Raw genomic sequence first — 71,136 nt, 5'->3', positions numbered from 1 at the left:
GAATGCTATTATTAATGGTCTTGCAGAGTTGCAGTCAATGGCTATGGAAGGGAAACGCTAGATGTGTTCGAGAACATGATAAGTAGAAGATATATACCAAACGCAATAACAATGATCGGTGTTCTGTCTGCTTGCAGCCACTGTGGTTTGATTGAGGAGGGAAAGAAGTGTTTTAAAGCAACAGAGAATTTTGGACTTACCCCTAAAATGGAGCATTATGGCTATGTGATAGATCTTTTTTGTAGGTTGAAGCAGAAAATTTGTTAGAATCCATGCCATATGAGGCTAACGAGATAGTTATCAGCTAGCTCCTTCCTTTCAGGTTGTGTGAACTGGAAAGACTTGTCTAGGGCAGAGAAAGTTTTGAAAAGGGCAATTAAAAAGGACCCAGTAAAGTCTAGTAACTATGTTCTATTAAGATACTTGTATGCCATGTAAAGAAAATGGATAGAAATGAAGGAAATAAAAAGGGCTAATGAAAATGAGTGGAATTAAGAAGGAAGCTGGTTGCAGTGTTTGAAGCGAATGGCATGGTCTTCGAGTTTATGTCAGGGGGGATAATGTATCCTAATCAGGAGGATATGCTTTTAGTATTAGAGCAGCTTCATATGCACATGAAGAAAATGGATGAAGAGATCATGTGAAAAAATTGTATTGCCTGAGAAACATGGCATACTTGATTTTTGATGTTCTCCTAAAATTCTTGGGATCAAAGATTAATAGTAATGATGGATGCTTGTTTGCTTGTAGTTCTGCAGATTTCTCAGTTGGACTATAGTATCAAATCATAATGTCATGATTGTGTTTACCTACTTACCTCTGCAAGGATGCTGCAGCTAAATGAGATCAAACTGGATTTCGCCATATTCCTATCTGGTAGGTATGTTATGCTTCCTGAAGTTTGTTCATTCAAATGAAATGCTGGTTATAAACTCACACTTGTGTCTTTTTTTCCCGTCGTTCTTCTTCATGGCATTGTAGCAGTAGTTAGCTTCTATCTCACATTTTATAAAATGCTTGCTTGAGATTGGAATAACCTGAGCTCTGAGGTGAGATCTCAATAGCACATGAAGAAAAGAAAGGGATTTTATTTCCCTGGTTCTGCCTTCCAGGCCAAACAGAGGCTAGGAATCAGATTCCTGTAACTGAAATATGGAAATGGGATTCCTTGCTTACAACTAAACCCAGTAGTTTAACATATCACCTTTTGTATTTATCCCTCTCATATATGCAAATATGCAATATCTATAATCTGGGCTTTTTTGTATCATCCTCTCCTCAAGTTTGTGCAAAAATGGGTCTTGCTAGTAGCTTATTAATGGGAAACGGTCTGATCCTTCTCTTGTATTTGTCTTTGCATTAAAGTGTTCATACATTAACATTGTTTGTGCTTGCTTTGAATGTCAATGGTATCTGTCAGGTTCGCCAACGACACAGATGCTGAGCATAATTACAGGATCACTGTATAACAGTTTCATTGAAAAGGACACCAATACATTTCCAGATTTCCATGTAGCACTTCTTGATATATTCAAGTATGTATGGGATCTTATTCTTACCTTTCTACTTCAAATAAAGCTTTTACATTGTTGATTTCAGTTGTTCATTATTACTTGTGTAAGATTATTAATGTGTTCCTCAATCATTTCAAACAGCACTTTCAACTCCTCGTTGCCTGGTAAACACTATGACGTTCCTTCACGCCAGGAAGTAGAGGAATGTTTTGCAAAGTGGAAGGAAGCCAGCAATGATGAACCAAAGAGGAAGGAGATCTTTGTAGACTTTATCAAAACAAAGGTAAATCTAAATAAGCCAGACAACGCGACACTAATCACAGGATTAGTGACGCCACCAGCTGCCATGGCTGCAAAGAAAGCAGGAGAGAGAGTTCCGGCGCTTAAGATCATCAAACTAGTCCCTGATGTCCTCTTTGTTCCTTCAGCAACATTCTTGGCTCTTATTTCAATCAAGGTATCCAGGAAAGTATTTAAGAGAAAAATGATTAGGAAAGAGCAACAAAATACCTGACTTCACTGCTTTCCAAGATTATTCTTAAAGACTACATGCCCCTTGTATAGCACATGTAACATTTCTATGCATCTGTATAACAAAAATATTTGTTCACAGAACCTGACGTGCTAAAGTGGATTATTTGACTTGTGAGTTGTGACTGCGATACGAACCCTTCTTTCTGTATCGATTTAGTTGCTACAAATACTTTTGGCACAAAGTTGAACTTGGAAAAATCATGCTAGTACTGATATCAACCCAAGCCTCAATGTCAGGCTTTTTTTTCTAAGACAAAAATAGCGTATTTTCAAATCTATATATTTTCAATCTGTATTTTTATCTATATATTTAATATTCTTTATTCCTAAATAATTAGTGATAGGAATATGATGTTTCTCATGATTTTTTTCCCCATGTAGTTCTAATAAGATGTTAGGTTGATCAAGAAGAGTAGAACGTCCAATTAAACAACTTCACATGCTTCTACATCCTAAAAATTTCTGCTTATGTTGTCTTTCTCAAACAAACAAGCACTTAAATAAAAGGGAAAAAAACCTGCCAAAAGAGATACATGCTGCAACTACATTTGGACATCTAGATTAGGAATATGTACAAATTAATTTGGGACATAATAAGAGGGACAACATTTGGTGATTTGGCTGTGTTGCAAAGAATTTACGTACTTCATTTATAACAGTCGGAAGGTATTTTGTATTTCATACAGATCAAAAAGCATGTACAAATGCATGGAGATAGGATATATATCAGCTTTCAATTACCCCCCACCAAACACCAAATATTTTCTTCCTTCTCCAGGTCTCTCTCTTTCAGGTTATATCTATCTAGCAGTAGCACACTATCATATCAAACTATGAAATTTACTAAAACAAATGCCTATTATATACTAGTACTACTCTGATGATTTTTTGCTCCACCTACCAGCTCGAGCCTTACGCTTCCCACGCTTTTTCTTGTTCTTGGGGGTGATAATCAACTTGGGCCGTACTTTAACACTTGCTTGCTCTCGAGTTACTAATAATTTACTGGGAGAATCAGGATCTGGGATGTGTTCGACATTCTCCACTTTCGCTTCGATCCCCGACTGAGTTTCTGCAGTGTGTTGAGTCCCAACAGCTTCAGTATTATTCAGCTCTTCCTTTACCGGTTGACTATAGACTAGAATCTCGTTCTCAATCTACACACAGGATTTTAAAACAGTAATTTCATGTGTGTCTCTCAACATCAACTGGCTAACTCATATTATTATACATACAAATGTCACAGTGCAAAATCAAACAACTGCAATAAATTCTGGAACTTTTAGATCCTAGCTTCTGAAGATCTACAAAATTGTGCTTCCATTGCCATACAGACATAACAAAAAATAAATACTTCCGATAGGGATTCAAAAGAAGGCTAACCTTGTAAACTTCCGTATGACCAGAAACTACACTTGTTGGCATGACAGTCTTCTTTTGAGATGTTTGCTGAGAAGTGGTAAGCAAAGATCCCAGAGGAGAATTTTCACCATTGACAGGGGGCATATATGAACTTGGGCCACAGTTTGCCAATAGTTCACCCAGATCAACAATGCTTGAATTTTCTGAAGTGAAATTTTCAGCATTTTCTTTGATCACTTTATCAATTCTTAATTTCAGTTGGCGGACATGCAGTTGAGCCACTTCAATGCTCCGTAGGATATTTTCACAGGCATCCCTGTCCTTAAACTCAAGAAATGACCATTCCCCAGTAACACCAAATTCACCAATGCAAGAAGTTGTCTTTTCTGCAAGAAATATATCAAGAGTGACCAGTTCAGTACCTCACAAAGGGTAGGACAGGATAAAGTTATAAAATGAGAGATGTATGAGAATTTTGTGGGTAGTAATTGTATACTCAAAAAAAGATATCACGTTATCTGGAAAAAGAAGAGAAAATTACCATGGAGACTGGGGTAAAAGAACATACAGTTGGGCTTAAGAAGAAATAAAAGAAAAGAATAACAGAACTGGCATAGTAAGAAAAATACATTTGATTCCTACAGAAAAAGCCATCCGAACATCAAAATAGAGTAACAAAAGTACCAACATATCCATGCACAATAGTGAGAAGCCACATTGGACTTGCGTTTTAATACTTAAATCACAATATGCTCCATAACCATCCGCAAAATGCCAAAATGCATTAATGAACATAGAAGTTTTTTTGAAACTACATTTTGAGGGACAACAGAGATAAAGCATAATACTTGTCATCAATGATAAAATGACCAACTAACAGGTCCACCACAGCATTGTGGATCTTTCACAACAAAAGATTGTACATATCACACTGATAACACGACAAATGGCTAAGTAGGCTGCAGCTTATGTCTTGTGCAAATAATAACACAAAAATTTAATATCATATTATAGTTAAAACTTGACAGGAAGAAGATTTGAAAATTCTCATACTTCTCCCTCAATCCTAAAATACTGCTGAGACCGACTCTAAACAAGAGTTACGTTCTCAATAAATTTTTTAAGTCCAAAACATTTTGGGATGTATGCGAAACATGCAGGTGTATATGGAGAGCAAAAATCACATGAACCAGAACGCATCAAGTTTTGTTCTCACCCGTGTTGCCACGATCGTCACCCAAATAAGCCGAGTCACCAGACGGTTTCTTGTTTGCTGCAAAACAATTCTTGTATGAGAAGGATTCCTTTTCAAGATTAATGCATCAAATACAAATTTTCAATTGTGTCATAATGTTAGGACTGAGGCAAAGTGCAAAAGCTGAGCCAACTATGAGTCCAGGGTTTATGTCCCCTGTAAATTAACCTCATGTACGGACTACGGAGTTACTGATGGTGGTGGCAAGGCATCCTTACCTACCTACATAGTAAAAATACAACAATAAAATATATACCAAAGTATGAGAATAAGCTGTGGGATGAAGAGTAGGCAGCCAAGTCTGCTATCTCTTCAACTTTTTTCCGTTTCTTCCTCTTCATAATCCTTACTGCCCGATTTTGGCAAACAAAAGGAGCAGACTTCATAGCAAGGTCTTCAGCAGCAGATTTGTCTGGCTCATACTGCTTTCTTTTACCACATTCTTCTAACTCACGGCCATACTTGGAAGTTTGGGAGCGTAGTTCCCTGATATGCAGCTCAACCCATTTACACCGCCACATAAGCGGACGTATAAACTTTCTCCAATGAGCTGTTAGTTTCTTCTTCCTGAGCATGTGAAACACATAAAAAAGATTTTTTAAAAAAACATAAATAAAAGCAAGCGACTCCTTTGATTACTGTAACCAAAATAATCAAAGACAAGAACACACTGGCAAACAGTAACAGGTTTTCAGAGGATGTTCTTGTCAAGGCATTAGAGTATCAGAAAATGAGGGAGCATGTAACTCTTAAGTTATTCCAACATCTGAGAGAAGTAGTTCATAAAGTACCAGCATAAACTGAGAACTTGAGATTATTGAACTTGCAATCATCAGAGTATGAATAAGTGAGACCGCAGAAGTGGATGAAACTTTTAAAATCCAAAAATCAGATTAATAATCACTAATCAGAGTCTCAGAACCACTTACTAGTTTCTAGGATCAGTATGAGTAAATGAAACGCAATAGAACTGCTAACCTTTTCCCCAAGCTTGTATTGAGTCTATCAAGAAGTCACAATTATCAAAACAGCCCTCTTCCAAAAAAAAGCTATGTATGGTAATTGGTAATTGACCTCTTCCAGCACACATACTCGGTAAAGCTACCCTGCCAAATCTTGCCAAATATTAATTCACTTCAGCCCATGGTTTTAAAATTATATAGTGCGACTGCAATAATGGACGCTGAAACTTTCACGGGTAGTGAGGATGATTTGCGGCTGTTGAAGCCTAGTACCACGGGTGTATTGAGGTCAAAAACTTTACAATGTGGTCATGGCATGGTGATTCTTCTGAGACTAATACCCAGCTTCAGCCTTTGCAGAAAGGTGGTAAAGAGAAAATTGCAAAATGACCTTACAAGTTACAACACCTACCATAACGTTCTTCTATGATACTCAGACTCCCCAAAAGTGCCAGACTCGAATATGGTGTTCAAAACATATATGTCTAATTCTTTCTATATATCCTGCAATTTATGAAGAGTCCAACCAAATATGAGACAACCCCAAGTTACAACATGAACATGGCAGTCGGTAAGGTATGAAAAGGATCAATGTACACCAGCAGTTTGAAAAATCTCAAGGTGCACTGAGGTAATAGGGACCCTAGAGCCTAAGTGCAAAACATGGTGTGAGGTGCGCTCCTCATTGAAGTGAGGCACAATAAGAAAATTGGTGTTAAAAAGGTTGTGGTGCGACTTTGTGTGTTATTATGTGCGCCTTTTTTTAAATGCTTCACCTAGCCCAATTAAAGCGTTTGACCCCTATTGCAATAGGCTTCAGCGACTAGGCATGCCTTTTATACACTGAGTAACACAAACGTCTTTTATATCAGTAATCACTTTCATCACATATGAAGTCAGAAATAACTGCAGAATAAGGGCTGAGAGATGATGCCTATGTAAGCAATCAGGAAAAACCAAGGGAATGTCCTCTCTTTTGTTTGTGAAGATCAGATCAACTCTACTATGTCAGACAGATTCACAACAAATGCAATTAAATATTTTCGAAATGGACAACCCTGCAGCAAATCAGGACGCGCTTCATTATATATATAAAAAAATTCCTATCAATGAAAGATAGATAGAGGATAAAATCCATGTACACAGTTAATTCATAATTACAATTAAAGGGCAGAGCAAAGAGAGATTAAGCAACATCATCAGAGAGTTTTCCATTTCCTCCATCCTGGCTTGTTTGTCAAAACCTTTTCCATCAAAATCATTCATTCTACAAGGACAAAAATACATGCCAATATGAAAGAAACATACCTTGTTCTGAAAATATCGTTGAATCCATCGAAGTCCATCAGTGAAGCATTATCATCCCGCATTTGAGACTCAACCTCAACATCACTCGAAGCCCCAGCAGTTCCAGCCCCAGAATCTGTACACCCAAATGAGCTCGAATTCTCCGTTGCATCGAGAGATTCCCTCTCAGCCACTATATCTTCCTCAGGAATCACATTCTCCACAATATCAACCACTACATCCTCGTTACACTCTTTCGATGCCATAATTTGATCACAGTCGTGAAAAGAATTATCCTCATAGCTACTTGTACAAGTCATCATCAGGTTCCCGTCTGACGCTTTTGCAGCAGAGTAAACAAAATCATGATCCTCACAATTACTTGAACAAACAACCAACTTCTCCTCAGACAACTCAATAGAATTACGATTCTCTTTAATATTACCAGGTGAAACGTCCATTATAGTCTTTAATTCCGCACTCATCTCTATTTCAGGACCCATCATTCCAACAACCAACTATAGAAAAATTAGCGTTTCCATCCCTGAAACCCCCTGGGTTTTTAAAAAAAAATTAGCGAGCATCACATAACATAAGTGCTATATACAGCAAAAAAAAAAGGCTAAATACAACCCCCCCCCCCAAAAAAAAATCTAGTATAATCTAACCATAGTTAATCTTATGTTCTTATAACTGAAATAAAGTTGGAATGAAAATCTTGTTGTCCTCAACTCGATATTACATTAAATTGATGCAAATGACCACACAGTGAAGAGGTGAAGATAAACAAAGTAGTGAAGCAGCTGTTGAATGTGAATGAGAGCCTTCTGCTATTTAATCCAGAAAATGATGTAGCCCTTAAAAGTGTTTCCTGGTCATAGGAGCAGCTCATTAGTTATGGTTGATTTGCATTGCAGGTGGACTTACTCATTAGTTATGGCGGATTCTGTAAGCACCAGCTTAGCAATTACTCTATCAAGATTCAGGACTCACTTTCAATTTTCAAGAAACCATAAATACGCTATAAATTCATACCTGCACACCAACTAAAGCACCACAACAAGAGTAGTTTCCTAAACCTCATTAATTTATACTTTTATCAATCACTCAATTTTCAATTCAATAATTCATACTTTTATCAATCACTCAATTTTCAATTCAATAAATCATACTTTTATCAATCACTCAATTTTCAATTCAATAATTCATATATTCAAATGCTTGACAAAACAATTAGAAACCTAATTAATTTATACATTCAAATTACATGAAAACAATCAAAATTCTTATGAATTCTTCAAAAATATTAAAGGTTTAAGAAACTGACTTCGTTGGTCGTATGATTCCGGCGAAATGGTAAGGGTCTGGGTCGTCAGCGACGTCGACGTGCAGGAAGAAGGTGAGAACAAAACTTTCGATATATAATAAATTTAATCCTAAACAAACCTTCAATTTTTGTTTTGGTAAGTCGAAAAAAATCCTTGCTGAAGCTTGAATTGAATTGATGCTGGGAATACGGATTTCCAAATCGAAAATTCTAACCGAAGATGTGGAAAGAAATCTTCTGTAATTTGACAAGAAAGATAAAATTTCAGTTCAAATATTATGGAGTGAAAATAGGAGAGGTAGGGTTAGAGATTTGTTCTTTTCTAACTATGTTCCTCTTTTCTTTTTTATTTTTTGTTTTCTCTATTTTAACAAAAAAAAAAATGGGGATTTGCCAAATACTAATAGAAACATGAGATGTTTTTATAATTTCTTATTTATTTGATCCCCTCAAAAAAAAAAAAAAAATTCTTATTTATTTGTTTTACCAACTACCTATTATATCTATTCAAAAAAAAAAAAAAAAAAAACTACCTATTATATAACTTTTTTTCCGGATTACAATAAAAATAATAACAACAGTTCAGTGAGTACTCAGTAGTAGTGTAATTTCAAATTTATTGTTATAGTAGGAGATTATTTTTTTTCTTTTCCGAATTAGAGGGTCATTTGTCCTACATGATTCCCCCTAAAGATAGTCATTTGTTAAACATAGTCCTAAAATTATTTAAAATCGTCCCGGTCCCACTAAATATTTCCAATTTTACCCTTCCTTTTTTTCGCTTTTCTTTTTCACAATCACCACCTCCATTCCCACAACCACCACTCTCACCACCACCTGCCATATAAATTTCTTGATGTGACCAACTTTCTCCATTGGAAAGGTGTATGTGATCACCTGCCGGCATTTTTTGAGGTAAGTAGGAGGAAGAAACAAACAAAAACATGGGAGATGAAAAACAAAATTCATACGGAAGATCAACAAAAAGAAAGTCATGAGGTTGAAATTATCAATCTTGCAATGCAGACCCATTCCGCCAGAAGGATGGAGTTCAAATAGAACGTCCCACCCACCCTCCCTAATCTACATCTGCAATAAATTTCTTGATGACAATAATCTACATCTGTTACAAATGAAATCAACCCAGATAATGCCCCATCCTGCCTCCTTGCCATCAAAATTTTATTTGGAACATGGGCAAACATCCGGCTTGGATGTTCCACCCATGGCCCGAACGTCTAGCCTGGACGTTCGGGTCATGGAAGCGAAGGTTCACGTCATGGCCTGAACGTCCAGGCTAAACGTTCGGACCATGGGTGGAACGTCCAAGGCGAACGTTTGCCCATGTCCCAAAAAAATTTCGATTTTTTCCGAGTGGGTGGTGGCCGGGGCTTTTGTGGGGTGGGCGAGGGTGGGGGTTGTTGGTGGGTTGTGGTTGGCAGGAGGTGGGTGGTGGTGGAGGGGGTTAGGGAAAAGAAAGAAAATGTTATAAATGTAATTTCAACTTTATTTGGGGCTATTTTAAGTAATTTTAGGGCGACGAATAGAAGTTCATGTGTGGTTTCTCATTGACGACAATCATTACGATTACTTTATGGTTTTGATAAAGTGATTAATGATGTTGGTAAAAGTATTGAAAAAAATAATAATTTGAGTGGTAGTTTTAAGATGAAAAGGTTATTTTGGACTCTTTAGTAATATATTAAGAGTACAAATATGTTTCAATTTTAATTTAATGGTATAAAATTTAGGCTATGTTTAGTTCACCTCAAATTTTCTGATCTGAACTTATCTGAACTTATTTTTTCTGATCTGATCTAATTTACAAGATTTTATCTTTTAGAATTTTCTCAATATATAAGAAAAAATATGGTCATGTGGGGATCTTGTTTGATTCGTCTCAATGAGTCCTTTATTAATATTCAATTATTATAATTCTTACTAATATGTAATGAAAGATATTTAATAATTATAATGATTTTTAAATATAAGCATGATTTGATATGAACTTATTTTTTCTGATCTGATCTGATTAGATTTGAAATAAGCAAAAATAAGGTGAACTGAACATAGCCTTAAATTTATATTCAGCGTCGATCAACTACCAAGCCAACAATGTACAACGAAGATAATATTAGTGTGTCTTTCAATACATTAAAACTTAAAATTATAAATATGTGTCAAATTTCAAATTTTGGATTATAAAATATATAAAAAATTCACACATTAATATCATTGATATAAATCAAAGACACTCTCACAATAAATTATCTTTTTAATGTTGGTCTCCATTGACTTTAATTTATTTACATTCTAGACAAGAGTTTATATTTTGTATTAGTTGGTTTATTGGATAGCCATGTGTTACAATCTTATCTTATACTATATATTAATAGTTAATAAGCTCATAGATTCACCATAATTTGATCACAGTCATCCATGTGAAAAGTATTATCCTCACAGCTACTTGTACATGAGGTAGAGGTTTTGAATTCTCACCCCAACAATATGGGTCATTAACATCCGAGCTGTTTAGCCTTGTATGCAGCTTTTGAACTGGCGTCTCCTGCAGGCTAGTAGCCTAGCATGGGCACACATATCGACTTCAAAACCCATCATTCCAACCACCAACTATAAAAAACAATGGCGTTTCCATTACTTAACCCCAAAATCTGTGTTTTTTTTTTAAAAAAAAATGAGCAACCATCACATATTACTGAAATAAATAAAAATTTTCTTACTCAAAAATAAACTTACAGTAAAATTAACTACAAACCTGGAAAAAAAAAGCTCCTAAGTAAGTGGAAAGTGACGTAACCGCTTATTTCTTAAAAAAAAATGTGGAAAGAAATCTTTGTCGTAATTTGAGAATAAAGATAGAATTTCACTTCAAATATTACGGATGGAAAGTAGGAGAGGTAGGGTTAAAGACTTGATTTTTCCTGAATACCTTCTTTTTCTTTATTTTAAATAAAGATATTGTTGCGGTTTCGGCCAAAAACCGCAACAATGTGATATCAACGGATTTTTTTTTGAAAAAAGTTACTTTTTGACCAGACCTATTGTTGCGATTTTCGTCAAGAATTGCAGCAATATATTAAAATAATATTTTTTTAAAAAAAATTAATATATTGTTGCGGTTATTGGAAGAACCGCAACAATATCATTACAAAATATTAAAAAAAAAAGTATAAAACACGTGCAATAATAGATATGGTTTGTTATTTTCCTCACTAATTCTCTCATCCTCTCACACGACCGTTATCGCTCATCACCCTTCAACCTCCCGCCTCCCTCCTCTCACCCCTAAAATTCTTAAAAACTGCTCAGAAACCACAAAATCATCAAAATCTTGATTTAAAACTGCCCTATTTTTCAACTTTTGAGGCAAACTTTGAAGAAAAAAAACACCAAAAAATATTGAGGTTTCAGAAAATGGGTAGTTCAAAAGATAGGTCAGTTGAAAAAGACCATACGGACAACTAAACTTCTATTAATTTGAATGATTACACCATTATTAAAGAAGGAGAAGCTGATATTCTTATGAATCGTGAAAATCAAGTGTTCTTCAACAAATCCGGTTCACCGTATCGGCGCCATGAATCGGTTTTTTCGTTTTTGGTTTTCGTTTTCCTTTTTTTCGTTTTATTAGATCTGTTTGTAGATTTTTTTGTTTTAGGATTTTTTTCGATTTTTCAGATCTGTTTGTAGATTTTTTTTTTGTTTTAGGATTTTTTTAGATCAGTTTCTTATTTTTTCAAATATATATATATTTTTTTATTATAATTTTTGTAATTAGTCCTAAAGTTGTAATAGTTATTTTGTTATTTTTGCTTTTTCATTTTAATTTTTGATCTTTTGTATTATTTATGTAACTGGTTTTTTTTTTATCTTTATATATATATTAATGAGATTCATGTCAATTCATCTTCAGTTTGTCTGCAAATTTGGTGGATAGTGGATGAGTTAGTTACATGGTTTTAATCTTTCAAATTTAAATGCAAAAAGAACAACAAAATTATTTTACGTGTAGCAGGACCTATTGCTGCGGTTTTGGGCAACAACCGCAACAATAGGCCAAGCGGTTGCTGCAGTTTCTAACCAAAATCGCAGCAAAATGTTGTACTTTTTTGATAAAGAATAAACGTATTGCTGCATTTTGGTTAGGAATCGCGGTAATATGTTGAAATTATTAGGATTAAGGGTTTTATATGTTTTTTGCTCCAATTATTAAGGCGATTGATATATATATATATATATATACTAGAATTTTTTGCACGCGATGCAGGCTTAAATTTTTAATCGAAACACTGCTCAATTTTCTTCGGCATAAGAGTCAAAATTTGAACATTAGACATACGAAGTATAATTGTTTTTAGTTGCAAAATTTGATTGGTTTAGTTGCTATCACTTAAGTCTCTCACCATTCTTTTTGTTTTTTTTTTTACTTTCCAAAGTTAAATTCTATGAACAAAATAGAAATTTTATTGAATTTATTTATGATTTCTAATATTATAAGTTTTTAGTTGATTTTTGAATTAAGTACAGTACTTCATAAATTGTAAAGAAAGTGAACACTTTGATTTGAAGTCAATTTTTTCATAGTTTGTAGTTTAAAAGTGAATTTTTAAGTTTTTGTAAAGTTTCCTCATTTTAGTGATTTGCATAACATAAATTATGCAATTTTATGATTTTAGTTGACTTGTAAGTGATTGTTATAATTATATTTTTGGTATTTTTGTTTGAAGCCCTCTTTGATTTGTAAGTGAATTTGTAATTTCGAACAGGAAGGGGGTAACATAGTCTCTTCATTCGAGGACACCATAGCTCCCCCCTTCATATGGTATTGGGTGAGCAGGCCCGGTCCTGATCTTTTTGGGGCCCTAGGCTAAATAGTAGATTGGGGCCCTTAAAAACGTCATTTATAATCGAACAAAATAAAAACATATGATAGTAGTTTTATTAAAAAAATCCGTTGTTTAAGCCAATGTAATTTTACAAATAAATTTACAAAAAAAAAGTTTCATCATCTGACTCGGGGTAGAATTGGGTTTCAAAGGAAACAAAGATCAAATTAGTGACAAAGAATAAGATATAGTATTTATTAAAAAGTTACAAGGATATTTGCACACATTCATCTTAGTGCTAATGGCAACAGTTATGGCTTTGGGGAACAGAAACAAAGCTCTTATTTTCCACATCCCAGCAGCGGGTAATCATGTGATACACAAAGTTGGTTACATGACAATCAAATAAATTACAGCTTTTCGGCAAGATACAATCAATTAACAATTTAAATCGGCAGATGGTAATATTAGAATTCAGAGTTGGTATAGCATAATTCCCACAAATCAGTAGAAAAATTTATAGCAAAATTCACAGACCTTGAAAACAGAGAAGGAGGAGAGTGAAATTAGAGAACAGAGAATAGAGAATGAAAAGATAAGACCTTGCTATAAATTCTCTATTCTGCTAAGATAAATTCGACAGGCAGCAGCAATTGCAAGCAAGAAAATTGAAGAATGAAGACGCTCGAGACTCCAGCAACCACAGACCACCGTCCACGAGTAGAGGAAGAGCAACCCCAACAAGGCAACAAGCACTAGACAACAAATTTCTCAAAACCCTTATATTCTTACTTTCATTATATCTTAATAACTTCAATTGATTCAGACTAATTATTACCAGTATTGCATTATAGAAATCTAATTCTTCCATATTTAAATTGTAGAAAAAAATCCAGTTGCCATATTTAAGAGAAGCTTAACAATTATTTTTTGGAAAATATGAAAATTTTTCACGAGTTTAATGGAGGTTAGAGAAAAATTTGGGAATTGAAAGAAGATTTAATTTTGGATCTTGGAAAAAGAGCGTGAGAGAAGAAGATGAAGAGTTAGCGTGAGATTGTTGAAGTACTAGTCTCATTTGAAATCTGGAAAGTTTCCTTCACGCGTTATATTCAAGGAGGGCCAACAGACTTTTTTTTCCTATTACAATTTTATCACCTAGCGGACTGGGCCCCTTTTATGCTTGGGCCCTTGGCCTTTGCCCCTCCAAACACCCCTCAGGGCCGGCCCTGTGGGTGAGTGGCCCTGTGCGAGGGCATCCCAGAGGTAATTCATATGAGAAATGAGAATTAATCTCAACCACAAGATTGTTGTAGAGTTACAACACTTGTTAATTAGAGTTATACACCCCCTAAAAATTTTTGAGCCCAAAAAAAAAAAAATTTTGAATTTTTTTTTCTAGTATTTTTTTTTACGCGTGCTAACTCTTATGAATAAGTGATGCAACTCTAATGAAAAAGTGATGTAACTCCAAGAAAAGAATTTTAGAACGAAAAAAAAATTAGGCTCAAAATTTTTTTGGGGGTTATAACTCTAATGAAGAAGTGTTGTAAGTAATCCAATCGTGTGATTGAGAGTTCATATGAGAATGCATACTTAAATGAGAGTTACAACACTCGTTCATTAGAGTTATAGCCCCTAAAAAAAATTTTGAATTTTTTTTCTCTAACATTCTTGTTTTGGAGTTACATCACTTTTTCATTAAAGTTATAGCTCGTAAAATCCATTCTCATTATTTCTCATGTAAGTATGCATTCTCATATGAATTCGTATGTGAATGCATACTTACATGAGAAATGAGAATGAATTTTACTCGCTATAACTCTTATGAATAAGTGATGTAACTCTAATGAAAAAGTGATTTAACTCCAAACAAAAGAATATTAGAGAAAAAAAACTCCAAAAAAATTTTTTTTTTTTTGGGTTCGAAATTTTTTAGGGGGTATAACTCTAATGAACAAGTGTTGTAACTCTAATCCAATCGTGTGGCTGAGATTTATTCTCATTTCTCATGTAAGAAACATTCTCATGTGATCTTGCCCATATATATATCTCTATTACATAAGTGAAGGGGGGGAGTTATGGTGTCCTCTTTTGAACTGACTATTTTACCCCCTTCCCTTTCTAAATTACAAAAGGAATCTCAATACCAAAATGGGGATTCAAACAAGCCAACGGAAATTAATTTTCAACAATCACTCAAAAATCACTTATACGAGGAAACTTTACAAATCACTCATATAAATGAGAAAATCACGTTGTAAAAATCACGCAAATCACTCAAATGATCAGGAAACATTACAAACTAAAAATTAACTTACAAACTAAAATTAATATACTAGGACGTCAATACATACAAAAACATTCACAAAATTCACTTACAAATCATTGTTCTCAATAACAATTCACAATTACATACTCACAAAAATTACCTATAAACACAAAGCTGTATTTTCCGATATCTTGCTCAAAGAGATGACACAAAAATGCAAGTTTGTCATAAAAGAGCAATCTCCTAACCAACATAACTACTTAGTAATAATTAGGCTTAAAAATATCATCGCACGCATCGCGTGCACAAAAGATTAGTATATATATAAGGGAAGGGGGAGCAATGGTGTCCTCTTTTGAAATGCCTATTTTGCCACCCTTCCCTTTCTAAATTACGAAAGGAATGTGAAAATCAAAATCGGCACTCAAAGAAAACTATCGAAAATTAATTTACAACACTCACTCACAAATCACTTAAAAGAAGAAACTTTACAAATCACTCATACAATCGAGAAAATCACGTTATAAAAATTACGCAAATCACTCAAATATTCAGGAAACTTTATTAAAACTTAAAATAAACATACAAACTAAAACTAATAACCTAAAACGTCAATACATACAAAAACATTTACAAAAATTTACTTACATACTCCCTCCGTTTCCTAAAGATCTTCCCTCTTTCCGTTTAAGGGTGTTTCCAAAAGATCTTCCCTCTTTTGCTTTATTCCTTATTTGGCAAAACAAATTTTCCTATTTACCCTCTCATGTCACTATCATATTGTCCACCATTACATTATTAATTCAATTTACTCCCTTTCTCTCTCCTACTTTAACCCATTTTTATTTGTTTATTTATCTTAACCCCTTTCTCTCGCATACTTTACTCACACCATTCCCCACACAACTTGATTTTTCTTGGTATCTGTAGTAACAGTAAGTGGGAAGATCTTTAGGAAACGGAGGGAGTATCATTATTCTCAAGAACCATTCGCAATTAATGGTGGGTCATGATAAAAAATAGAGGTGTATTTGTAGTGAAATCAGAATTTAAAAGTTAGACAAGGAAAAAAATTATTTACTTTTTTATAGTGTTTTCTATATATGATGAAACTTTTACGTATATTTGGACCTATCTTTTGCTATTATATAATAGCGATTAATTATCAAGGTAAAAAGGTTTATGTAAAATATCATTCAAGAATTAAAGTACAACATATCTCTATTATATAAGGGAAGGAGTATCTATGGTGTCCCCGAATGAAGAGACTATGTTACCCCCTTTCCATTCTAAATTACAAATTCACTTACAAATCAAAGGGGCTTCAAACAAAAATACCAATAATATAATTATAATAATCACTCACAAGTCAACTAAAATCATAAAATTACATAATTTACGTTATGCAAATCACTAAAATGAGGAAACTTTACAAAAACTTAAAAATTCACTTACAAACTACAACATATGAAAAAATTGACTTGAAATCAAAGTGTCCACTTTCTTTACGATTTATCAAGTGTTGTACTTAATTCAAAAATCAACTAAAAAATTATAATATTAGAAATAATAAATAAATTCAATAAAATTTCTATTTTGTTCATAGAATTTAACTTTGAAAAGTAAAAAAAAAAAAACAAAAAGAATGGTGAGAGACTTAAGTGACAGAAACTAAACCAATCAAATTTTGCAACTAAAAACAATTATACTTCGTATGTCTAATGTTCAAATTTTGACTCTTATGCCGAAGAAAATCGAGTTTCCGTTTCGAAACAAATTCAAGCACGCATCGCGTGCAAAAAATTCTAGTATATATATATGGTAACACATGGCTATTTAGTAAACCAATTCTAGAAAGTCGTCTAAACCAGAATTCATTACTAACATGTGGTTATTTCACATGCCTTTGAACCGCTTTTGAACCAGAACTTTGACCTACTAAAAGAAATGAATATAAGCTTCCACTGCATGACTCCATGTCTAAAAATTAATGCACTTGGCGTTATGTGGATATAAAAGCTTGCTGGCTTGAATTCATTGGAAATTGTGGTAATTGTCTAGCAAGTAAATGAAAAAGAACAATGGGTTAGAATATGTGTTATATTTGAGATTAGCATGAGAATGGATATAAAGTAAAAACGGATTATTTCTTTGCTTTCTTTTTCTCAGTCATACTTTTAAAGATAGTTTTTTAAGAGTGTTCTTCTCTATCACCTTCACTTTTTTTCATTCTATCGCCCTCTCAATTGTCTTTTATAGTATTTTCAATATTTACTGCTTCTTCCTTCGTTTGGTAGATTAGTTATGCAATGAGTTGTAACTATGCCCATTTTAATATACTGTTTCTTTCTATGTTGTTATACTTGTTTTCCCAAGATAGAGATGTTGAAATGTCTACTATATTACATTTGCAATGTATGCATATTGTCCTCAAGGTTAGCTTATTGGCTTAATAAGCTAATAATGTTACGAAATTTCTAATACGTGTAAATTTAAAGACATTCAATACATTTTGGAGTCATTTCTACAAGTTAATCAAGTAACAACATGAATATCATACAAAGGTCTCGTATTTGTGCAACTATCGTGACTCGTGAGATTATTAAAAATATCCTTTATTATCCAACGTTAAAAAATTACACAACTTGGTTTTTTGACAATAGACTTTCTAACTATTTTCTAACAGTTTCATGGTATAATGTTATTTCAATATTAAATAATCCTCTATACTGCTCTTTTTGTCTAAATTTTCCTCTCGTCTCCAAACATTAAGGGAATTGTTAAACATCACCCATAAAGTACTTAAAATCGCCATGTAATAAGTAATCTCAATTTCCCCCTCCAAGCATTTCGAGGCTCGGTGTTCACAAAATTAACTCCCCGTAGTTCATTTCAATCTAGTCATAAACGTTGCTGATATTATGATCTTCGACATGCACCATGCCACCATCCTAATACAATAATTCTATTTGACTATTTCCTTTCTCATATTCTCCAGCTTGAGAGATGAGGAGAGCACAAATTTTCAAGTACAAACAATATACAAAACTCACTAATAATGTAAACCAACGATATTCTATGTAATTATAACATGTTTGTGGTAGGTTTTTTGGGACTTGAATAAATTTTTTTGATGTAGGAAGCGGATTCAAATTAGTGTTTTCATTTTTGATTGTTTGGTATAAGTTATAACTTATAAGTAACAAAATCTGTTTTCGAAAGGTAACATACTCCCCCAATTGTTACCCTTGTCAACCTAGTGGAAATAAATTATGTTTTCTTTCTCAACTATAAACTTCTCAATTGTTTCCATTTCACTAGGATACCAAACAACTATCAAAGATAATACTTATTATTACATTTCCCCTCCTTATCCAAATCCTTTTCATTTCACTTACGATAATGATACCAAATATCTGACTGCTCCAATCTCATCTTATCTCTATAAGACATCAAGAAGGCTCCTATTTTGGACTATACGTCCAATTAGGTTACTCGCAAAAAAATTCAGTGGTGTTTTTTTTTTTCTAAAGGTGAATCATCAACAAGTTCATCTTGCACAAGCCGGACAACTATATGTGCACGAACTGGTTAAACGATTCACCTCTCCTAGTTTTTAGATTTTTTTATGTTTTTGTTTCACCGATGTCAAAAAAAATAAAATAATACCAAACACCTCTTAAAAGTCATCAATTAGAGAAGTACATAATTTTCTAAAGTTTGTTTTATCAAGATTTGGATTAGCTTTGACTTGAGAAAAACTTTCGTAAGGCCAAATTCCAAACCATATTTCAAAACATACCATACCTATGAATTCTATGATCATCTAAATTCACAGGTTAACCCATTGCAAACAAAGATATATGATTATGATTCAATTCCCTACAAATAAGATGAGTTAATAAAATTGTTGAAACTTTTATGGTAAACAAAATATTATTGTATTTAGATCATGAAAGTCAAAAAATGGATTAGCAAGAAGAACTGATGAAGTATAAATCCATCTATAGATATTATAGTACATCAATGAAGTCAACCTTCAAACCACCTGATATGGTGATACCTAAAATTATTCTGATGTCATATAGCTATATTATCACTTAAAAAAGTACCAAAACTTTACTGCATAACAATAAACCTATCTGTTTTCCCATAATCACTGTTGACGAAAACTTAGTTCATATGAGTGACTGATGGGTACCCAAAACTTCCATATCTTCTGTAACTCACTTGTCAATCAAATACCGATAACATCCAAATCATGTTGTAGACTGACGATTTGACTTGTGATTCCGTTCCTTCCTAAACCTCGCTTGTTGTGGATCAAATCCACCTTCTACTGCTCCATATACCGCCCAAGCTGGTGTCGGAGCCATGTAATCTGAGCTATTGAAAGGCTCACCAGAAGCAACCTGCATTTCAGATAGCAAACTTTAAGAAAGTTTTGAAACTATAAGAAAAATGGATCTATCTGATCTGAAGTTTTGACCATTAGCCACAAATAGTCCCAAGTTTCGACTTTCTAAATCCCTGGAAGAATCCTAAGTTGCACGTGGTTCTTCTGAAACTTCACACAACTTCCATTATTCCAAGAAACAGTACAAGTCTAGATTACTTGCAGCAATTGGGCCAACTTTTTTGGCAACTCCAATTTTAGAGTTGTTAAATCATAATTCCCCGGGAAGACTTTTTTCCAAAAATAAAAGGATAAAAAGAAATGGGAAAGCTTGTTTAGCTATATAATGGGGATGTTAAGAATGACTAACCAGGTCATGAAACTTTTCATAATCTATCCATGTGAACCATTGGTTGTTGATCTTGAATTTATCAACCCTTGCCAAGAGAACACAACAAGAATGCTCATGCTCACAAGCAACCTCATACACGCCTTCACTCTTCAGAGCCACGGCTTCTGAAAACGCTTTTACATCAGAATGCCAAGGAACATTCTCCATTGTCAACTTCGATGTTGCAGTTCTGTAACAGAGTCCTTACACAATCTTGAGTACAACATTCAACACAAGAAAAACACAAATATATATCTATATATATTGTAGCGAATGATACTTACGATCCACAATAAGTTACGCCTTTGATTTCGATGAAGTCAGGCTTTCCAAGTGAAAGAAGCTTAAAGTAACCATCTACGTCGTCAGCATTCCAACCTTTCACTAAAGTCAAGCGATAAACGGTCCGCTGACACTTTTCTCTAAGAGCAGTCAGGGAGTCCTGCAAATTGCCAGTACCACCATAAAGGATGCCATTGTCAAAAGTCAAAACAAGAATTTAGATTCTAAGAAGTAAATAGGGGCAGTAAGCATTCTGATACACCAGGAGATATGATAACACATTATCACAATAAAAATTCGAACAGCTCACAAACAGGGAAAACAATATATATCACAAGCAATTCTAATTCTACATACTAGGGAAAAAAAACCTACTATATATATTAAAATGTGTTGCCAGGAAATGGTAAGAACTAAGAAGCCACGTGTCACCCTTCACTTCACAACTGACATGGCGTTACTTCATCATACACACATTTAACACTTAATTTTTTCTCATTAAAAAAATAAAGCACGCAAATGTAAGTATCAATGCTTGAACCTACAACCTCATGTTTAATAAGGTAGATTTTTTACCACCACTCCAACACAACTAATATTTGCAATGTAAGCACAAAAAAAAACATACACTTAAATCATTCTAACTCTTTCCTTGCTCAAATTATATTAGTTTAAGACCTCAATATCTATAGCACAACTATACGCCAAATCTCTTATGTTGCTCGTACATAGAAGTTTTAAGAAAGATAAATAAAAAGTGAAAAAATTAAATCATGACATTATTCATCACTTAACCAACTAAATTTTGTTGGTCATAAAACTTAATCAATAAAACATCTTCTAATTATACGTACAATTTATAGTTCAAGGAATTTCGTAATAGTAAAGAATAAGTTCCATCTTAAAGCTAATCAAGTAAATTACTTTAGAAATTTGTTTGATTGTCGATTACCCAATTTTGTGCTAAATTTTGATACAAGAAACAATAGATTTTTAATAATACTTCCGATAAAATTGCAATCATAAACTACAAAAAACTGTATATAATCTCAAACTATAAAACGAATTTATAGTTCACTTGATTTAATATTATATTACAGACAATGATCCGGGGAGTTGCCAGACCAACAAACTAGTGTATTCTAAGAAAAAAGGAAACACGATCCAAGTGTTCTTCTTATAGAAAGTTATCACAGTGAACCTTTTTTGCACAATCATGATATATGGAATAGATCAATTCTCAATCAAGTAACACAAATCAACTTCCAAAATCATTATTTACTCTCCACTCTTGGTCCGCAAGAATTGCATATGTTGTTATCAGATGAAAGGGTAAATAAATATAGTACCAAGTCAATTAAAGAAGCACCAAAAAAGCCTTGCATTTTGTATTCAATGAAAAGAGTGAATTACCAGAAAGCGCTCCCAAAAATCACCAAACAGAGGTCTATCCACAGCTTTCAAACTGTCTTTTGTTGCAGCATCCACACTCACATACAACTACATATGTCAAAACAAAATTTCAAACTTAAAATAAAGCTCAAGAAGATAGGGTCCCACGTATAGGGAAATCTTGAAGAACTATGTTCGAGGGGAAACCCAAACAGGGGAAACTCTTGAAGAATTATGTTTGAGGGAAAACCCAAACAGGGGAAACTCTTGAAGAATTATGTTTGGGGGAAAACCGAAACAGGGGAAACTCTTGAAGATTTATTTACTACACCAGTATCTACTATCTATCACCAAACAAAAATTGATTCACCTGTGTGATTGGTTTCAGCAGCTTAATTTTATCAGGGAATTGTGCATTTGTAACAAGAAAGGTAGAAATTCTCCTCCGATGCAACTCATCTACAAGTGAATTAATTTCGGGGTACATAATAGGTTCTCCTACAAGTGACAAAGCACAGTGCCTGGGCAATAGACCTTCTGACAACCGCTCCTCTACCACACCTGCAACAGCAACTCTTGAACACTTAGTCCTGATTGATGCAATAACATACAAAACCATTCTTCACAAGGGAACATGACTACAGTTATGCATAGTGGCAACTAACAACAGATTAAGATAATTTTAAACATTCCAGCACAGATGATTTTGTCTGGCCAATCAGAAAATGGTGATAAGAATCATTCTTAAATAAAACTAAGGATACCAATTAAACCACGTATGTAAAACGATGTCATACAAAGAGATACCTAACTAGTTAACTACTTTGACTAGAATAAGTAATCAAATTTCAAAGATCATTTCCATCTCATTTATATCTTTAGCACAGCAAACAACTCATAAATCAAAGCCTTTATTTTCATACACAATGCACTGAGAAACTAGCTAACCAAGTATTAATTAGGAAACAGCATAGCCAAGGTAGCTTGCCGTCCGTGACATTTGTGATTTGTCCCAAAGGAGCAGACGGTCTACTTTATCTATCACTTGATATGCATATTTTTAAAAAAAAACCATGCATAATCTACCCTCAAAAGCATCCCAGCAAGGCAGGATGCAATAGCATTGGGCAAAAAGTGTTGGCCATAGAACTAGGACAGTCACTTGTATCGTAACAACTTCTGCTGAATACTTGGAAACCAAATTATAAAATCTTCGAGTTTTACTTCTTGTACATAATCAGTATACAAGCCTTCAGTCTGTGTAGCACACTTCTATTTGCATGACTTAATGATTACCGGTCTGAGAAGGAACAGTAGCTCTCATGCCTCATCCCATCTTCAATTCCCCATGATGGGAGTCGGACTTCCACCAGGAGGTCCAAGATCACATGCAAGCCCGCCTTACTTTCATTATAAAAAGAATCTATAGCCATAAAAGAACACTTCTCAAAGTGACAAACCTGGAACTCCTTTCATTTGCTTAATCATTTTAGTGTGCAGGTCTATCGCGGTGTTCACAATCTCAAGAGGATCATCCATTTTCCATTGCCAGCTCTTCCCTACAGGATTAGTATGATGTCTCCAACAAAATACACACTTATTAGCACATGCCAGGCTAGGTGTCGCCTCCATGCACCTGTTTTAGAAACAAAGTAGTCCATTAAGTTCAAGATAGATAAACTAAACTCAAGCATGATGGATTCGAGCAATATAAAATACAATTCACCTCTATAAGGATATAAATTACATTCAAGAGTATATATAACATGGTAGCTGTCCTAATTACATAATTCAAAGGCCAATCTACCATTAGCGATAATGTTAAAGCTTTCTTGCACCAAGAGAAGTCGATGCAAAGTAGGGATTTCTTTCTTTATCCTATTGATTCTGCCAAGACAAACTAATAACTACTTTGAGGCAACAAAGTTACAAACAATCATTATTTGAATCAATGCTCCATAATAACAACTAACAAACAGCCATGAACTTCCAAAAGAAATCACACAACTCATAAAAACTCAGAATGACCCTGTGCAACAGAAACATCCATAGTTCTTGACTGCTATTCTCTCTATTTGAAATATCCCATTTGCCAAGCTTTTTTCTATGAAGGTCCCAGTTGCCAAGCTTAATTAGTCAACATATACAAATCCCATTTGTTATTTGGAATTCCCACTGATATGTTCCCTACACCACACTTCATAAGATGTGTAGAAAGGAACAGCATTTATGATATATATCCAAGAATCATTAAACAAACCTGAGCAAAGTAAAGATGCTCCCATGAATCCGACTCGATGAACCAAGAATCGCAACAAAGGAACAAAATTCTAGATGTTGGCGGATTGCAAAAGGTAAAAACAAAATCATGAACAAATTACCTATGACTCTCGATTCCATAAAAGGAGTGCTTATAACAACCTCCACGTCCTCTAAGTTGTGACTTGGTCCATCTGCAAAGTTTAACACCACTATGTGAACCAATTATCTTATAGCCCTGCCAAGAAATAACAAACAAATAAATAGTAAGAGAATGAAGTTGACAAAGATAAAAGAGCAACAAGTCAATAAAAATTAGAAAGCTTCAACCGAAATTTTAAACAAGCTGAGATGAACATATATGCTTCCAAATATATTTTTCAATAGCAAAAGAATCAGGAATCTGACAAAAGAAACCTAACTGTAGATTTTCATATAGAACTTATATCATGTATTCATACTTGCAATACCTACATATTTCAAGTTTGTATTAATATTAGGAGTATTAAGAATCAAAGAAATAAAACGCGAACAGGATTTAACATTTGAGGCACCCGAACAGCTATGATACTAAAATTAGAACATGAGACTGTTCTATGCTTCTCCAGTAGCCAAATCTAGAAACTGGTCCACATTGCTTCTGGCTTAACTTTAATGTCCTTGTACAGCCTATTTAACTACACTCAGCCCCAAGCCAATGTCCTTGGCCTACAAATCCAACATATAAAGTTCATCCAAGTACAGAAATGGAGAATTAGGTACTATAAGTATTAACAGAGTAACATTCTTGTCAAACAATTCTATCATCTTATCAACGCTTTTTTCTTTTAATCAAATAGAATTTATGAAAACAAAACTCACCTGCTTCTCTAGATTTTTCCTAATTACAGGAGTGACCATTTCTTTTTTCCCATCAGTTTTCGCGCCATTAACCTCGGCTACATTCCTTGACTTCCTTGATGGCCCCTTACCAGCTAGATCTTCCAGATCGATAACCTCCAATTCCTCCCCATTTTCTAGCGACTCCTCGTCATCGGACACATCAACATACTCTGAATCACTCTCATCTTCTAACGCCCCACAAGCAACTAACCCATTTTCCTGAACACCGCCTTTTAGAACCCCAATCAACTTCTCACCCCAAGCTTCAATAGTTTTCCCCAATCCACCGCCATCTACATCTCCCTCCCATAACTGGACCACTTCATTTGCTCCCAATGCCTTCATATTCTTAGAAATTCCTTTTGCTACTGCATTGAATTTCTCCTCATATGCCCCACTACCTACTCCAAAAACTGCAAACTTGCACTTACTAAGCAAAAGTGCTCCTACCCTAAAATCATTCACACTCTCCTCAATCCAATCAACAAAAAACTTGGCTATTGGTGGTGGTTTCCCATCCTCCCAAGTAGAACTCACAATCACAACAAGGGTTTCTTTCGAAAGATCCTCCGGCTCATAATCTTTGACATCAACAAGGTCAAAGATGAGACCCTTCGAAACAAGCAGCTTGTGAAGCCGGTAAGCTAGGGTTCTAGAAGTGCCAGTTTGAGTGATATAGATAAGTTTCGGATTCCGGAAAGCAAAAGCAACTTCCCGGGAAGCAAGCTTGAGGCGGCGAGATTTATATAAGCAGTAAAAGGTGGTGGCAGATAGAAGGGCAAGAAGGGTTACACGAGAGGCGAGAAACGACGGAGCCATTGTCAAAACTGGCTAGAAACTTTACTCATAGACTAAACAGAACTCTTTCAACTTTACCAACTCAATCCCAACTCAAATTTCTTCCTTGTCTTGTCTTAGGTAGATCACAATGCCATAAAATCCTGCCCATGAAAATTATACACATCAAAAAATTGAAATATTGACACTTCATTTACATTGCATTTCCAGTTTTTCTACATCAACTACTAACCAACATCATTTGATTAAAAACGCACAAACCCACCAAAGAAAAAAAGCACAAGTCTTTAAACTTTATTCCTCTTTTGTGTCCGGATAATATTGAGCTCGACTAACAAGTTCATAATTGATATTCAAAGAAACTTCAAAAAAAAAAACCTTCATATAATAAAAATCTATGTAGGGTTTAAGAGGAAGTAGCATTTAAGGAAAGCATGATGAAAGTGAAGAATGTTACCTGGTGCAACAAGTACAGAAACTAGGGTTTACGCAAGACGGCCGAGTTCAGTGCTTTGCCGGGTGGCCGGTGATAGTGGTTGCCGAAACAGCCTTTTTAGAATTTCTTCTTTTTTCCTTATAGTTGCAATCGAATAATTTTAGATAAAAACTACTGTTAACATTGTTTAATGCAAAGATTATTACTTCTAATCTGCGTCAGTAAAACTAGATTGAAAGTTGAAACAGTCATTTAAGTTAATTTGATCAGTTTATGGTCCAACAATTGTATTTACTGTAATTGGTCCAACATTAATTTAACATTGTTTCACTACTGCAGTTTTACTGTAATTAACATCCTTTTGAGGGTATAATAGTAATTTCATTTTCAGGGCAAAACAATCCTACTCTTTTTAAGAATAAAACAATGATCCTCTTTTCAATAACTCAATAACCTATCACCCAAGAATAATCAAGATTCAATAACCCAAATCCTATAACTAGAGGTGATCAAGGTTAGCCCGACTTTGAAAAATATCCGGGCTTGGGCAGATTTTTTGGCCCGTGTTTGTACCTGACTAGATTTTTTTTTGAGACGGTTTCGGGTAAATCAAAAATAATTTTTTAATCTAAATTTCCTCTCGGTTCGATTTTGTCTCAAAAAGCCTGCTATTTTTTGCCCGGCAAATCAAGTTTTGGGCAGAAAAATTGGCTCGGATTTTGGTCCATTCCGACTAACGGACAAATCTTTTATAAGAACATCCCGACCCGCAATTTGATCACCTCTACCTAAAGCCCCAAACTGTTTGGGTTATAGGGTTAAAAGGTTATGACTATAGGCTTAGGGTTTGGCTTTTTAGGGATTAGAATTTGTATAAGTCCAAACCTTAAATCCTATAACCCCAAATATTATACCCTAAATCCTAAATCCTAACCCTAAATTCTATACCCTAAACCCTAAATCCTTTAACCCTAAACCCTAAACCATATAACCCTAAACCCTAAATCCTATAGCCTTGAACCGTAAATCTTATACCACAAATCCTAAACCCTATAACCCCAAACACTAAACCCTAAATCCTATAACCCCAAATCATATACCTAAACTTTGTAACCCTAAATTCGATAACCCCAAAGTATAGATCCTAAACTCAAAACCATTTAATCTTATAGCCACAAATCCAAAACTCTATAACCCCAAATCTTATAACCCTAAAACTTATACCATAAACCCTAAATCCTAAACCATAAACCATAAATCCTATAACCCTAATCCGTAAATCCTAAACCCTATAACCCTAAACCCTAACCCCTAAACCTTATAACCCTAAACCATATCCCCTTAGCTTTGTAATCATAAATTCGATAACCCCAAATCATAGACCCTAAACCCAAACCCTATACCATAACACCCAAAACACCCTATAAACACACAACCTTATAACCCCAAACCCTAACACTGTGATCCTATAACACTAGAACCCCAAACCCTACACCTTAAACCCCAAATCCTAAATTCTAAGTCATATAAACCCAAACCCTAAACTCTAAATCCTAAACCATATAAATCCAAACCCTCTAACCCTAAATCCTAAATCCTATAACCCCAAATATTAAAACCTAACCCTAAATTGTATAACCCCATAACCTTGAATCCTAAACTTGAAATTCTATAGCATTAAATACCCAATCCTAAAACCTAAAACCCTAAACCCTATAACCCTTAACCCTAAACCAAACCCTATAACCTCAAACTCGACTATAGATACTATAATCCTAAATCCTAAACCCTATAATTCTAAACAAGATAACTCCAATCCCTAAATCCTAAACTTTATAACTCTGAACCCTATACCCCAAAATTCTAAACCTATAACCTTATAACCCTAGAAACCTTAAACCCTAAATCATACAACCCTACAATCCTAAACCCTACAACCCTACACCTTAAATCCTAAACCTTATAACCTAATAATAATTCTAAACCTTATAATCCCAAACACCAAACCTTATAACCCAAAACCCTAAACCTTATAACCCCAAACACAAACCTTATAAACCTAAACCATACAACCATTAGCTCTATTGCCCGAAACCCTAAACCCTAAACCCTAAACCCTATAACTATATAATCTTTAGCCCTATAATTGTAAGTTGTAATCCTATAACGTTATAATTCTAACTTTATAATCTTAGACCCTACAATTGTACAACCCAATAATCCTAAATCCTAAAATCTAGAACCTCAAAATTTTCTAACTATTAAGGCTAAAGCTTGAAAACTTTAACCTATAACTCTATAATCCTAAATCCTAAACTTCATACAATTATAAATCTTATAACCCAATGATCCTAAATCCTAAATGTTAAATCCTATCACCCAATATATTCTATAACCCTAAAACCCTGTAATCCTAAATCTGAAATCCTATAACCCAAAATCCTAAACCTTGTAACCGTAGCCATATTCTCTATAATCTAGACCCTAAACAATATAACTATAAACCATATAACCCTAAACATTAACCCTAAATCCTAAATGACAAACCATATAACCCTATATATTATAATATGAAACCATACACTACTAAACCTTAAAGTATATAGCATTAGCCTCAATAACCCTAAACCTTATAACTCTAAACATTATAATCCCAAACTCTTAAACCCTATCACCTAGTAACCAAGAGGCAATCATGAATTAGGTCGGACTTTTGGCTCGTTTCAGTTCAAATTTTCGCGCCAAAACCCACTAATTCAAGCGAGCAGTTGACACTAGAACAGGTTGTATGTTGGAATCGATGTTTAAGGTGAGGAGCTGAATGAGAAGGAACTCTCACGTCCAGTTCTATAGTAGAGATGGAATTACAAAGTCACACAGCAAATGTACCCTTATTGACAACTCCAATAATTACTTTCCCGAAACAAACATAATATGGTAACATAGTCATATGATGAGTGAAAGTAAAGAACGTCGAGTTGCCTATCGGGACCGATAGAAAAGATGTCGTCTTCAAACCCACTTCCAAGAATATGATTCTGTTTTGCAATCTCAAATTCTGAATAGTTAGCGGTGTGCATCGTCAGATGAAAGAAATTAATACTTCAATGATTGTTTTGCAATGTCAGTTTGCTTAGCAAAGAAATCAAATTTCCTTTCAAAAAGAAACAGTGGAGAACGACAACTTAGTGTTTGGTGATCATATTTCTAGCTTCAGTGCTTGACTAGACTGTCAACAGCTCAAAGGCCAAAAACTATGAAAGAATATGTTCTCAAATGCGACTCAAATATGTTCTCACCAAGGGATCACGTCCTATTATTAATATTTATGTTCTATAAACACTTAGTTTATATACCTTGCACTCCAAAGAAATAAAGGCTAATTTTTTTTTCCTATTCAGTTGAATCAGTTCCAGTCTCTGGCACCCTCTTTTTCTCTTTCTGACTTCTTAACTTGAAGAGCAGGGTGGGATATCAAGCGTTTTACCAGCTTGAATTTGTCCCCAGCCAATAAGTCGCCAATGCTTCTCAACTCGTCGACTCAGGGCAATTTTCTCTCCTTTGCTTGTGCAAACTGGACATGTAAGTTGCAATTTTGCCAAACGCACATCATGTTTGACTGCAATTACACGGGCACCAGTCGACATGGAACCAATGTTTAACATAAGAATCTCTCCCTTTGTCAGTTTTTTCACCTTTTCCTGTTTCTCAGTCCCCTTCGCTCTAACACCAATCAGCCGTAGAAGCAAGTAGAAATTCACCTGTATCATAGGAAGGGAGCTCAAAAACCATAATAAATATCAAGTATAACATACTGAAAATTTTAAAAATAAATAAATTATAAAATTTGATACTACTAATCCCATTTTTTACAAAGCTTCAAGTCTTCAACCCTACCAAAATGTTACCTGCTAGTGTAGGATACTTGGGTTATTGTAAGTTGTAACCTACAACTTCCCACCACCCATATGCTGACATGCCCCACTTGCATCCTTGCCCTAACCAGTCACCACCACTGCCCCAACACCACTCCTTCATCGGCAACAAAAACCACCCAAACACTAAACCACTACTCACCTTAATATCTCACATGCATCCATATTTTTACCAAATTTTATACACAGAAGACAACTGATTTTCGTTAAATTTTCATAACACCCACCCTGAAACCCACAAACCTAAATTTGCTAAATTAATACTTCATGCGTTTCGTTTTAAATGCAACAAAGAGGTATTATTTGTGAGATATAAAATATTCATCTGTTGCATTTAAAACGAAACGGAGGAAGTATATAGAATTAAACGGAAACATACTTTCTTATATCATTAATTATGGATAGATAGTCAAATTAGACCATAGAAAACTCATATCTGAAGCTTTCGAGTTTGAATTTGAGCTTTAAAAACTCAAATATGTGAACATGATAACAGAAAATTCATAAAAGGAGAAAGGATAGTGGTCACGGCTATGAGTAGGGGTGAGGTTGGGGTCTACCAGAACTCAGAAGTATCAGCGTGGATTAATCATGAGAGACAGAGAGATGGAAAATATGTTGATATATGTTATCTCTCCTTTGATGAACCAAAGGGTCTAAAGGATGACAATTTCCCCCTTTTTTGCTTTCCCCTCAATCACTTTCTTGTTTCTTTTCCCTTTTCATGGAGTGAACACTAAACCAGCTTATTTATGTTTATCAAATTCACTACATCAAATCATATATATGGTTAACCTTGAAATCTCCACATAGCAATATGGACCCAAATTCAATTTAACAATATGACAGAATCGATAAGTATCACATTCACATTCGGAGATGCACCCTAGCTAGACTAACGTACTCCGTACATCACATCGAATTTCTGGGTTTTCCAAACAGCTCCATGCAACTATCAAAATGCATGACAATTAGTACTCTGCCAGGTGAATCTGATATTTCAAGTTGACCATAAACAATATCATGAGCTGAAAAATGCAATTATCAAAAGATTTTGCCTACAAAGGCGCCATGGAGCCACACACATACACACAAAGATAGAGGTGCAAACAGTTAAATAGTGATGAACATACTCATGTTCTATGAGGGAAAGAAAAATTACCTCTAGCTCACTGTAAACATCTGGAAGAGATCCAACCTCTCCGAGTACCTGACCTACCAATCTATCAGATCGGGTTAAAGTGGGATCCATGGTTGTTCCCACCCCAATAAGACCTCCTGGCACAGCAAATTGTAACTCATTCTGTTCAGCATACAAAGAAACAATTCTGGAGTATATGGGTGTGCATGTAATATTGCCACTATCATCCTTCACAATAATTCCAGGTCGAATCTCAATATTTTGGTTTAGCCTCAAGACACCCTGCATTTAAAAGCACATATAATGAGAAGATATACATATGTGGTGTCCATTACTAATTCCCTAAGGCCTTCCATATAGATATGCAACCTATTTTCCTCAAGAAGACCATAAATAAATCAAATCAAAAAACACAAACATTTGGAAATAAAGAGGCTTAGCATCACTGCATCAGGTTGTAAATTGAAGCATCTAATCTATAATGAGAAGACATGGGGCATGGATATAGACACTAACAGTGCAAAGTACTACAAAAAAACTCAAAAAGGTTTGAACTAAAAGTTTCCCATCATAAAAAAAATTTTTTTAACAAACCTCATATATATATGAAACAAAATAGAGTCATAATTTCCGGCAGAAGACCAAAATTGTTTCAATATTTTCAGAATACTGACTTATCATCAATAATATAAGTACTATATGTCAATGGTTGTCAATGCAAAGCAGAGTGGAATGCACAATACTAGAAAAGACAACTGGGTTTGACCCAGTTGACACAATATAACTGAAATATGAGCTTTCCACAACCCTCCCCGAACACCTATGCATACCAGCTCACAAAATATTACAAACTTTAAATGTTCTAATAATGCACCAACTTCATCTATAATCCAGAAGTGATGCTGAAATGAAAAAACAGCCAACAGCTGATACTAATGATAGAAAGAAGGAAACCTTTAAAATACTTCCACCAGCAACACCACCACATACGTTATCAACCTCATACCCAGGTTTGTTAACATCAAATGACCTGATCACGATCATACTTGGCGGTGAGACGAAATTTCTCTCAGGGATAGGAATCTTGTTCACAATGTATTCACACACAACATCAATGTTGTACTTCAATTGAGCAGAGATTGGAATTACAGGGGACGCTTCAGCAGCAGTGCCCTGAAGAAAACAACGGATGCATCAGAAACAAGCTTCAGCATTCACTAAATGAATTTAGACGATTGCCAACTGGCTCACCATTCAAAACAAGTTACCTGAATAAATTTCTCAATAGCTTCATGCTGGTTTACAGCAGCATTTTCTTGGATGAGATCAACCTTATTTTGGAGGATGATGATATGCTTAAGTTGCATGATATCAATTGCAGCAAGATGCTCAGCAGTCTGGGGTTGAGGACAGCTCTCATTAGCAGCAATAAGAAGTAAAGCTCCATCCATAATAGCAGCTCCATTAATCATAGTAGCCATAAGAATATCATGACCCTGCCACAAAATATTTCAAATACATTTTTAAACCAAAACTGGATTTCTGTAAAGATAGAGATGCTCAAGGTCTAAGAGCAGAGACAGACGTGTAACAGGCTATCGAATCCTAAACAATTAGCAATATAGATGCCACTTAATTAGAAAAAGGGGACTAATGTGCCAAATCAAAGTCCTGAAAATGTATATGAAAGGATGTAGAGGTTAAGTGATACTTAAATAGAACACTTCTCTTTTCATTCTCGCAAATGCATATCTTCAACCATTAATATCTTTGATCATCAAAAAGTAATAATTACTAATTAACAAATTTGGAAAGTATACCCTAATAACAAATGCCTTCTACTAGGTGAAAGGTATCGGCAGGGCCAGTAACAAAAAAGATGGTAATCTCATTTTTCAAATAATCAATAAATTAGCTCCATCTCCTTGACCACATTTTCAGTTTGATATAGTCTACATGTACTGTCCCAACTACCAAATGAGCCTAGGACAGGAGATGGAACTCAGCTCCCACAAGAACCTCATTGCTTAAGAAAACCAGGAACAAAAACACAACCCAGCAATACTATGATGGGGGACATGAGAATTATACTCCAAACTTCAAAATTGGGAGGTGAGAGATTTAGCATTGACGTCCCACATAATTCAAGAGTATATTATTATGTTATTAATCTAAGTTTTCTAGATAAACATGGAAAAAAAAATAAAGCTTGATCACTCCAACACATATTAGCAAATCAATAATAACAACAAAGCATACAACTTAATCAGGTTTTAAAAAAAGTCTTGCTAGTTATAGGATATACAATGACGGATGACCTGACTAGTTAAGTCATATTACTACAATAATTACCAAGGAAAAAGCATAATGCCAATAATGAAAAAATCAGCTCAGTGAAGGGTGCCAAAAGCAGTCAAATGGCAGTCCTAGAAAGATTTATAAATCTCAAAGCATTTCAAAATATGGAGAATTAATGGGAAATCAAAGGCATATCATATAAACTGAGAGAATATGCCCCAAAACTCCCTGCAAGAGGCTAGTGGAGGGGATATTAGTTGCAGCAGCAGATTACCGGGCAATCAACAAAGGACACATGTCTAAGAAGCTTCATCCTAGCATTCTCAAATCCAGGTACATCACACATAGGGTTATCTTCCTTTCCACTCCCATATGCCCTGCAAAAACAGCTTAGCCAGCATGTCAACAGCAAATAAAAGATTGCAACGGATGAATTAAACTCCAACATATATCATCCATCTTCAACAAAAAACTCTACAAGTTATGGCACCAGATTGACATCATTCTAGCAAAGTTAAGAATTTTCAAGAGACAATAGAAGGAGTCAGAGGCAAAGCACAAAATGAACCAAAAGTCATATCATTACACCAGGAGATTATGAAAGTAAAACAGATAACATACTTATAGCACATAGGTCGTGGGCATTGTTCATCATCACATTTATATATCTTGGCATTAGCATAACCAAGCTTGATAGTAATATTACGCTCCAACTCATTCTTGAATCTTACAGTCTGCATAAAAGATAAATATCACAACATTAAAGACTGAATCCAAATGACAAGCTCATATATGCTTCATCTAATTTCGGCCAGTATCATACTACTAGCAATATCTTAGGGCCCGTTCGGCATTATTATCCGTTTTTGGTTTTATGAATATAAAAGTCATATGATATACGAGTATAATAAACTTAAAAGTTAGTCATACTTTTACTAAAGTACTAAATATATCAATTTCAAAAACTAACCATAGAAAATTAGCAACTACTTTTTATGATTTTCAAAAAACTGGAAACTCAACACAAAAAAACACGATAACAAACGAGCCCTTTTCCGAACATATAAAGAATGAGAGATAAAGGGTAAAAATGACCTGAACTCCAGATATAGCCTTCACAACTGTAGACTTTCCATGAGCCACATGACCAATAGTTCCTACCCATAATATGAAGAGAGTTTTGGTTAAAAAAAAACAATGGAATTATCATAGTAGATTTCATTTGTGAATAAACAAACGTATAAAGAATTTACCAATATTAATAGTGGCTTGACGAGAAATGACTTCAGGTGAAAGAGGATGTAGTTTATTCACATCCAACATACTCAACTTTTGATCCATAAGACCTTTCCGAGCCATATTCAACTTCCTACCATGCAATTACGTAAAAACATTATTCAACTACAAAATCAAATCAAATCAAATAAACCCACCGATCTACCGTAAAAAAATTTCATAAGAATCACACATGATCATAATTGATCGAACCAATATTTCTGAAACAAAAAAAAAACCATTAATTACTCTGTTTTCTGCGAATATACCTTCAGAATTCAGATCGAAGAAGAAGATATTGAAGAGAGAGAAAGCTTGATTCTCGTAACAATGGTTGAGGCATTTAGGTTACAAATTTACAGGGCAATAAAGCTGGTGTGCTTTTAATGGCGGCTGTTGTTGTTTTTACTATTACAAATGTTCGTTGTGTTTCGGCCCACTTAATATATAGAATATGTTGTCGATTTATTTCATCATAATGTATGACTATTAATCAAAATTCGACTTTTTTTTTTTTAGGGAATTGAAAGTTCAAATTTTTGGTGGAATTATAATACAATTGAACAGATCTTAAGAGAATTGGTGAGTGCAAAAACCCTAATTTGGATTGGAAAAAACAAAGAAAAAAGATATTTCAAAGTCACCTTTTTAATGGAAATGTGCTATTGATGTTCTAACTGGAATTCGACGAACAGGGGGAGGAAGACGGTCACTGATAGACTGATAATGATAGTGTCTTGGTCGACGGGCGACGGCAGTGGTGAAACAGAGTTTAAAAAGAGAGTTCAAAGAAATATTCTACTTACTAGTTTCATATTACTCGCTACACTTTTCAATTTACAAAAACCTAGGTAATTTTTGGAAAGAATTCTTATGTGAGAAGATAGATATAGAGAGAGTTTATTGTCAAAAAAAGGAGTATAGTAAGTAATATGAAACTTCTCGCAATGAAAAGTATAGCGAGTATTATAAAACGGATGAAGTACTATATTTTTTCCGTTTCGAAATAATTGAACCATTTGCATATTATTTACTATTCACATGTTATACTCTGATCGTCTTTGATGATTTATATGGTAGAAAAAATATGGTCATGTAGGATCTTATTACATGCGTCTTAATATATATTTTCTTAATATCAATTTATATAATTTTTACTTATTGATAATCAAAGATATTAATGGTTGAAAACATAAAAGTGTGAAAATATGAAATGGTGCAACTATCTCTATTATATAAGCCAAGGGAGGAGGTGTGGTGTCCTTTTTTGAAGTGACTAAAATACCCTTAATGATCTAATTAATGGAATGAAAAAAATTACAAAAGCAAATCATTTAAAAATTCTCATTCCAACTTGCCATTTAAAACAAGTTTAAAATGGTAATGCATCAAATACTTCAATCAAAAATTAAATGGACAAAATATTTATACCTTATAAAAAGATGGCATAGATAACGTGCACATGAAAAGTCTGAACATTCACTACCTTTGATACTCTTTAATTCTGTTAAACCAACTCATTATTTTTGATCTTTCCGTTCAATATTCATCTCTATTATATAAGCCAAGGGAGGAGGTGTGGTGTCCTTTTTTGAAGTGACTAAAATACCCTTAATGATCTAATTAATGGAATGAAAAAAATTACAAAAGCAAATCATTTAAAATTCTCATTCCAACTTGCCATTTAAAACAAGTTTAAAATGGTATAATGCATCAAATACTTCAATCAAAAATTAAATGGACAAAATATTTATACTTATAAAAAGATGGCATAGATAACGTGCACATGAAAACATTCACTACCTTTGATACTCTTTAATTCTGTTAAACCAACTCATTATTTTTGTTCTTTCTGTTCAATATTCATTCACAAAAAATTAATGTTAACAATCACTCACAACCTTTTTTATTTTTTTACATTAGCGAATTAATATATCTAAATTCATCTAACTGTTGAATTTTTCACATTTAAGTTTAATCATAAATCAAGTACGAATGGAGTATCTAATAGAATAACAAATTTTAAAATTAACGCACGCATCGCGTGCATATAAAGGCTAGTTTCTAAATAAAGGAAGTATATTGGAAGAGCTTAAGACGAGAGGATTTGGTATCCCCTGCTTCTATGTACCCTAATTGAAAAGAACAAAGGAATTCAAACTTTTCGAGTTTTTCATTGGCGGCCTTAAGTTTTTTTTATTCTTATTAGTAACCCTTAATTATTATTTTATTCCCAAATGTGACTTTATAGAGTAAAAAATCATTTTTTTTCCGTTAACTTTTCATTATAATTAATCTCTTGGCACAAAAACCAAGGTGATTCCGGTCAGTTTTTGTCAAATTTGACCTTTAAGGGCCAAAATGACACTCAATTCTTTAACAGACCAATTTTTAGGCATGAAAACCAATTTAGACTTTAAATTTGACCCTTAAAAGCTAAAATGTGCCCCAAAACTTTACGCGAGCAGTATTTGCAGCTACGCAAACCTAGAAAATTTTCAAACACGCGAACAACAATATTTATTTTAATGAAAAGTTAACAAAACTAATGGTTTTTTTTTACTATATAAGGTCATATTTGGAAGTCAAACAATAATTGAAGGTTAACAGTGGGAATAAAAAAAACATAGGGCAACCAATGGAAAACTCGAAAAGTTCGAGGTCACCATTGTGAATTATTTTCCAAAAAACAACTATAATTTCTCTAAATTTGGGTTTTTTCTAAAAACAAAAAAACACAAATAAGTATTGTGAAGTGAAGAATTGTAATTACAACTTCTCCAAATTTTGTTCTTTTGGTAAAGCAAAAATACATATCAAAAGATTTTTTAAATTTTCGCACGCAATGCATGCACATGCATAAGACTAATGTTTATCATAAACTAGCCCAGCTGAACAGTGAGAAAGATATTGCTATTTTGAATATGCAACGCGTGCAAATGCATAAGACTAATGTTTATGATAAACTCGTCCAGTTGAACAGTGAGTAAGATATTGTTGTTTTGAATACTACTAATACAACATTAAATAAAATATAAGTAAAATAGTAAAATTATTAAAATGGATTATATGTATGTAAAAATATTATTATTATTATAAGAGATCTAATCCTATAGAAAAATTATCAAATAAGAGCAATTATATTGAAAAAATTGCAAATACACTTCATAATTTGGTAAAGTTTTACATTAACAAGTTATACTAACTACGTTAAAATTGGTATGTGTAGTTTTATAATGACTAAATACGAAAAACAAGCTATGTAATAACAAAAGGACGGAATTGACTGAGAGTAAAGTACATAAAATCCCTATAACACATCTAACAACTATTATTAAAAGAATTAAAAGTAAAGTTATTAATTCTAAAAAAAATTATTTTGAAACTTGTATGTGCATATCTCTAATTCTAAATAAATTTTCTAGAATTAATAACTTTACTTTTAATTCTTTTAAGTTAGAAACTGAAACAAAAAATGATTACACTAAACCCCATGTATCGTGCTAAGTTTTTCGAAGCGTCATGTTGAAGACATTCTGTCATATTTATTCGAAAAAAATTTAAATTACATTAGCATTTTCTTAGTAATATATCGAGATGGTAAAAAACTTGAAGTCGTTGAAAAATGTGAATTGTCAAAATTCTTTAAAAATCTCGTAGTCCTTCAACGGAAGAAATAGAAGGGATGAGATAGAGAGTAAAAGATGAGAGGGAATGAAAAAGGTGAGGAGGAATGGAGGGGGATGGAATGGGGAATGGAGAGAAAAGAGAAGGAAAGACCTTTGTATTTTTATACAAAAATACATGACGTTAATAGAAAAAAAAATCACGGAGTTTAACAAATGAGTTAATTAAAACCATCATATTGTCATTATAATACGGAATACCTATTTTTCTCACTCCTAAATCCTAACTAACTCAACCTCTGCAAAACATGAAACTAGTCTCTTGTTCTTGTCGTTGATACTGCGCAACTTCGAAGTTTGACAACACACCATCACCGGATACTCTCGTCGACATTCTATTCTTCTAATCAAATTAATGATTATCCCGGTAATTTCCTCCTTTCATTTTATTTTTTTAAAATTCCATGATTTTCTTTTTGCTTTTATTTGTGGGTTACTACTATTTCTTACTTATTGGCTTAAATTTGATGTGTTGAATTATCATTATTAGTTCATGAGCTACTAATTTGATTAATTGAGACATGAATTCGGGATTCTGTAGAGTTATTGTAACAAAGGTAAATTGATTGTGGCTTTTTTGTTTTTAATTATTTTTGTTTTAATTTTTATGTGGCATTTTTCACACATTGCCTTTTCTATTTGTATGCATGAAAAATTGTCAATAGGGTTTTAAATTCATTGTTTTGTACTCATTTTTCTATAAAAGATTTCATCTATTTGAAGAGATATGAAAACATTCTAAGATAAATTGATGGAGAATGACTGAATGAGAAAAGCAAGGGTTTCATGGTTTGGGTATATTAAGGGATATAGATCCACTTGTGCTATACGCGAGTTGCGGAATGATGTTTCTAAGAAGAAGAGCTACGTAAAACTTCAATGTGACATGAACCATGATAGCAATGGTTTTAGGATCCAATTAACAACATACTTGTGCAATACTCTTTGTTGCAATTGAATTGAAATGGAGGAAGTAGTAGGGACCTCCCTCCTATATGTATAGGATTTTGGCTTGTTTGGCCATTGTAAGCATTGTTGCTGGAATGAAGTAATAAGGTTTCCCCTTTTAATGTGCATATTGTGAATTTTGGTGGGATAGAGCGGTTTGACTACCTTACTTTCATGTCAACCTATGCGGTGGTGGATTGAAGATTTCCAACTGGGAGTAACACTAAACCCTTCAACCATAGTAATTCTAAAGCTAATATGTGTCACAAACCTCAACTAGAATTAAAAAATGTTCAGCACACACTATGGTTGTTTCTATCTTAATGGATTGTATGACCTTTGTGCTGTTGGCACATCAATTAAAACTATATCGTGTCAACTTCAACGGTAGAGTAGTAGTTGACTTTGATGGCGAGTGGTGACAGGTAATGGAGTATTAAATGTCCAAACTTTGAGCGCGAGCCTGAATTGGCACAAAGAATAGTTTTTACTTTCTAAAATACTGAGCATAGTGACTAATGAATCTGGTTATCGTAAGGAGTACAATCTAAGTCCATTAACAAGGATCCATTGGAGGGCTTAATGAGTCTGATTGGAAATTTGGAATGAGTATAATCTATATGTCTTAATGAGGATCCATTGAAGACAAGTTTACGTCAACAACCGTGGTCACTCTATCTTTGATATTTAATTGTAGCTATAAATCCCGTTTTTGGATCTTAGGGCAGTAGACATAGTACAACTTCTCCGCATACAGGGGTGCTAAGGTTATCCGAGATTCCGAGTTACACTTATAACTTTGGGCCGTTTAAAATCCATGACACAATATTGACTATGAATTGAGGGATGACGTGTAGCTAAAACAGGTATTGTTGGGTGTAAAGAAAGACAATCTTGTGAATCGTGCAACTTTTAGTGTTTTCCTTTTCTGATAAGTGCTAAGTTTAAAAAATTTCAAATTATAGAGATGATTTTCCCAATGAATCGATATATTAAATTTGTTATGTTGTATGGAAATTGACCTTAACTTAAGATTATGAACTTTCATACCTTTACAAACAACCTTTTTCACAGATAATCAGTTTCATTAAAACCTTTTGTTATACCAAAATAAAAAGTGTAGTCCAGATGAACATGAGGGGGAGGGCAGAAAGCTGACCTTGTAAAAGAAGGCTAATGATAGGTGATAAATGAAAGGTATATGAAAACCTTTTTCAAAAGAAAGAGAAAGGCGAAGGAAAACTATCGCCTATCGGTACAAAAGGTCACAGGAACTAAACGAAGCTTTCAAGTATTCTTTATGTGGGGCTTAAAAGTTGCTCGTCTACCAGACTACTACCGAAGCACTCAACTTGTTTTTGTGCGGGTTGGACGTTAAATGTCTGAAGACCTTTCTTTTTTTTTTTGAAGGTAGTAAATGGGAAAAGTGCGTGTATAAAAGGAAGGGATTAACAAATATTCATTCATAAATATATGGACTAGATTCTTTTCATATTCTGTTTGAATGAGGACTTCTGACATCAAATCCATACATATATAAAATATGTACTTAAACACGTTTACTGTTCACATACATGTTAAAAGGATAGCGATACTAATACAATTATCTAATTGAATTTAACTTGTCTTCCTTGTCAAGTTACTGAGTTATTCCTTTTTGTATTGAAAATGGAATAGGATGTGGATTAATTGAATTCATCTTTCTTTAATAGGGTTCAGAAAGGAGAGAAAATGAGCCCAGAGGAGATGTTGTGTGATGATGGAGGTAATTCTATGCTGATCTCCCCCTCAGTGAAATGTGAAGAATTGTTGGAGATGCCTCTTGTGAACCCTAAACTACCAAGTACATGGAAAGATGCTCGTATGCTTCATATGAAAGAGCCTGCCTATGCTATTAAAGTTAAAATGCCAGAAGTAGTGGACGAGGGAACTAGTGTACAGCCTCATTTCCCGCCGAATTACAAAACAGTGGATGGACATGTTAACTTTCTGGAGATGCCAGTTTTGAACCCAGAACTACCAAGTGCATGGAAAGATAGTTTTATGTTTCATCTGAACGAGCCTGCTTGTGCTATTAAAGTTGAAGTGCCAGAAGTAGTGGGTGAGGGAACTAGTGTACAACCTTGTTTCCTGCCGAATCACAAGACAATGTATGGAAATGAAGAGTTGCTGGAGATGGCAGTTGTGGACCCTGAACTATCAACTGCATGGAAAGATAGTGGTATGCTTTGTCTGGGCGAACCTGCTTGTGCTATTCCAGTTGAAGTGCCAGAAGTAGTGAATGAGGGAACTAGTGTACACCCTTGTTTCCTGCCAAATCACAAGACAATGGATGGATATGAAGAGTTTCTGAAGATGCTAGTTGTGAACCCTGAACTACCAAGTGCAGGGAAAGATAGTGGCATGCTTTGTCTGAATGAGCCTGCTTATGCTATTAAAGTTGAAGTGCCAGAAGTATTGGGTGAGGAAACTAGTGCACAACCTTGTTTCCCGCCGAATCACAAGACAATATATGGAAATGAAGAGTTGCTGGAGATGCCAGTTGTGGACCCTGAACTACCAACTGCATGGAAAGATAGTGGTATGCTTTGTCTGGGCGAACCTGCTTTTGCTATTCCAGTTGAAGTGCCAGAAGTAGTGAATGAGGGAACTAGTGTACAGCCTTGTTTCCTGCCAAATCACAAGACAATGGATGGATATGAAGAGTTTCTGAAGATGCTAGTTGTGAACCCTGAACTACCAAGTGCAGGGAAAGATAGTGGTATGCTTTGTCTGAACAAGCCTGCTTATGCTATTAAAGTTGAAGTGCCAGAAGTAGCGGATGAGGGAACTAATGTACAGCCTTGTTTCCTGCCTAATTACAAGACAGTGGATGGCAACGAAGAGTTTTTGGATATGCCAGTCGTGAACCCTGAACGACCAAGTTCTTGGGATGGTACTGTTATGCTTCATTTGAATGAATCTGCTTATGCTACTAAAGTTAAAGTTACAGAATTAGCAGATGAGGGAACTAGTGTACGGCCTTGTTGCATGCAGAGTCACAAGACAGTGGATGGAAATGAAGAGTCACTGCAGATGCCAGTCGTGAACCATGAACTACCAATTCCATGGGAAGATACTAATATGTTTCAACTGAACGAGTCTGCTTATGGTATTAAAGTCGAAGTGCCAGAAGTAGCTGATGAGGGAAATAATGTACAACCTTGTTTCCTGCCGAATCACAAGACAATGGGTGAAAATGAAGAGTTGGCGGATATGCCGGTCGTGAACCCTGAACTACCAAGCTCTTGGGATGGTACTGGTATGCTTCATTTGAATGAACCTGCTTATGCTATTAAAGTTGAAGTGACAGAAGTAGCAAGTGAAGGAACTATTGTACAGCCTTGTTGCTTGCAGAATCAGAAGACAGTGGATGGAAATGAAGAGTTGCTGGAGATGCCAGTCGTGAAGCATAAACTACCAAATCCACGGGAAGATACTAATATGTTTCATCTGAACGTGCCTGGTTCTGCAATTAAAGTTGAAGTGCCAGAAGTAGTGGATGAGGGAACTAGTGTACAACCTTGTTTCCTGCCGAATCACAACACAGTGGATGGAAATGAAGAGTTGCAGGAGATGCCAGTTGTGAATTGTAAACTACCAAGTGGAGAGAAAGATACTGGTATGCTTCATTCTAACAAACCTGCTTATGCTATTAAAGTTGAAGTGGCAGATGACCCAAATGTAGTGAATGTGGGAACTAGTGAACAACCTTGTTTTCTGCCAAATCATCCAATCCCTCCAAATCTTGTTCAGAAGGAAGTGATGTGTCCATCTTGTAAAAGAGATTTTCCTGTTAGCGGTCTTCCTGCTAGTTGTGACTGTAAATTGCCTAGACTTGGTGATATGCAGGACAAACATTTGAGTCAATGTGAAACAAATTCTAACATCTTCAAAGAAGCTGTGATGAATGATGTAAATCAAATTAAAGAAGAACATGATGCTGATAATGCTTTCAAGGACAAGATTCAACATGTTGTTAGTCCTGGAAAAAGAGGGGTTAAACCAAAAGACACGTCCAAGGCACACATACGTGCTTGTGTAGTGGGAAAATTACATGAGACTAGGGGGCAAAAGGAAGTTTTTATAGATAACAATGATGACGAACAAGAAACTGGAGTGGAGTGGAATTGTGCTGGGAATAACAGATGTAATCTTTCACCCATGACAAATGACGCTCGTCGTAAAGTTCGTGGCACATTACGTTTATTTCATGGCGTCCTCAGAAAGCTAGTACAAGCCCAAGAAAAAAAGAAAATGGGTCGAGTGGATGCTAGCCTCCAACTACATGCTGCTTTAAAGATCTTTAAGGATCATGGCAAGTATATCAATACAAAAAAAAGGATGGGACCTGTTCCTGGAGTAGAAGTAGGTGATCTCTTCAACTACCGCGTAGAACTTGATATTATTGGGCTTCATAAGCCAATACAAAGTGGCATAGACTTTATCAAGCTAGATGATGAATATGTGGCTATAAGCATCGTGGCTTCTGGTCGTTATGACAATGATATGGTCAATTCTGATGTGTTGATATATACCGGTCAAGGGGGAAATGTAGCAGGTGGATGCAAGCAACTTGAAGATCAGAAGCTTGAACGAGGGAATCTAGCTCTGAAAAATAGCATTGATAAGAAGAATTTGGTGAGAGTTATTCAAGGCTTCAAAGAGAGGAAGATGACTGGTGGTGTACGTACAACAATTCCATCCTACATTTATGATGGGCTTTACTCCGTTAACAGATATTGGCAAGAGTCTGGGCGTCATGGAATGTTAATCTATAAGTTTGAGTTGAGAAGAGTTCCACATCAGCCAGAGATCACTTGGAACAAAGTAAAGCAGTCAAAGAAATCCAAAAAACGGAAAGGTCGCTGTGTAGATGATATTTTACAAGATAAAGAGACTCCAATTTGTGCTGAAATTTCAAAAGGCGAAAAGACTCCAATTTTTGCTGTGAATACCATAGACAATGAGAAACCCCCGTCATTTACATATATAACTGAGGTGATATACCCTGACTGGTGTCGGCCTATACCTCCTAAAGGCTGTGATTGTAAGGATGGATGTTTGGATTCTTTGCGTTGTGCTTGTTCCCTCAAGAATGGAGGGGAGATCCCATACAATTATGGTGGGGTAATTGTTGAGGAGAAATCGCTTGTGTATGAATGTGGGCCTTCATGCAAGTGTCCACCAACTTGTCACAATAGAGTAAGCCAACATGGTATTAAACTTCCTCTTGATGTATTTAAGACTGAATCCAGGGGATGGGGTGTCAGATGTTTATCTTCCATTTCATGTGGTAGCTTTGTATGCGAGTACATAGGAGAGCTACTTGATGACAAGGAAGCCGAAGAAAGAATTGACAATGATGGATATTTATTTGATATTGGGCAAAACTACAATGATCCCACTCTTCGTGACGGGCTTTCAGCTCTCATACCTGACATGCCATCAAGTTGTAGTGATGTGGTTGAGAATATTGGGTTTACTCTTGATGCAAGAATATATGGGAATGTTGGGAGGTTTGTTAATCATAGTTGTTCTCCAAACCTTTTTGCGCAGAATGTCCTTTATGATCATGAGGACAAGAGAATTCCTCACATAATGTTTTTTGCAGCAGAGAATATACCTCCCCTGCAAGAACTTACTTACCATTACAACTATACAATAGGCCAGGTTCTTGACTCGGAAGGAAATATAAAGAAAAAGAGCTGCTACTGTGGTTCATCAGAGTGCACTGGGAGGATGTATTAGCGAAACTGTGCCACTTGCATTACACAGTAAGTCTTTATTTTTGGATATGGTGGCTAAGTGTTTGCATAATGCTTTATATGCATCTTTTTTTCCTTTCTTTAAAAATTTCAGGTTTCGAAGCCTAGGTGAACCATCTTAAAATATTTAACCATTCATGTATACTGTTTTCTTGTTTGATTAACCTGAATATTTTGAAGCCTAGGGACCTTTCATGTGTACTATGTGTCTATGTGTGCTGTGGTCCTTGTTTGATAAACATTTAACCATTCATGTATACTGTGTCTATGTGATGTATAATTTGATTATGTTAATTACAATGTATGATCCAACAGTTTGCAATCCTCTTGGGTGTAGGTGATGTTTTGTTGACATCCATTAAAGTGCCTCAAATCAGCATTCATATATATTAATGGTTTGGTAATGAATATATTGACTGCCTTATAGGTTACAAGTATAGTGATGATATTGCCTGGCCTTTACTTTATGCTGGAAGAGGGAATTCCATATCTTTTGATATTGTTGCGAGAATAATCATATATACTTTGGTCTACATGTAGATCAGTAGATGTGCGAATGTGCCTCTCACACGACTGACTAGGCAAGCATTGTGATGATAATGCAACTGCTTGATGGAGTGCTTGTTTAGTAATTTAGGGTGTGTTATATTTAAGAGATTTGACTTATTTACACTTATCTAGAACTTATTGAAATCGTATTAGATTTTTAGGCCTTTAGGGCGTATTCTGCTTAATGTAATTCTCATTTAGAAATGTAGGTTTCCTTTTGGAAAAGAAGAACCAGGCATGACCAATGTATACTTAGCAAATGGGAAGTATATTCGTCATCATCAATGGTTGAGGTTTTTTGTGGCTGATGTTTTTTAGTTGAATGTTTAAACCTACCCTTTCAGTTTTCTGCTTTGCAAATGTTATTCTTAGGCGTCTGAAATTTTGAACTCATTCTGAAGTGTTTGAAATATGAATTACTTGGATTTTGTCAACTGTCAAAGACATTTTTTCCCCCTTTCAAATTAGTTTATGTCTCAGGGCATTTTCTACAAACATAGATGGTTCTAAAAACATGGAAGTCGTATTTCTTCATTGTCACATCTTAATGTCGAAATGTCACATGATCCTCTTGGTAGTGTTTGTGTGGGATTATATTCAACAACAACAACAACAACAACAACAACAACTAAGCCTTATTCCCAAGGTGATTTGGGGTCGGCTAACATGAATCGTCAACTGGAATCGTGACCAGAGGAGATGGCATCGTCAAGAGTGATAAAAGTTTTTTTTTTTTTTAAAACAAGGTTTACACCAAAAAAGTGTTTAGAAGAGGTTTTCAGCAAAAGGTTTTAATACCACCACAATTGAGAAAAATAAATAAATGCAGTAATCAAACCTCTTCCTCCACATAGATACTGCCCCTCCACCCACTTCTATCAAACGTCATGCTCTCCTCAATCCCAAGCAACCTCATATCACTTTCAATTACCCTCAGCCAAGTCATCTTAGGTCTTCCCCTACCCTTTACAATTTGATTACTCCTCCACTCTTCAATTCTTCTCACCGGTGCATCTCCTGATCTCCTTTTCACATGACCGAACCAGCTTAACCGATTCTCCCTCATCTTTTCTTCAATGGATGCAACTCCAACTTTTTCCCGGATCACTTCATTTCTTAATCGGTCCTTCCTTGTGTGGCCACACATCCACCACAACATACGCATCTCCGCCACGGACATCTTATGAACGTGGCATTGTTTCACCGCCCAACATTCGGTGCCATATAACAAAGCAGGCCTAATTGCAGTGCGGTAGAACTTTCCCTTCAATCTTTGGGGAATGCCGGAATCACAAAGGAATCCGGTGGCGCTTTTCCACTTTAACCAACCCGCGTTAATTCTATGCGCCACGTCTCCATCCTTTTGGAGAATGGATCCTAGGTAACGTAAGACGTTCGATCCTTGAACCACTTTGCTATCGAAAGTGACCGCCCCCGCCTCGCTGCTTGTAACCCCACTGAACTTGCACTCCATATACCCCGTCTTACTTCTGCTCAATCTAAAACCACGGGCTTCTAATGTATGCCTCCACAATTCCAACTTACTCTCTACACCTTCCTTTGTCTCATCAATCAACACAATATCATCTGCAAACATCATACACCATGGTATATCATCTTGAACTGACCTCGTTAGTTCGTCCATAACTAGAGCAAAGAGAAAGGGACTAAGTGCAGAACCTTGATGCACTCCGATCGTAATAGGAAACTCTTCTGTCCTCCCCACCGTAGTCCGCACACTCGTAGTTGCCCCCTCATACATATCCTTGATGATATCTATATATTTCAGTGGAACACCTTTCCTTATTATGATAAAAAAATCATGCTAGTTCATTCCCTTGCAAGCTGTGGAAGTGGAAAAAAAATTGTAAATAGCTTGAGTTGTCAAAACTTTATTGTTCCCTCAAAAAAAAAAAAAAACCTTTACTGTCTATCTGTTTGTAAACATGGTGCCTTTCAATTGTGTTGGGGAAATCAAATTGATTTGGTTGCTTACTCTTGGATTCTCATTGAAATTTATGGGAACGTGTAAATTAGATTGATTGGAAACTTGCATTCTTCTTTGGTTTGCAGATTATAACTTCACATTCATGTAAGTGGGCGTGGCTTTCATAAGCTTTTATTTACTGCAATGTTTTGAGCATGAGTAGGTGTTCTGCCATGTAAGTTTTCAAGTAGAGGTATTTTCTGCACTTTTATTTTCCGAAGAGGTGTATTTCAGGCCTTTTCTAGATCTTTGCTGGAGTAAATTTATCCCTTCAAATGAATTATTAGGCATCATAAATGAACAAGCAAATGGCCTTGGTCTTGGTTTATTCCTTTCAAGTAAGCAAATTGCAGTTTTTGTGTGGTAGCTAATTAAAAGAGTTCTTGCACCATTCTGTTTTTGATGTGTTGTTCACAGAGAGCTTGGAGATATTTTGCAAATCTAAAAGTATCTGAAATACTTATGTTTGATTTTGTGTAATACATTAATTTTTCCTAATTAAGCCTCTTGTGACTTTTTCTTATGAACATCAATGGTAGTAAAAAGTCAGATAATGTATTTCTTCATTGCTAGATCTTAATGTTAACATGTCACAATAATTCTCTTGACTCTTAATATGGTGTGCAATTAGGATGATGTGTACTTGTATTTTCAAAATTAGTTAGTTCATGCCCTCACAACTCATAATTGCAGTAAGGTACAACACTTGAGCTGTAACAATAATAGTACTAGAAGGATTGGATGTGAATGGCTTGAGTAGTTAAAACTTGCTGATGTCAGTGAGAAGAAATATGGTCGTGAACATCCGCCTTTCACATGCCCCATCTCTCTTTCTCAATTTTTCAGATTGGGGACTTGAAATCAGTTTGGTTGCCTCCCAACCTATTGTTATCAAAGCTTTTTGATGAAGTGAATTTGGAGCTTTGCAGGTTAGGATTTGGATATATTACATATATGTCTATGACCCTCTTTGAAATGATGGAAATTATAAAATCTTAAACTCTTAAAGTTAAGAGCTTGCAGTTTGTTACTCCCTTGGTGCTTGATATAGGGCAAAAAGGCATGCAAACTTTCATGTAATGACTGAATTTGAACCGCAGATACAGCTGTAATGGCTCAGTACTTTGCCGGAAAAAAGATGGCTTAGTTCTAGTAATATAGTTAGTGACCGAGTCGCACCACCACCACCACCGAAGTATGGATCTTGTCGTGACTTGTGAGTAGAACCTGTGGAGTTCTAGATGCACGAAACTTTTACCCATAGCAGTATGGTTCATGAACCGTATTAGGGTCACCCAAACAAACACTTTGAGTCTTGGATGTATTGCTGCCACTCAAAAAGTGGCTAAATTCTTAAAAGCGCGCTAACTGCTATCTTTCTAACTCTTGGAGTGTTAACCCTTTAACTTTAAGACCATTATGACATTGATCTCTGGATTCTGTTCACCTTATCATATACTCATTCTGCATGAAATTCATCCACCTGTGTTTCCTCCATTGCTCACATATCTTCTCTTTTTTTCTTTGTAATAGATGCAGATCAATGATTTGTGAAAATTCACTCTAGTTATGGTATTTGGAGTTTGCTGAGACTAATGGAAAGATTGAAAGAGCCAATGAAATCATCCTGTGAAATGCTTTCCGTTGTTTTCTCGAACTGAAAAAGGTCTTTCTGCATCGGATAGTTCTTTCTGCATCGGATCGGGATCTTCATTTGGTTGATCAATCTTTTCAACATGTATAGCAAAACAAATGGATCTCCAACATTGACATCGAGATCAATTCTAATTACTAGTTTCAGTCTTAATGAATCAATAGAGGTTAGAAGCAATTTAATTTTTTACTTTATTTATTTTTTCTGATTTTATTGTTGTACAGAAAGTTCTCATTTCATCTGAGGTTAGAAGCTGTAATGCTAAATAGATTTACTCCATAATTGCTATCATATCTTGCAACTACTCTTCTTCCTTGGCTTGCTAATACAGGGATCAGCATTATTGAATTTTGAAGTTCCCTGCGAGGGTGGCTATTGTAAGGGCCTGTTCGGTAGCAGCTTTTTAACTAGCTTTTAGTGTTTTGACTTGGTCAAAACACTAATTAAGTGTTTGGCAATGTAAAGGTTAGAGTAGTGTTTAGAGTTTCAAGTAGTGTTTAGGTAGCTTTTGAGAAACGTTATAATTGATAGCGTTCAAGAGAGTTCAGTAGCGTTGCACAATTTTTTTTATTTTTTATTTTTTAAAAATAATACAAGAAATTCCTGAAAATCACACCTTCTTCCTCGTTCAATGAATGTGGAGGAAATTCTAAATTTTTCTTGCAAAAGTTCTTTTAAAGTGAAAATCACCTCTTGGGGTTACTTGAAGTGAGAGAAAACACAAAAAAGAACGAACCTAGGATGGTGCTTAGTAGTTCTGATGTCGAGTCTGCTGGCGGAGGCGGTGGTGCTGGTTGTGGTGGTAATTGTGTCAGCCGCGTCATCCATTGATGGAGGAGAGGATAAAGAGGGGGAGCAGTGGGCTTCGACGGTGGTGGACACTGGTGGTTTTCATTTTCTTCAACACTTGAAACCAATCAAAGGCAGAAAATTTAAAGCTGAAAATTTGCAAGAAAGTGTAGTCGGGGATGATGACCCTTATCCTTTCTCAAACAATTATTTGAAAGCCATTGCTAGTGGTTATAATACTGTTAATTTGGGATTTTTTTTTTTTAATTTTGTTTAGTTGAATTAGGCAATAGGGCTATGGTTTATGATTCATCAAGATCCTGATCTTTATTCATTCTGTCTATGCGTGCAGATAATGAGGTGTTTGTGTTCCTTGTGATGCCAAATTGTGTTTGATGTGACCTGCTTATTGTTCTTTTTTTTGCTTTCATTTGATATGGCACACCGCACACCTAACCTTGTTAGTTTGTAATATATGGTTCTTTTGTGAATAGGACTTTAAAGGCTTGAAGTCTAACTCAAAATTTTGACTTGGTTCTGGTGTTTTGAGATTAGCTGCTCTCTTCCATGACTTTGTATCAGTAATCAATTGTAGCTTTGCGAGAATTATGGTCATTTATTACTCTCATAGGACTAGTGAATTTCAGCTGTGTTTTTGTAGAGCTCATTCATGTTTCACTTTGTTTCTTTCCACAAATTTTGATACATGTTTTGATCATTTTTCCCCAGCCCGCCAGAGTTTTGGATAGATTTTTTCGGCCCGGCCCGTCCCGAATTTTTTTGGCTTTGGGCAAGCCAAAAATGATTTTTTAGTCTATTTTTTGACCTGGTCCGTTTTTGGCCCGAAAAACCCGCTAATTTTTGGCCCGAAATAGCGGGAGTTGGACACAAAATTCGACCCGAATTCTGGCCCGGCCGGACCCATGATTACCTCTAATGGAGGGTGATAGAAATAGATTGGTACATTATTTTGATAGAAATCAAGTAACGATGTTAGAGTTTAAATAGTATGTTATAATCTCTACAACTACTTTACCAAACACTTATATTTTAAACAGCTACTTTCATAGCTAAAAGCTGACAGCTAACAGCTACTCGAACAGCTAACAGCTACCCCAACAGCTAACAGCTACCACAACAGTTAACAGCTACCACAACAGCTACTTTTGCCGAACAGGCCCTAAGTAAAGGCACTCATGTTGTGTACTGTATTAGTTTTATGATGTTCCATATGAACTTGTATTTTGTCGCAACAACGAATAGGAGTATGTTTGATTTGGTACTTGGAAGGGAATGAAACCAAAAAAGGAAAGTAAACAAAGTACCCTCCGATCGCTTGTTAGTGAAAGAGCTAGGATACTTTCTCCGTTGAGTCCGTTTTTGGTGAGACGGTCTCACATTAGTGTTAACGTGAGACCGCTGGTGTCATGTTGACATCACGCGTGTGTATCAAACTAGTAGTAGAATTAGTTAAGTGCTTGTACCTATTAGTTATGCTAGCCTTAAATTGCTTTTGGATGAATTAGTTAAGTGCTAAAGTATATTAGTTAAATGCTGAAATATATTAGTTAAGCGCTAAAGTATATTAGTTTTATCATAAAATTAAGATTATAATGCATTTTGTTGGCCATAATTTCAGTATCACGCATAAATATAATTCTCAAAAAAATTAATGCACTAATTCTCTCTTTTTTAAATAACTATCGCATCTTTGCCAACATCAAATAACCAATGCAAAAACAATGTTTACTAGTGCATACAATAAATAAAACTAATGACCTTAAAATCATAACTATTGACTTCCCATACTATCAACCCTCAAAGTATAATTGTTAACCAAATATCAAAACTATAACCATAAAATCAGGCATCATTGTTACTCATGAAATTAATAAATAATTATTCATATGCTATAATTATTATCTTTCAGTTATTTTCTAGATTGAAACTATTAGCCATAAAATCGAAACTAAAAAAAACAAAAAGTCATAACTAATGTAAAAAAAAAAAAAAAAAAAAAAAACTAAATATCCAAATATCATAACTATTTATCAGAAAACAATAACTAATAGCCAGAATCACAACTATCAACCATAAAATTAAATCATAATTATTAACCATAATTAATAACTAATAACCTAAAAATCATAACTATATATCCGAATTTCATAACTATTAAGCAAAAGTTAACTGTGAATCAAAAAATCATAACTAAGAGCCAAAAATACGTAACTAATTATTAAAATTCTTTAACTAATTGAAAAATTATAACTATAACTTGAAAATGACAAAATTAGAAAGAATAATTAGAAAGAACAATTAAAATTGATTTAATAGGGATAAGCCACAATTTTGGTTTGCTGTCAATTACTTATAGCTTCTCAACAAAATAAAAGCCCATATTTATTCTTTCTCCCTCGAAAAAATTTCCCCTCTCCGCACTGTAGTTGCTTCGTTGCTATATGAGAGCTAGGGCGGAGCTATTCGTTGTCACCACCATTCCTCCTTGATTTGCATTGCTTCTGCTAGCACTATGGTCCCTGTTTTTCTCTCTCGTATGTTTCTGTCCTCCTGCGGTGCCGTGTAGTGCTGTCGCGGCTGCCTCGCGGTGGTCGTCATGGTTGGGCCATAGCTACCTATTTTGCTATTTGTTACTGCTTTGTTGCTGCTATAGCTGGTCTTCTCGAGCCGTTCGTACTATGGTTGCACCTTTCTCTCTCCTTTGTTATCTTTGCGGCGCCGCTACGCGTGCACGTTGTCACCGTGAGTTATTTTCAGAAACAGACTCCTCCTGCGCACTTGCCGACGCTGACATCACCGCGTAACTTTGCCGCCAATTGAAAACCACTTGAGTCGCGCCTCCAGTTCAATGATGAACTTTAAGCTAACGTGAGACCGTCTTTTATAAGACTTTGTGTTCTCCGTTTCTTTTTAGATGGAACTTTTACTTGTAATAGAAATTTCATATTAGAGGAAAGAAATGTCATCAAAAGATGTCAGTTCTCTTTCCATCACATGCTACCCTATTTTTGTATATTTAACACTTACAAACAAATTTTGTCTAGGAATATGTGCTCATGAATTTGTTCCATTACGGAGGAAGTATTAGAGTAGGGGGTTCGATGTCATAAAGTTAGCGTATTCTATAAATATATTCATATACTATTATGCTATTACGCTATTTTTATCACTTTAGATCATAAATATCGATGTTTTATAATAGGAAAATTTTCATAAAACTACTGTTTATAACCAGTTTTTTTCAAAAAGTACCTTTTAAAAATTTCTTTCAAAAAACTACCTTATATAACAAATTTCTTTCAAAAAACTACCTTATATAACAAATTTCTTTCAATATACTACCATTTCACTATTAAAGAGTTTTAACCACCATTAGTACGATCACCACAAAATGTTTCTCTTCTCCCCTCTCGTTTTCCTCGTCTTTCCTTGCTACTCCACCGACAACAACTCTTAAGGCGACAGTCATTTAATGATTATAAAAGGTAGTCTTTTGAGACTGTAAACATAAAATGGTAGTATGTTTGAAAGAAATTTGCTATGTAAAGTATTTTTCTGAAAAAATAAATTTAAACATTTATAACAATATCAACATAATTGTCATAGTTTAGGCTTCGTTTGGTAGGGCGTAAAATATTTTCAATGTAAAATGATTTTCATGGAAAACAATTTACAATGGAAAACACAATTCCAAAATTAGTTTTCCATTATTTGGTTTCATGTAAGAAAAATGATGAAATGAAAGGAAAATGAAAGGGAAAGTAAGGAGGTAGTGAGAGGAGTGTACAAGAGAGACAACGAAAATTATTTTCCCTTCATTTTGAAAGGAAAATGATTTTACACTCTTTTGCCAACCAAACAATGTAAAACGAAAAATAGAGGAAAACAGTTTTCCGAGAAAATATTTTACGCCCTACCAAACGAAGCTTTAATGTAAATTTATTCTATAAATTGATAAGGTGAAACTAGTAATTTGATTCAAGTCGGATTTTCACATTTTCGAATTGGAATCGATATCTTTGATCGGATCAAGTCGGACTCAGAGTGGATCAGGATTGAATTGCATTCCCTAGGCACAAAGTTCAAAAGATAAGAACCAATTCATGCTCTTCCTCTTAAAGATGATTTTGTAAAGTTTTAATCACACAAAATAGGCCAAACTTCCAGCCTTCAAACTCATTTATTGTACAAGAAAAATGCAGCTCGATTCTGAAATCAACATTATACTATAACATGAATTTGACAAAGTTCCAACTCACTGTATCATATAGACAAAGGATTTATATTAAATGAAGAATAGGTTGCAGTCACAGAGCAAATGTGCCCTTATTGACAACTCCAATAATTACTTTTCCGAAACAAACATATGGAAACATAGTCACAATGAGTACAAAGTAAAGAACGTCGAGTTGCTCACTGGGACCGACAGAAAAGATGCCATCTTTGAACCCACTTCCAGGAAAATGATTCTGTTTCACAGACTACCATATGACCAGTAAAGTAACACATTTTCGAAGAAAAACTGCAGGCTCCAAGACCTCGAAGAGGAGAGAGACATCACCAGTTGGTTGAAGTTCCTTTCTGGTTATCTTTCTCCTATACCATCGTTCTGGTAGTGCTAAAAGATCGTCCTTTGATAACAGCACCATGTCGAGAAGCCTTGTAAAGAACATCAGTGTGAAGGCTCTAAGAGAGGTAAGTCAAATAAATGGGTACGGTTGAAAATGTTGTGGTCTTCAAATTGAAATTTCTACCAGGTGGTGTTCCAGGTTGCGAAGAACTATTCTTGCAAATATTTTGGCTTCAAGGGGAGCAGTTGCAGCTGCAGCTGCAGCACGCAGGACTCTCGGTGCTCCTGCATTTTGCAGGAGGTTCGCATGGTGCAGAGCATGTCGGCCACCTGGTATAGTGAACTGCATTTCGAAGGAATTCACAAAATATGCTTAATCAATGACAGACTTAAAACGTGCCAATTCACACGAGAGATTACCCAAGAAAGAAAAAAGAGGAGGTTCCATGGAAAAATGAATGTCAAGTTAGTCCTTGTATACTGTGTGAGTTTTGTGCTCCGGAGAGAGTAAAAAGGGAGAGGAGGACCAAAAAAGGTGGAAAAGGAAAGAAAAAAGAAGCTGCAACGATCAAGTTTAGTCGAAGGAGTCTGCTTAGATACTTGCACTAAATTCTATTGCAAATTAAGGAACATCTAAAAAAATCTTTAAGACATTTATCCACCGCAGAAAAAGACAATAGAGCAATTCAAAAACAGATAACCACGTATTGCAAGAGCTGAAGAGCAGCAATAGCAAACCCTGGTCCTATCCTATATCCTTGATCGAGAAAAATAGCAGAACCATACGTAATGGATATGCATGTCTAAAGTTAAGCAGGCAGATAGTAATAACTCTTTTACCTGGAGAAGAGCAAATGCAGCACAAGCCTTTAATATTGAAGACGGGTTACGCAACATGGCCACAAATCTCCCAATTTCAGCTCCACTGATAATCATACAGATAGGACAACAATCAATGACATAAGCTTAACAAAGATGCCATCAAATTCTGAATAGTTAGCAGTGTGCATCTTCAGATGAAAAGGAATTAATATATCAATGATTGTTTTGCAATGCCAGTTTGTTAAGAAACAGCGAGAACAACAACTTTAATGTTTGGTGATTATATTTCTAGCTTCAGTGCTTGACTAGGATATCAACAGCTCAAAGGCCAAAACCATTATAGAATATAGTTACGTATACAATGCAAATGCGACTCAGATATGTTCTCACTAAGGGATTACGTCCTAGTTAGTAACTACTCTTTAATAAGTTAGGTTGGAGTACAAGCAAAATTCAAAGAAGATGTTTTTCCTAACAGCTCATTTAAATTAGGTCCCTCAGCTGGTCGCAGAAAGCCAGAAACCAATTTGAGGGGACATCACATAAATGCGGACCTAATCAGATCTACAGAAGGTGGAAGTCATGTCAAACTTGTTGTTTTAAGCTGTTTTACAGGATCTTCTGGATCGTACTAAGTAGTACTCCCTCTGGTCTTTATTAGTTTACCCGCTTTCCTTTTTGGGTTGTCATTTATTAGTTTATCCACTTCTTATTTCTGTTTTTCGAACGGTCCTAACAGTTTTATATTATTATCTTTATAGTAAAGTTTTTCTCACTCTACTTGTCTTGGCCGACAACATAAACTTCAATACAACATGCAATAAATTAATACTTTCTCTTCCTTTCTCTAACCCACATATTTGTTTCCTTTAAAACACTTTTCCCAAATAAGTGGGTAAACTAATCAAAACCGGAGGGAGTATTTTTTTTAACAATTCACAGCTTCTTTGAGAGGCCACCACCTAGGTCGGCGATCCATGATGATATTAAGGATCCTACTGTAAGCACATATCTTTGAGACAGCTTTTGTAAGTCAGTACTCAGGAGCTACTTCAGATGTCAAATAAATTCTAGTTCAGTGATAGCACTAAGATTTTCTCATGTTCTAAAGACAAACAGTAAAATATAGAAAATTACAGAAGTGGATTAGCTTGTGCTCGTACACTAATACTGGAAGACTTTGCATCAGGGAAGTAAAATCATAAACTAAATCTTTCTATCAAAAAACTATTAACTACTATTGGTCCCACCCCCTAGCTCACATCTTCGCCACTTACGTGCTAATGTAGCTCTTACCTGCATCTAAGATGCCCAGCTTCCTGTATTCGAGCTGCTTCTGTTACTTGCGCCAATGCTGCAGGAGCTGATGAAGCAGCAGCAGCTGCAAATGCTTGCGGATCAGAAAACGTGAGCACAAATGCTTCAATATGTTTCAACGCCATCCTTCTAGCCCCATCCAAACTGACACATTTTGATACGCCTTCTGATGAAGTTCCGGCTGAAGCAACTTCACCTATTCTGTAAAGTATAAACAACAATTTTGGTAAACCAAGTAATTAAAGCAAGCACCTGCTGGCACAACCACTCTCCAATCCCGCAGAGCCAACGATATGATGGAAACTATACAGGACTGCACACAACAATACTGTTGTCAAGTAGATCTGTATCCAATCCCTTGGGAAGCATTCTCGTCAGCTTCTAGCATAAGATTGTCAATTAAGCAAAGTCAATCACATCTAAGGGAACATTTTGTTCAACATTGGAATGAGGTACGGTTTTAATATCAGTGTGGGTTAAATGAGTGATACTAAGTAAACCATACCTATTTCCATATGTTTGGTTCAGTTACCCTCCTCTAACACTGCTTCTCCGTTGCCCTCCCTACAACAAGACACCAGTTGCCTCTGCTTATTGTTTCCTTTGCAAACAAAAATTACAACCCTTTAGTTAAGCGCTCCGCCACTCTTCTCTCGCCCCTTTCCTCCACCGAAAGCTATATTTCTTTCTCTCCACCACCTCTTATCTCTTTTCCTTCAAGTTTCAGATTTTGGGGGTAGATTTCACCACTAAAGTTACAGATATGGAACCTTGTAGGCAGAAATGAACACTAATGGTCTAGATTATATTTTCCCTAAAGGCATGCAATATTTTGTTTTTAGTATTATTTTTTGAGTTTCTGGACAGTTATATTGTGCTTAAAATCGGTCATTGTTGATAGTGGTGACGGTTAGGCATCTTTGTGGTGGAGCTAGATTATAGAAAGGAGAGAAAAATTGGGTTGGTGATGACTTCGTTAGGGGATATGGTGGTGATGGTGGTGACATACTGAAGTGGTGGTGGTGACGGTGGTGGTGTTGCTGCTTCTGGTAGCTAACTGAAATTGTGACGTTTCTCTTGCTTATCTTGGTGGGAATAGAAGACATGAATTGCAGAAAGCAGTATTTGATTTTTCTTGATATTTAATTTCAAGGTATGGTCCACCTCCCCCTCAGGTAAACATACCGAATAACTTGGGGTTTGGAAGTGAGCCCTTATAATATCATTTTTGAAAAACTTCTGAGCCAAACATCAATTATGAGTTTGTATTGAAGTGGTTGTGGTTCTCTTCCTCAGTAGTGCACTAGTGCTATTGCCTATCTAGGTGGGAATGGAAGACATGAACAGTGGGAAGCAGTATTTGCTTTTTCTTATTTGATTCCAAGGTATGGGCTCCATAGTCCATACCCACCTAGACACCTCCCCCCATAAGGTATGAGAACAAACCTGATACCTCGGGGTTTGGAAGGTGGCCCAGGCGTCCATGGTATCAATTTTTAAACACTCTGAACCAAACATCAAGGGTTATTGGGTGATTCCAAACCCATACCAGATTCCACAAATCACTAAACCAAACAACCCCTATGTTTGTCTTGCTCTGTCCTTTAATAAAGCTTACGAAAAAAAGAGAGTGCCAATACTAGAAATCACAACTCATTCACAAATAGCCATGGTTGTCCTTAATTGCAGCAAGATACGATATTCATCTATATACGATAATAAGGTTACATCTAAACTAATGATATTGACAACAGAATTCCCGATTATGTTTCTTTCGTAACAAATACTACCTTCGTCTACAATTAGTTCAGTTGTCACATAGATCTGATTCCCCATAATTACAAATCACACAGAATCTAAGTATCTAACAACAGATCCTTCAATATAGCTGGTCATTTATATCGTCTCCCATCACTTGATTTAGTTAGTGGCATATTAGAAATTTAATAATAAACCCTCTATATATTAGGAGTGATAACTTTTCCAGGTATCCTAAAATAGTGAATGTGACTTTTAATTCCAGATGGAGACAACATTATAAAGGGGTTGATCCAGAGAAGAACAGAAAACAAAAGGTTGGCTATTGGGTTATATAATCGTTGTTCTATCATGAAGTTAGACTTGCAAAACGCAATGCACTACAAATGTATATTTTAAAACACACCATTAAAGATAACAAATTACAGCGTCAACGATTAAATATCATCATTAAAACTGGTAAACCTGAATTACTATTTTACTTCACAAGAAGGAAAATTCTTGAATCATGCTCCACTATGGTATTTAAAAAAATTACAAATAATCCCTCAAATCAATCTAAAGCCACAACCCTGTCATATAGTGTGCATAGAATGCCAGTCTGGAACTTAAACATTTAACTCAACCAAGAGACCTAAGTTTCACTATGGATGAGCTGGAAGGGTTGTTGCATATTGGCTGGAAAAGGGAAAGTATTCTTCAGAAATTGAGACGCTACTCAAATTAAATTTAATAGACTCTGAAAACGGACTCGTAAGAAAAAGATAGGTGTCTCAGTGTACTGTCATGTGAAAGATGGGAGCAGATTGATATGTAAATTATATTCCTCAAAACAGCTGAAGGAAATGTAACTTTGCAAGTTTTCATAGAAAAATCTTCTAACCTATTGTAGACCAAAAAAGCAAATAAAAAGAGAAATCAAGATAAAACCAACACTTCAGTGCAAGCCGAATAAATTTAAAGGTTTACCTTCCATCAAACATATATGCCAATGCCAATGCAGCCATGAACCTTGCCATCTTTGACACTGAAGAAGAACAGAGATGAACAAGGGCAGGGACTCCACCTTCTTCGACAATTCGCAGTGCATTTCCGGAATTGAAGGCAAGGTTCCAAAGAGCTCCAGCAGCTGTCTCATGAACATCCTGGAAGATAACAGCATGTAAAACCACTCTATTAAATGCGTAATAAATATTGTCCAAGTGAGACCAACAGAATAACAACCCAGGACAAATAGGAAGCCTGGGCTAGGAAAAAAACAGCCCACAAAACACTTGTAAATCTCCCAACCTAAAGACTCAGGGAAAAGATAATAAATGATAACGTCATTGGGGTGGGGGGGAGAACCCTCAAATTCTTGATCTACAGAATCAATTAAGGTCAGAAGCTTGACCAGAATTAGCATAATGAAAAAGACAAAAAGTGCATCCTAATAAAAACTAATACAGTCAAAACGTTGTTTATAAGCAAGAGAGAACCTTAACCATGAATCGCTACAATTCATATGTGAGTATAATAGAATTTCCTATGCAGTTAACAAAGCTGTCTCATACATTGCTAACAAAGTTGACATTAAATCCATGACTTCAGACAGCAAATGCCCTTTGGTTTTTGATGGAAAGCAAGTAAGCAACGTCTTATTACCTATAACAGTATCACTTAAGAAATTAAGGCAAAGAAAAGAACAAAGCAAAATCAATGGAATCAAATATATTAATTCATAGACTATGTTGGTGAACTTGACAACCAAAGCCTGGGAAAAAAAAACCAAAGATTTCATGTTGATAGTAAGCATGAAGCAGCAAAAGGAAACATTTACTTTGAAAGTAAGAAGAACTACATCGTGCAGCGTATATAACAAAAATTCTTACAAAGAAAACCAGAGAGGCAAAGAAAAAAGAGCACATACAGACCAGTGTCTGAAGATAACAACAATGTTACATAGCACTAGTTGGGACTTGGGAGTGCCTCCTGTGTGGGGCTGGGTGGGGGGTTGCTTAATAAATCAAATCAGATGAAAAGTAAAGCACAAGGGCATATTATGTACTCACTTCAGCTTCAGAACGTGCCAATGCAATAAGAGGTGCCACACCTCCTTCGCGGCCGATAGCAATACTACAAAAAGAAAGAACAACATATAAGTTCAATCCAGGAAACAGAAAAGGCAAAATTTAACAAACCAAAACTTAAGTACACTATTTTGTACAATTGGAATGAGAAAGGAACAAACCAACCAGACTCAAAAGATGATTGAATGATTTGTTATTAGCAGACGCTAAATGGTAATAGTAGCCATAGAAATCAGCAATTGCAGTTATGATAATGTCGGCAAGATAATATTTCAACTATGTAGCATTGATTCTGTTCCCATTACATCTCCTAGTAGTCTTAATTTTGTAAAGGATGTCAGAATCAATCATCAACGGATAAGAATAAGATAACGTCTTTGGTTCAGTTGTGGTGATTGCTGTAGTGAACTTAATTCGCAAACTAAAACAAAAACCAGAACCACAATTATTGGGCGAATTTCAAAACTATCACGTGTACTGGTTCCTATATGGAGATCTTTTTTTTTTTAACATTGAAGAAAGGTTTGAGTGATGCAATCAAACTATATATGCAAACTTTCTATCGTGAATAGATCACACAAATTTTAGAAGTAAAAAACCGAAGGACAGAGACCCAAACGAGAGAGGGATAGATAGATCGAGAAAGATGATTTACTCACCTATCTTTAGCAAGTAAACAGCTCTCCAAATCCCCCCCCCCCCACCCCAAAGAGAAGAAGAAAAAGAAAAAGGTACTGAACAGGTGAGTTTGGAACAGAGAGCCGAGGGAAAAAGAGCATGGAGGAAACCAAGACTGCCCAGTGGAGGACTTCCAGATGCAAAAAGATGATTGGTAGTTGCATGAGTCTGCTTTCACATCATACTATCAGTTTAAACTTTAAATAGTTTTGTTAATAATGTGATATGAATCGCCTAGCCAAGACTGGGACATGCAACGTGACCCTGCTCTTTCTGGTAACACTTTAAACTTGGCGATTAAGTTGTTCAATGTGGGTGCGATGCATATTAGTTAGGTCTAGCTCATATTTCTTCGCAATGCTTCAACAACTCCACAAGCTATTAGAAGTAGACCATGCTCATATGCTTGATGCCATTACTGTCTTAATAGCAACGGCATCATCCAAAATTTATCTGCCTCCAACAAAAGCATTCTTAAGGATCAAAGAAGGCTTATCAAGGGCTTCCTCTAAAGCACTTGAAAATAACTTTGTAAATACATTCAAAAATATGCAACGACAGGTCAACAGTCATTAACCTCAGTACAGCAATTTTTTCGGCAAGAAGAGTACCATGAGAATAACGCATGGACTTCCTCAGAAAAAGTAACCATAAAACTTATGCAATATCTCTAATAGTCTAATCTATTGCCATTTCAAAACATCCCAACAGACATGAAGGAAACCTGAGGCATGTGGTCCTACATAATTCTCTTTATCCATGCCAGAATCTACCTCAATTATTACATCATCCACTGCACCATACACATCTCAGCTCTCACCTGGCCAATTGGATCTCATACCAGAAGAAAGAAGGCCTTCACCGGATATGCTCTTCCACATAAACGAGCTTCTTAGACAATTTGATATCTAAAACTATACAACAAGGCATGGCTGAAATATCAGGGGGAAGGCCAGATATAATTCATTGAGCCAGACGAATAAAATGCCACAAAACAATATATTGGAACATGAGAAACCAATCACTAGCAAATCTATAACGAATTGAACACAGAACATCATATTTCAATTCTAAACACAAACATGGGTGGAACTCAGTAGACACCTATTTGCCTCAGACACTGATAGGCCCCAAAGAGCACCGGCAGCCCTTTCCTGAAGACCTGGAGAAGCATTTGAGCAAGACTGTGCGAGAGCAACCTAAACAACACAAGCGATAAGTGAGTTAAATACCTTAAAAAAAAGCAATTCACAGATATTGCATCAACTATAGGTTTATAACATGCTCATCAATGCATCAGCAGCTAAGATTTGACTTCAATTTTCAGAAGACATAACACGCTTTCTCCCATTTTTATAGTGTTTGCATGGTATTCTATTTTGAGATGATATCTGCAATTCTTTATTTACAAGGTAAATCCTTTTTTATTTCCAATGGTGATTGTCAAGAAAACCTAAAAAAGCCATCATCATTATTTATTGAACTAGTAGAGAAGGTCCATAATCCATCAATGACAGTCAAAAGTTATTCGCATACTAAAATGAGAAATTTTCATGTGCAGGTTGGAAACAGCATGGTGGAAAACATTTTCCAGTATTTGCCAATCCACAAAAACAAAAGGTTCTCCGAAGTAAATTATTAGATGAAGGCATACTAATAGAGAAGGCAGAAAAAATCACCATACATGATTGATGAAACATCTTACTCAAACAAAGGAACAAGGAACCAAAAATGTACAACAGAAGCAAAACGAATCTTGATGCAGGAAGAAACAAGACAAAGAACACACATACAGAAAAGTCTCATAGTTTATGTTCTCGACAATTATGTATGCTACTTCTCATCCAGATTTTAAGATGGGCTGCTGTAAGATGCAAGCATTTATTTGGTAGAAAACTACATCACAGTCTTATAATTTGAACTTCTATTCTTCTAATAAACTATCCCCCATGAGATCACATATTTAAAATATGCAGGTCACAATATCATAAGGCAAGAGCAAGGCTATATTGTGGAAACATTCAAAACATGTAGATAGGATAGATTTTGACATACCAATGCCTCGACGCCACCAGCAGCAGCAATTGCTTCCCGATTACGATCATCAAATGACAGGTTCCACAATGCACCAGCAGCCTCCTGCCTGCTCACGAAGCATTAGAATAATTAGATAAAAGAATACAAAAAGTCCGATCCTCATAAATTATACTACAGTCGAACATAAACCTAGAAGAAATTATGAAGCACATGATGATTGAGATGCAATCTCATAGACGAAAGATATATAGTCCTCCGATCCATTTGTTAAGATTTTGAAATGTATGGTCACAGTCAGATGTAAGCACATCTCATGATGAGAGTCAAGGGTACCGTCTTACAAACTGCAGTGAAAATTGTTTTCTTTCCCACAAAAGATACCTGACGCCTTCATGAGCAGAATGTGTCAGCTGTACTAAGGCTTCCAGAGCACCGGCCTCCTGTCCTACAGCTGAATTATTACTGTTGCTATCTCCATGAGCTGCCAAGTTTGCCAAGGCTCGAGCAGCCTATAAAGTAGAATGTCAAGGAATACATATCAGAAAAATATGCAAACCAGAGAATATAATCAAAAAATAACTAAAGAACACTATTCATAGATGAAATCACCACAGAAAAAGAAACAACCCCAAAATACGAGGCAAATGGCAGGGTTACGTAACAGGGACAACTGTTCCCCCCCACATGGGATACTATATAATTCCATCTTGTCAATAAGAATCCAGTTATTTCCAGGAACTTTGATACATTATAATCACACTTGACACAAACGAAACATCATAGTCCCCATCAAATGGTATCCACGGGAACAGAAGAGTGAACCTCAAACTTCTGAATATTTACATCACCTGCTCTTGCACTCCCTCAAACTTGCAGTTACGGGCCAGCATCACTAATGCATGTACACCACCAGCAAGTGCAACCTCCATGCTACATTTGTCATCAGCTGCCAGGTTAGCCAAAGCACCAGCTGCTCGTTCCTGAAAACAGTAGAGGTGGCATCTACTATGTATAAAACACACCATAGAAGGAAACCCATTTGGGTTCATAAAAATAAGAAAGGGAAGTACAGAAAACCCAGTAAAGTTAATCGTCTCAGTGGGAATACAAACCAGAACTCCATCGCCACCAGTTGACCATTTGAAGATTAGATCAACCAAAGCTTTTACTCCTCCTGCCTCTGCTATAGCACCCTGAAAAAAAGACACCGAATCTCAGAAATGGATGCAAACATGAGACAGACATCCTACTGAGGAAAAAAAAGAAAGAGGCAGGAAAAAATAACTAACCTTATGCTCTTCTCCAACTGATATGTTCCATAGTCCACCAGCAGCCTCCTCGGCGACCAGCCTGTTCATGGACCTTGCTAAATTTGCAAGGATAGTGATGCCTCCTTCATCAGCTACAGCTTTCGCAACACTAGCATTGACGGACAAATTCGCTATTGCCTGCAGATGAAAGCATTGACTATAAAATCACACAAGTACTTCTAAACATAGAAGTGGGGATTCAAAAATAAAGAAAAGGGATGGACAGAACTGGAGACTTCATAGAATTATGTGAACTTCTGGCAGACAGCCGAGAAAGAAAGTGAAATTAAAAATGGCAAACAAGATATTCATACCTTGGCAGACTCTGCTTGCAATCCTTCTCGCCACGAGCTGGCAAGACTAAGGAGAAGCTGCACACCCCCACCCTTCATAACTGCTTCGGCTCGTTGCCCATCAATGCTTGTGTTCTCATCATCAATAACCACAAAAGTAGCAAGCCCTGTAGCTGCCCTTTCCTGAACATCCTCTTGTGAACTCTGCATCAAACTGAGCAACAATGTAGCACCCTGACTGACCCAAAAGTTATCCAAACCTGGAGGATTACTCTCAGCAATTCGCAAAAGCGAATACGAGAGAACCCATTCAAGCCAAGTCATAATGTCATCCAATTTCTTGTCTTTCCTCTCAGTACCTCTCCAATCCAAAAACACATTCCTCCCTTCCATTGACTTATCGACGAATAAAGAACTTACCCCTTTGGATATATCAGTAAGCAGGGATAACAACAACTTACCTTTACTCCCATTACTAGAACTCATAAGAAAGTTAGCATCTTCTTCCACATTTGTACAATTAAGTGCACACAACACTCTCAAACTATGACAAGACAACAACATCCTCGAAACGGCGGTAGGACCAATATCAGTTCTTGAAACATCCAAGGCAATCAAATTAGGCAGCTTACTCCACAAATGAGACACTAAACCCCACTTCAAATTAGAAGTCCCAGCAACAGAAAGATATGTAAGTGAACCCATATTACCCAAAGCAGTCTCATCAACTTTCAAACAATCCATAAAACCAATATCACACAAATTAATACAATTCTTAGCAAGAGCATTTATAGCATCAGAGTCAATTTCTCTTACCCCAGACAACCTTAAGCTCTTCAACCTCGGACAACAAATTGCAACTGCTCGGATCGCATCACTTGTGATTCTCTCACAGAAATCCGGCCCCAATTGAAGAAACTCTAGCATCTCATGTCGCGCCGCAATCACAGATATAGTTGCGTCGGTCATTTTCCGGCAGTAATCACCAGAAATCTCGCTCAAATTCTTTGCTCTTAAGTAAATAATGGCATCAGCTGATTCCGCACCTAGAAATCGGAGGCGCCGAAGGTTGAAACACCTTGAAGCTAATGCAACCGCCGTTGTTTCGTCGCAACGGTGTGCACGGAGGTCTAGAGACTCCCATAAACATGGTGTAGAACCCAGATTACGCCATGTCCGACAACATGAAGATAAACTAGCTCGGTCTCTGTAGTTTAGGAGAGAGAATAGTTGGATTACGGTATCATCTGGTAGAGTAGTCCAATCAACAACGTTGTATCTTGTGTTTGTTGATGATATGTTTTGTGGGAAATCATCTGAGATTAGCTCAGGGTAGCTGGGTAGAAGGACCTTTTCTTTGCCCTTTTTTGCCACTTTCCGACGAACCCTTCTGCTCATACTATTATACAATACCACAAGAATCAATTTTAATTGATGGGTTTTGTTTTATACTTGTATATCATGAAATACTTTTCTGGGTTTTTGAGGGTTCAATCAGAATTTCAGCAACAACTCAAAGAAGGTACAAGGTGGAGGTGAGTAGAAAGGGAAAGGGTAGAGACTATAGAGAGAGAGGAGGACATCAAGACATGTGAATTGTGAAATGTGATGTGAGGAGAGATGCAAATTTGCAAAAGGCTAATTTGCTTATTCACCTAAATTTTCTAGGATTCAAGGAGTTAGGAGGGCATACAAATAACAAATGTAAGTACATAGTAGCCCAAATCCAATTGTGTCAATTACATGCTTGTGGAGTATGTGGTTTTTGTTTGGGTTTGGCCCTTTAGAATGTAAGATGGCAATATAGAGTTTTAATAGATTTTTCTGTGTGGGGTTTAAATATCGGACTTTGTTTAGTTGGGGTTTTGGCTTATATTGAGTTACACATGTATTTATCTCCATATAATGTGTGTCAAGATACGTATGAATGTACTACAAGTGGTACCGTGGTAGTTGTGTGTTCTTTGTTGGTGATTCAGGCACATGCACCACCTTCACGTACCTCATGCATCCGTCTATCACTTGCATGAGCGTGTCTTATAGGCTAGCACATGCTTCGGCAAAGTATGCTTTAATAGCAAAATTCAACATTTGACACTACCATTTTTTGGCAAGTTTTGGTGTATTGAGTTGCATGCGTCATTATCTCTAATGCAAATATGAATAATATGTGCGTACTCGATGTTTAAAGACATTAATGGACTATGCGCTTGAAGCATGAAATCATACAATACATCCACGTTATATAAGAAACTTCCAACTGAAAAGTTATATAAGACACTTGTAAGTCAATTGTATATTATCATTAACGCAAACATAACCTATAATATAACATCTAATGTATGTGTGTGAAGAACAAATGAGTATGACTTTAGCAATATCTACAAATCTTTTGGATTTAGAGATATGAGCAAATGGTGTTCGTCTATTTGATATGAATACACTATTTAGTTGTACTCTATGCGTCGTCATGGACTCATAAGTCGTCATGGACTCATAGGCAGTCCTTATGAGTCATCAAATTGTAGACGATAACAAAAATAATGTCACCACATAACAAGGATCGTTTTAAAGTACATAACTCGTGTTTAAAGCTTGATAGTGTTTGACACAAATATTATTAAGAACTGCAATAGCCAACATGGCCTTGGACTTCATTGTTTATGTTTCACTAACAGATTACTAGTTTATCCGGATGAGAACAGTCTAAATATATATGAGCAACTAAATGTTACCTTCAATTCTCCAAGTGTCGCCTATATTTTCACTTTTTTTCGGCAACTTATACTCCCTTCCACTTTCCTCAGCCACAAGTGTAACAACCCACTCGTTTAGTTGCTTAACCCGTTCATAATTCCGCTCATAAACCCTTAGTTGAACATGAGTTAAGCATCTAACCAGAGTGGTGTTACTGAAACTACCTCCAAACACCAAGGGGGTAGCTTAATGATATCATAATTAACTTACTTGATAATTAGCAAAAGAAAATAACTACCAACTATTACATCCTAATCTGAGAGATAACTAAATCCAATTTAAGAAATTTACATAACCCAATAATAAGCAAACTATTTATAAAAACAAAATAACTCAAAAGTCCAGCTTCCATGCTTCATTTTTTAACTACTTGAATCACACGCATACCCAAGTAAGAAATCCTTCCCACATTTTCTTTCTATTCCTGCAAATTAGGGGACTCTGTCCCCCAACCATAGCAAAACATTCCACAATATACTCAATCAGCAAGGCTGGTACACAAGCTCCACTTATCACAAAAGAAATGGAAAAATAAAACGTGTCTTTCCATAACAGTGATAAATTTGCTTCCTTATTACCATTACTAAAGATCTTACCAAACAGTTTCAAATCTTATTCAAATTGACTTACACAAATATACAAATGGTTGGGAATAGATATAAATAGATATACGATCTACTTTAGACCCACATAATTTTGATTAGGGAAAGAGAACCTGATTAGAGAGATATAATTGTGTCTAACTGATGAGGGATGTCTCCCTTCTCTTATCATTTCTGCTTGCAAGACTTTCAGGACATGTCCCAATACATATTCATAGTCCTTATCATTCACATAAACAAACATCACCGCTAAGCAGCTTCTTTCCCCAATCGATTCATATATACAAAATAGAAATCATCGTTCTTATACAGTTAATAAACGAAACAAAACTTATTTAGAGAAATGATGAAAATCATTCTTTAACAAAGACTTTTTAGAACTAATCTCATCATGTGAAATCCCCACTAAGAGAATAAAAGAATCTTTATTACAATAATTTATTTGATTTCAGGCTTTAAGGAAACGTTATATACTAGAGAGGGAAAATAAAAATAGTTCTTTCTTCGAAAACACTATGGATACCTAATTGTAAACTATTGATTTTCAAAGAAAATGATTAAGTAAGTGAAGGTTGAGTATTATTCATCAAGAGTTCCTTTTCTTAAGGTAAAGTAAACTATACAAAGTTTTATGTGAAATTATGAAATTCAAAAGTATAGTTTAAGATTGTTATTCAAAACTATTCCTCGAGAAGCACCTATTATTAGTAGGGTCTTATGTATCTAAATATTACTTTGATAGTATTATTACATTAATAAATAGACCTTGAAATCAAAACAATCCATTTTTGTTTCTTTTCCGATAAAAATATAATTTAATCGTTAAAAGTGCTTAATCATCATGATTCAATAATTTTGACTCCCATACTAGTATATTAAGCTACTGTCCCTTTATGTTAAATTACTCAAAAATTCTTCTTAATAAAGTTCTTATCACTTTAGACAAAATTTAATCTCAAAAATCTAGTAACGATAGTCACAATTTGGTACTCAACTCAATTTTAGTTCTTAGGTACTTGTATCTACTAATTCTTATAATTAACTATAGCATAGCTACTGCCATATTATGTATAATTTTATTAGAAACTTCATACAAAACAACTAGATACATATCCATGAATTATAATGTTCAAAAATCATGTTTTTGTGACAAACTAAGCATAAAACTAGTGGGAAACTTCACATGCACTTGATTAGTCACCAAAAACAATAATTATCCAAATATATATTCATCATAAATCCACATGCACACAACAATTTCGTAGCAATAATCACACACAAACAATTTACAGAAATTTTTAACCAAAATTAAGTCTTTTAGTGTAATGCTTGTGTACCTTGCTTGCTTGCTAGTTTTTTCACTCCTAAACCTCCTTGAAATCTTGATTCTCTACTGAACTTCTTAGTACCTATATCCAAAATGATATATCATCAATAACTCACAAGAATACTCTCAAAAATCAACCCAAAGAATCAATTTTTCAACCATACATTACTTACCTCACCTACCTTTTTCTTCCCTTGACTTTGATTAATCTCCTTGGACCTTTGGCTTGAAAATTTTTCTTCCCAATACCTATTATCAACTGAAATAACTAGATATCAACTTGCATGTAATTTTGAAGAGTTTTATGCAGCAATTTAGGAGAGGGAGACAAGAACCAAAACTGGTTCCTAAAAACCAGAACAGACGAGTAAGAGAGAGAGGAAAGAAATCTCTGGGTCTTTCTGGTTTTCACTCTAAATGGAATGAAATTTCTACCCTAAGTTCCCTTATGTATTTAAGACACCCTCATGTAATTATTTTAAGCTTTGACGGAATTTACAAGGTTCAAATCTCTAATTCCCATAAAGGTGTGTTCAGAAATTTCTGAACAGTCCCCATTTAATGTTTTACCTTTGTTTACCCACTTAAGGATTGGATATCCACTTGAAAATTTAAACATAAACTCCCAATAAGCCCATATTCATACCCAATTCCTTTTCTCCTCTTGGATCCATCTCTTTTATTTTATTTAAATCATTTCTTACTAACCCGTTATTCGTGAATTCTATACATAAACTATTTAATAATGCATACTTGTAACTAATAATGTAAAACAAATCTTAATCCTATTACTTGATATTGTACATTTAATAACCTTGAGAACGTTTATTAATTCTAATATTCCACTTATTCAGGAAGGCTATTTCAACAAGCACCACTGCCAATAGACACACCCCACCGTCTGAACTGTCACCACCATACACATACCACATTGAATGACCCAACATGGTATATCCGCCCACGATGTGATTTTGACATGCTTGGACCTTTTTTCTAAAAATAATTTGTTCATACTACTAAACGTATTCTCCCTCATGTACTTCTTCTTCCTTTTTTCTAACATATCATAACCACCATTGTCACCACCACTCCCCAACCACCACAGCCACCACCGTTCCCAACTCAACCCCCTGCAGCCATTCCTCACCCGCAACTGCCCCCACCCATCTCATGCTTCTGCACAGTCCCCCACCTCTGCACAACCCACCCCCACCCCTACTCTCCAACACTTGCTCTATGTACAACCCCACCTCCAACAATCCCTAGCCCCTGCAGCAAACCCTACCCCTGCAATACCCCCACCCCACACC

General features: G+C 35.4%; 6 protein-coding genes across 14 annotated transcripts; 2 read left to right on the top strand and 4 right to left on the bottom strand.

Moving 5' to 3' along the window:
• Nucleotides 1-1,199: 1,199 nt before the first annotated feature.
• Nucleotides 1,200-2,178, top strand: LOC104905279 (hypothetical protein). Its single transcript, XM_010693759.4, has 3 exons — nt 1,200-1,328; nt 1,421-1,535; nt 1,656-2,178. The coding sequence occupies exons 1-3, from the start codon at nt 1,229-1,231 to the stop codon at nt 2,026-2,028; spliced, it is 588 nt and encodes a 195-aa protein (XP_010692061.2). The 5' UTR covers nt 1,200-1,228; the 3' UTR covers nt 2,029-2,178.
• A 496-nt stretch (nt 2,179-2,674) lies between these two features.
• LOC104905280 (hypothetical protein) lies at nt 2,675-8,771 on the bottom strand. 3 transcript variants are annotated; one of them, XM_048640241.2, is made up of 6 exons: nt 8,242-8,771; nt 6,936-7,785; nt 4,922-5,232; nt 4,627-4,683; nt 3,432-3,796; nt 2,675-3,205 (listed from the first exon to the last, which is right to left on the bottom strand). In XM_048640241.2, the coding sequence occupies exons 2-6, from the start codon at nt 7,418-7,420 to the stop codon at nt 2,921-2,923; spliced, it is 1,503 nt and encodes a 500-aa protein (XP_048496198.1). In that variant the 5' UTR covers nt 7,421-7,785; nt 8,242-8,771; the 3' UTR covers nt 2,675-2,920. The 3 variants fall into 3 exon arrangements, with proteins under 3 accessions (XP_048496198.1, XP_010692062.1, XP_010692063.1); XM_010693760.4 differs by having other exon boundaries at nt 6,936-7,468; XM_010693761.4 differs by having other exon boundaries at nt 6,936-7,458.
• A 10,574-nt stretch (nt 8,772-19,345) lies between these two features.
• LOC104905281 (S-adenosyl-L-methionine-dependent tRNA 4-demethylwyosine synthase) lies at nt 19,346-26,385 on the bottom strand. Its single transcript, XM_010693762.4, has 9 exons — nt 26,218-26,385; nt 24,942-25,903; nt 24,203-24,318; nt 23,282-23,457; nt 22,192-22,382; nt 21,843-21,929; nt 20,432-20,589; nt 20,127-20,337; nt 19,346-19,772 (listed from the first exon to the last, which is right to left on the bottom strand). Exons 2-9 carry the CDS (start codon nt 25,779-25,781, stop codon nt 19,620-19,622), a joined length of 1,932 nt encoding a protein of 643 aa, XP_010692064.1. The 5' UTR covers nt 25,782-25,903; nt 26,218-26,385; the 3' UTR covers nt 19,346-19,619.
• Nucleotides 26,386-29,592: 3,207 nt separating this feature from the next.
• On the bottom strand, nt 29,593-35,644 carry LOC104905283 (eukaryotic translation initiation factor 2 subunit gamma). Of its 3 annotated transcripts, none has more exons than XM_010693768.4 (9): nt 35,490-35,644; nt 34,824-34,939; nt 34,666-34,727; nt 34,192-34,304; nt 33,845-33,947; nt 32,541-32,768; nt 32,227-32,445; nt 31,294-31,554; nt 29,593-29,957 (listed from the first exon to the last, which is right to left on the bottom strand). In XM_010693768.4, exons 2-9 carry the CDS (start codon nt 34,927-34,929, stop codon nt 29,646-29,648), a joined length of 1,404 nt encoding a protein of 467 aa, XP_010692070.1. In that variant the 5' UTR covers nt 34,930-34,939; nt 35,490-35,644; the 3' UTR covers nt 29,593-29,645. The 3 variants fall into 3 exon arrangements, with proteins under 3 accessions (XP_010692070.1, XP_048496217.1, XP_010692071.1); XM_048640260.2 differs by having other exon boundaries at nt 34,824-34,935; nt 35,490-35,623; XM_010693769.4 differs by lacking the exon at nt 35,490-35,644 and adding an exon at nt 35,115-35,456.
• Nucleotides 35,645-38,579: 2,935 nt separating this feature from the next.
• Nucleotides 38,580-50,927, top strand: LOC104905282 (hypothetical protein). 5 transcript variants are annotated; one of them, XR_002041124.3, is made up of 4 exons: nt 38,580-38,898; nt 41,192-45,295; nt 47,909-47,997; nt 49,356-49,670. XR_002041124.3 is itself a non-coding variant. In XM_019252139.3 (4 exons), exon 2 carries the CDS (start codon nt 41,211-41,213, stop codon nt 45,267-45,269), a length of 4,059 nt encoding a protein of 1,352 aa, XP_019107684.1. In that variant the 5' UTR covers nt 38,580-38,898; nt 41,192-41,210; the 3' UTR covers nt 45,270-45,295; nt 47,909-47,927; nt 49,356-49,670. The 5 variants fall into 5 exon arrangements, 2 of the variants coding, with proteins under 2 accessions (XP_019107684.1, XP_048496226.1); XM_019252139.3 differs by having other exon boundaries at nt 47,909-47,927; XR_008969229.1 differs by lacking the exon at nt 47,909-47,997 and adding an exon at nt 50,760-50,927 and having other exon boundaries at nt 38,581-38,898; nt 49,356-49,642.
• Nucleotides 50,928-54,552: 3,625 nt separating this feature from the next.
• LOC104905284 (protein ARABIDILLO 1) lies at nt 54,553-66,817 on the bottom strand. The gene is made up of 12 exons (XM_010693771.4): nt 65,162-66,817; nt 64,827-64,985; nt 64,650-64,730; nt 64,386-64,517; nt 63,919-64,046; nt 63,556-63,643; nt 62,605-62,699; nt 60,805-60,868; nt 59,723-59,898; nt 56,975-57,196; nt 55,697-55,781; nt 54,553-55,199 (listed from the first exon to the last, which is right to left on the bottom strand). Exons 1-12 carry the CDS (start codon nt 66,536-66,538, stop codon nt 55,023-55,025), a joined length of 2,784 nt encoding a protein of 927 aa, XP_010692073.1. The 5' UTR covers nt 66,539-66,817; the 3' UTR covers nt 54,553-55,022.
• Between the last annotated feature and the right edge of the window lie 4,319 nt (nt 66,818-71,136).

This window comes from Beta vulgaris, chromosome 1 (genome assembly GCF_026745355.1).
Source record: "Beta vulgaris subsp. vulgaris cultivar EL10 chromosome 1, EL10.2, whole genome shotgun sequence".
NCBI lineage: Eukaryota > Viridiplantae > Streptophyta > Magnoliopsida > Caryophyllales > Amaranthaceae > Beta > Beta vulgaris.
The sequence above is the reverse complement of the archived record's forward strand: the minus strand, read 5'-3'. Positions and strand labels throughout refer to the sequence as shown.

Excerpts from the sequence above, each read along its gene's own strand:
- LOC104905279 (XM_010693759.4), top strand. The coding sequence starts at position 1,229 with ATGCAAATATGCAATATCTATAATCTGGGCTTTTTTGTATCATCCTCT. Across the intron at positions 1,329-1,420 it reads TAGCTTATTAATGGGAAACG|GTTCGCCAACGACACAGATG; the intron begins GTCTGATCCTTC and ends GGTATCTGTCAG. Across the intron at positions 1,536-1,655 it reads GCACTTCTTGATATATTCAA|CACTTTCAACTCCTCGTTGC; the intron begins GTATGTATGGGA and ends CATTTCAAACAG.
- LOC104905280 (XM_048640241.2), bottom strand. The coding sequence starts at position 7,420 with ATGATGGGTCCTGAAATAGAGATGAGTGCGGAATTAAAGACTATAATG. Across the intron at positions 3,797-4,626 it reads TGACGATCGTGGCAACACGG|AAAAGACAACTTCTTGCATT; the intron begins GTGAGAACAAAA and ends TATTTCTTGCAG. Across the intron at positions 3,206-3,431 it reads GTCATACGGAAGTTTACAAG|ATTGAGAACGAGATTCTAGT; the intron begins GTTAGCCTTCTT and ends TCCTGTGTGTAG.
- LOC104905281 (XM_010693762.4), bottom strand. The coding sequence starts at position 25,781 with ATGGCTCCGTCGTTTCTCGCCTCTCGTGTAACCCTTCTTGCCCTTCTA. Across the intron at positions 24,319-24,941 it reads GGAAAAATCTAGAGAAGCAG|GGCTATAAGATAATTGGTTC; the intron begins GTGAGTTTTGTT and ends ATTTCTTGGCAG. Across the intron at positions 20,338-20,431 it reads GGCGTAACTTATTGTGGATC|AACTGCAACATCGAAGTTGA; the intron begins GTAAGTATCATT and ends ACTCTGTTACAG.
- LOC104905283 (XM_010693768.4), bottom strand. The coding sequence starts at position 34,929 with ATGGCTCGGAAAGGTCTTATGGATCAAAAGTTGAGTATGTTGGATGTG. Across the intron at positions 32,769-33,844 it reads TGTCCTTTGTTGATTGCCCG|GGTCATGATATTCTTATGGC; the intron begins GTAATCTGCTGC and ends ATTTTGTGGCAG. Across the intron at positions 29,958-31,293 it reads ATGTTTACAGTGAGCTAGAG|GTGAATTTCTACTTGCTTCT; the intron begins GTAATTTTTCTT and ends CCTATGATACAG.
- LOC104905282 (XM_019252139.3), top strand. The coding sequence starts at position 41,211 with ATGAGCCCAGAGGAGATGTTGTGTGATGATGGAGGTAATTCTATGCTG.
- LOC104905284 (XM_010693771.4), bottom strand. The coding sequence starts at position 66,538 with ATGAGCAGAAGGGTTCGTCGGAAAGTGGCAAAAAAGGGCAAAGAAAAG. Across the intron at positions 63,644-63,918 it reads TCTGCTCATGAAGGCGTCAG|GCAGGAGGCTGCTGGTGCAT; the intron begins GTATCTTTTGTG and ends CTTCGTGAGCAG. Across the intron at positions 57,197-59,722 it reads GCATATATGTTTGATGGAAG|AATAGGTGAAGTTGCTTCAG; the intron begins GTAAACCTTTAA and ends TATACTTTACAG.